The sequence below is a fragment of the Triticum urartu genome, chromosome 4 (genome assembly GCF_003073215.2).
Source record: "Triticum urartu cultivar G1812 chromosome 4, Tu2.1, whole genome shotgun sequence".
In the NCBI taxonomy this organism is placed as follows: Eukaryota; Viridiplantae; Streptophyta; class Magnoliopsida; order Poales; family Poaceae; genus Triticum; species Triticum urartu.
Window position 1 is genome coordinate 572,093,468 of NC_053025.1, and position 72,089 is coordinate 572,165,556.

General features: G+C 46.5%; 1 protein-coding gene across 1 annotated transcript; it reads left to right on the plus strand.

Moving 5' to 3' along the window:
* The first annotated feature begins 26,797 nt into the window (after nt 1-26,797).
* On the plus strand, nt 26,798-35,666 carry LOC125552776 (transcription factor ILI6). The gene is made up of 5 exons (XM_048716442.1): nt 26,798-26,996; nt 33,412-33,500; nt 33,590-33,781; nt 34,298-34,955; nt 35,276-35,666. Exons 4-5 carry the CDS (start codon nt 34,830-34,832, stop codon nt 35,426-35,428), a joined length of 279 nt encoding a protein of 92 aa, XP_048572399.1. The 5' UTR covers nt 26,798-26,996; nt 33,412-33,500; nt 33,590-33,781; nt 34,298-34,829; the 3' UTR covers nt 35,429-35,666.
* The last annotated feature ends 36,423 nt before the right edge of the window (nt 35,667-72,089 follow it).

The following is a 72,089-nucleotide window of genomic DNA, read 5'->3' on the forward strand; positions in this document are numbered from 1 at the left end:
GCCCATAAATCGAGCGTTGGAGCTTGCACACCTTGTCAGCATTCTTAGGATCGACAAAACCTTCCGGCTGCATCATATACAATTCTTCCTTAAGGAAACCATTAAGGAATGCCGTTTTGACGTCCATTTGCCATATCTCATAATCGTAGAATGCGGCACTTGCTAACATGATTCGGACGGACTTTAGCTTCGCTACCGGTGAGAAAGTCTCATCGTAGTCAACCCCTTGAACTTGTCGATAACCCTTAGCGACCAGTCGAGCTTTATAGATGGTCACATTACCATCTGCGTTAGTCTTCCTCTTAAAGATCCATTTATTTTCTATGGCTCGCCGTTCAACGGGCAAGTCAGTCAAAGTCCATACTTCGTTTTCATACATGGATCCTATCTTGGATTTCATGGCTTCTAGCCATTTGTCGGAATCCGGGCCCGCCATCGCTTCTTCATAGTTTGAAGGTTCACCGTTGTCTAACAACATGATTTCCAAGACAGGGTTGCCGTACCACTCTGGTGCGGAACGTGTCCTTGTGGACCTTCGAATTTCAGTAGGAGCTTGATCAGAAGTATCTTGATCATCATCACTAACTTCCTCTCTAGTCGGTGCTGGCACCTTAGGAACATTTTCTTGAGGTGCGCCATTTTCCGGTTCAAGAGGTAATACTTCATCAAGTTCTACTTTCCTTCCACTTACTTCTTTCGAGAGAAACTCTTTCTCCAGAAAGAGTCCGTTCTTGGCAACAAAGATCTTGCCTTCGGATCTTAGGTAGAAGGTATACCCAATAGTTTCTTTAGGGTATCCTATGAAGACGCAGTTTTTCGACTTGGGTTCGAGCTTCTCAGGTTGAAGTTTCTTGACATAAGCATCGCATCCCCAAAATTTTAGAAATGACAGCTTAGGTTTCTTCCCAAACCATAATTCATACGGTGTCGTCTCAACGGATTTCGACGGAGCCCTATTTAAAGTGAATGCGGCAGTCTCTAAAGCATAGCCCCAAAAAGATAGCGGTAAATCGGTAAGAGACATCATAGATCGCACCATATCTAATACAGTGCGATTACGACGTTCGGACACACCATTACGCTGAGGTGTTCCAGGCGGCGTGAGTTGTGAAACTATTCCACATTTTCTTAAGTGTGTGCCAAATTCGTGACTCAAGTATTCACCTCCACGATCTGATCGTAGAAACTTGATTTTCCTGTCACGTTGATTCTCAACCTCACTCTGAAATTCCTTGAACTTTTCAAAGGTTTCAGACTTGTGTTTCATTAAGTAGACATACCCATATCTACTCAAGTCATCAGTGAGGGTGAGAACATAACGATAGCCACCGCGAGCCTCAACACTCATTGGACCGCACACATCAGTATGTATGATTTCCAACAAGTTGGTTGCTCGTTCCATTGTTCCTGAGAACGGAGTCTTGGTCATTTTACCCATGAGGCATGGTTCGCATGTGTCAAATGATTCATAATCAAGAGACTCTAAAAGTCCATCTGCATGGAGCTTCTTCATGCGTTTGACACCTATGTGACCAAGGCGGCAGTGCCACAAGTATGTGGGACTATCATTATCAACCTTACATCTTTTGGTACTCACACTATGAATATGTGTAGCAATACGCTCGAGATTCATTAAGAATAAACCATTTACCATAGGAGCATGACCATAAAACATATCTCTCATATAAATGGAACAACCATTATTCTCGGATTTAAATGAGTAGCCATCTCGAATTAAACGAGATCCTGATACAATGTTCATGCTCAAAGCTGGCACTAAATAACAATTATTAAGGTTTAAAACTAATCCCGAAGGTAGATATAGAGGTAGCGTGCCGACGGCGATCACATTGACTTTGCAACCATTCCCGACGCGCATCGTCACCTCGTCCTTTGCTAGTTTCCGCTTATTCCGCAGCCCCTGCTTTGAGTTACAAATGTGAGCAACTGCACCGGTATCAAATACCCAGGAGCTACTACGGACACTAGTAAGGTACACATCAATTACATGTATATCACATATACCTTTTGTTTTGCCGGCCTTCTTGTCTGCTAAGTATTTAGGGCAATTCCGCTTCCAGTGATCGCTTCCCTTGCAATAAAAGCACTCAGTCTCGGGCTTGGGTCCATTCTTTGGCTTTTCCCGGCAGCTTGCTTGCCGGGCGCGGCAACTTCCTTGCCGTCCTTCTTGGAGTTCTTTTTACCCTTGCCCTTCTTGAACTTAGTGGTTTTATTGACCATCAACACTTGATGTTCCTTCTTGACTTCTACCTCCGCTGATTTCAGCATTGAGAATAACTCAGGAATGGTCTTTTGCATCCCCTGCATGTTGAAGTTCATCACAAAGCTCTTGTAGCTTGGTGGAAGCGACTGGAGGATTCTGTCAATGACCGCATCATCCGGAGATTAACTCCCAGCTGAGACAAGCGGTTATGTAACCCAGACATAGTGAGTATGTGCTCACTGATAGAACTATTTTCCTCCATCTTACAGCTGAAGAACTTATCGGAGACTTCATATCTCTCGATCCGGGCATGAGCTTGAAAAACCATTTTCAGCTCTTCGAACATCTCATATGCTCCATGTCTCTCAAAACGCTTTTGGAGCCCCGGCTCTAAGCTGTAAAGCATGCCGCACTGAACGAGGGAGTAGTCGTCAACACGTGTCTGCCAAGCGTTCATAACGTCTTGGTTCTGTGGGATGGGTGGATCACCTAGTGGTGCTTGTAGGACATAATCTTTCTTGGCAGCTATGAGGATGATCCTCAGGTTCCGGACCCAGTCCGTATAGTTGCTGCCATCGTCTTTCAGCTTGGTTTTCTCTAGGAACGCGTTGAAGTTGAGGACTACGTGGGCCATTTGATCTACAAGACATATTGTAAAACATTTTAGACTATAGTTCATGATAATTAAGTTCATCTAATCAAATTATTAATGAACTCCCACTTAGATTAGACATCCCTCTAGTCATCTAAGTATTACATGATTCGAGTTAACTAGGCCGTGTCCGATCATCACGTGAGACGGACTAGTCAACATCGGTGAACATCTTCATGTTGATCGTATCTTCTATACGACTCATGCTCGACCTTTCGGTCTTCTGTGTTCCGAGGCCATGTCTGTACATGCTAGGCTCGTCAAGTCAACCTAAGTGTTTGCATGTGTAAATCTGTCTTACACCCGTTGTATGTGAACGTCTGAATAAAACACCCGATCATCACGTGATGTTTTGAAACAGCGAACTGTCGCAACGGTGCACAGTTAGGGGGAACACTTCTTGAAATTATTATGAGGGATCATCTTATTTACTACCGTCGTTCTAAGTAAACAAGATGCAAAACATGATAAACATCACATGCAATCAAATAATAAACGTGACATGATATGGCCAATATCACATAGCTCCTTTGATCTCCATCTTGTCACCGGCTTGACACCATGATCTCCATCATCATGATCTCCATCATCGTGTCTCCATGAAGTTGCTCGCCAACTATTACTTCTACTACTATGGCTAACGCGTTTAGCAATAAAGTAAAGTAATTTACATGGCGTTTCTCAATGACACGCAGGTCATATAAAAGAATAAAGACAACTCCTATGGCTCCTGCCGGTTGTCATACTCATCGACATGCAAGTCGTGATTCCTATTACAATAGCATGAACATCTCATACATCACATATAGATCATTCATCATTCATCACAACTTTTGGCCATATCATATCACAAACCACTTGCTGCAAAAACAAGTTAGACGTCCTCTAATTGTTGTTGCAAGTTTTACGTGGCTGAATTAGGGTTCTAGCAAGAACGTCTTCTTACCTACGTTAAAGCCACAACGTGATTTGTCAACTTCTATTTACCCTTCATAAGGACCCTGTTCATCGAATCCGCTCCAACTAAAGTGGGAGAGACAGACACCCGCCAGCCACCTTATGCAACTAGTGCATGTTAGTCGGTGGAACCGGTCTCACGTAAGCGTACGTGTAAGGTTGGTCCGGGCCGCTTCATCCCACAATGCCGCTGAAGCAAGAAAAGACTAGTAGCGGCAAGAAAGTTGACAAATCTACGCCCACAACAAATTGTGTTCTACTCGCGCAAGAAGAACTACGCATAGACCTAGCTCTGATACCACTGTTGGGGAACGTTGCAGAAAACAAAAAATTTCCTACTCGTTTCACCAAGATCCATCTAGGAGTTCATCTAGCAACGAGTCATCGGATGCATCTACATACCTTTGTAGATCGCGTGCGGAAGCGTTCAAAGAACGGTGATGATGTAGTCGAACACGACATGATCCAAATCACCGATGACCAAGCGCCGAACGGACGGCACCTCCGCGTTCAACACACGTACGAGACGGGAGACGTCTCCTCCTTCTTGATCCAGCAAGGGGAAGGAGAGGTTGATGAAGATCCAGCAGCACGACGGCGTGGTGGTGGATGCAGGGCGTCATAGTAGCAGGGCTTCGCCTATACTACGAGAGAGAGACGTAACGGGGAGAGAGGGAGGCGCCAGGGGCTGGGTCTGAAGTCCCTCCTCTCCCTCACTATATATAGGGGTGCTAAGGGGGGGCGCCGGCCCTAGTAGATGGAATCTACTAGGGGGGGCGGCGGCCTAGGGTGGGGGGCTTGCCCCCCAAGCAAGGGGGCGCCCCCTCTAGGGTTTCCCCTCAACCCTAGCCGCATGGGCCCTAGGGGAGTGGCGCCCCAGCCCACTTTGGGCTGGGTTCCCTCCCATGTCAGCCCATGGGGCCCCCCGGGACCCTTCCGGTGGTCCCGGTACAATACCGGTGACCCCGAAACTTGTCCCGATGGCCGAAACAGCACTTCCTATATATAATTCTTTACCTCCGGACCATTCCGGAACTCCTCGTAACGTCCGGGATCTTATCCGGGACTCCGAACAACATTCGGGTTACTGCATATACATATCTTCACAACCCTAGCGTCACCGAACCTTAAGTGTGTAGACCCTACGGGTTCGGGAGACAAGCAGACATGACCGAGACTACTCTCCGGTCAATAACCAACAGCGGGATCTGGATACCCATGTTGGCTCCCACATGCTCCACAATGATCTCATCGGATGAACCACGATGTCGAGGATTCAATCAACCCCGTATGCAATTCCCTTTGTCAATCGATACGTTACTTGCCCGAGATTCGATCGTCGGTATCCCAATACCTCGTTCAATATCGTTACCGGCAAGTCACTTTACTCGTACCGTAATGCATGATCCCGTGACCAGACACTTGGTCACTTTGAGCTCATTATGATGATGCATTACCGAGTGGGCCCAGTGATACCTCTCCGTCATACGGAGTGACAAATCCCAGTCTTGATCCATGTCAACCCAACAGACACTTTCGGAGATACCCGTAGTCTACCTTTATAGTCACCCAGTTACGTTGTGACGTTTGGTATACCCAAAGCACTCCTACGGTATCCGGGAGTTACACGATCTCATGGTCTAAGGAAAAGATACTTGACATTGGAAAAACTCTAGCAAACGAACTATACGATCTTGTGCTATGTTTAGGATTGGGTCTTGTCCATCACATCATTCTCCTAATGATGTGATCTCGTTATCAATGACATCCAATGCCCATAGTCAGGAAACCATGACTATCTGTTGATCAACGAGCTAGTCAACTAGAGGCTTACTAGGGACATGTTGGCGTCTATCATTCACACATGTATTACGATTTCCGGATAACACAATTATAGCATGAATAAAGAAAATTATCATGAATAAGGAAATATAATAATAATGCTTTTATTATTGCCTCTAGGGCATATTTCCAACACTTTGCACACAGGTGGCTGGCGGGTGTAAGTTTCTCCAACTTTAGTTGAACCGTGTGTGACTACGCCCGGTCCTTGTTGAAGGTTAAAACAGCACTACTTGACGAACTATCGTTGTGGTTTTGATGCGTAGCTAAGAACGGTTCTTGCTCAGCCCGTAGCAGCCACATAAAACTTGCAACAACAAAGTAGAGGACGTCTAACTTGTTTTTGCAGGGCATGTTGTGATGTGATATGGTCAAGGCATGATGCTATATTTTATTGTATGAGATGATCATGTTTTGTAACAGAGTTATCGGCAACTGGCAGGAGCCATATGGTTGTCGCTTTATTATATGAAATGCAATCGCCATATAATTGCTTTACTTTATCACTAAGCGGTAGCGATAGTCGTAGAAGCAATAGTTAGCGAGACGACAACGATGCTACGATGGAGATCAATGTGTCGCACCGGTGATGATGGTGATTGAGGGAGTCCTGGATTAGGGGGTGTCCGGATGGCCGGACTATACCTTCAGCCGGACTCCTGGACTATGAAGATACAAGATTGAAGACTTTGTCCCGTGTCCGGGAGGGACTTTCCTTGGCGTGGAAGGCAAGCTTGGTGATACGGATATGTAGATCTCCTACCATTGTAACCGACTTTGTGTAACCCTAACCCTCTCCGGTGTCTATATAAACCGGAGGGTTTTAGTCCGTAGGACAACATACAGAACAACAATCATACCATAGGCTAGCTTCTAGGGTTTAGCCTCTCTGATCTCGTGGTAGATCTACTCTTGTACTACCCATATCATCAATATTAATCAAGCAGGACATAGGGTTTTACCTCCATCAAGAGGGCCCGAACCTGGGTAAAACTTCATGTCCCTTGCCTCCTGTTACCATCCGGCCTAGACGCACAGTTCGGGACCCCCTACCCGAGATCCGCCGGTTTTGACACCGACATTGGTGCTTTCATTGAGAGTTCCTCTCTGTCGTCGCCGTTAGGCTTGATGGCTCCTACGATCATCAATAGCGATGCAGTCTAGGGTGAGACCTTCCTCCCCGGACAGATCTTCGTCTTCAGCGGCTTCGCACTGCGGGCTAATTCACTTGGCCATCTGGAGCAGATCGAAAGCTATGCCCCTGGCCGTCAGGTCAGATTTGGAAGTTTAAACTACACGGCTGACATCCGCGGGGACTTGATCTTCGACGGATTCGAGCCACTGCCGAGCGCGCCGCACTATCACGACGAGCATGATCTAACTCTGTCGCCGAACAGTGCCCTAGAGGTCGCACCCGCATCGGCTTCAACCCTTAATTCGGAGCCAACTGCGCCGATCGAGGATGGGTGGTTGGACGCCGCCTCGGGGGCTGCGATCCCAACGGCGATCGAGCCGAACACCAGCCCCGCACTCCGCGAGACTCGTGACTCCAAGGAGCCGGACTCCTCTCCGGACTCCGAACCCTCCGCGCCCCTGTCAATCGAATCTGATTGGGCGCCGATCAAGGAGTTTGCTGCCGCGGACATCTTTCAGCACTCGCCTTTCGGCGATATTCTGAAGACACTAAAGTCTCTCTCTTTATCAGGAGAGCCCTGGCCGGACTATGGTCAGCAAGGTTGGGATACGGACGATGAAGAAATTCAAAGCCCACCCACCACCCACTTTGTAGCCACTGTCGTCGATTTAATCGGCATGCTCGACTTCGACTCCGAAGACATCGACGGTATGGACGCCGATGCAGGAGACGATGAAGAACCAGCGCCTATTGGGCCCTGGAAATCCACCTCGTCATATGACATATACATGGTGGACACCCCAAAAGAAGGAGATGGCGATGGAACAGCGGAGGATGACCCCTCCAAGAAAGAGCCTAAGCGCCGGCGTCAGCAGCGTCGCTCAAAATCCCGCCAAAGCAAATACGGTGATTCCAGCACGGGAGATAATAATACTACGGAGAGTGCCGAAGAAAACTCCCTCCGGCAAGATTCAGCATAGGAGGATGGAGAAGCCAGCCCTCATGAGAGAGCGGCAGACAGAGAGGTCGAGGACGATAATTATAGGCCTCCCTCCGAAGACGAGGCAAGCCTCGACGACAACGAATTCGTCGTGCCAGAGGATCCCGTTGAGCAAGAGCGTTTTCAACGCAGGCTTATGGCCACAGCAAGAAGCCTCAAGAAAAAACAGCAACAGCTTAGAGCTGATCAAGATTTGCTAGTCGACAGATGGACTGAAGTCCTTGCGGCCGAAGAGCATAAACTCGAACGCCCCTCCAAGAGCTACCAAAAGCGCAGGTTGCTACCCCGATTAGAGGAGGAAGCACTTAAACCTACATCACCAGCACTTGATACGGCCGACCGGCAACCTCGTGGCCGCGACAGAGAGGCCTCTCGGCCCTCCACTCAAGCCGCACCCCGTACCAAGGCACGGGAAAATGCGCCAGACCTGCGAGATATGTTGGAGGACAAGGCAAGGCAAACAAGATCGATCTACGGATCGCGTGGGCGCCCCACGACTCGAGACGATAACCGTCACGCCGGACACAAATCCGGTAGGGCCGAACACAGTAGACAAAGCTCATTGGAGCTACGTCGTGATATGGCCCAGTACAGAGGCGCCGCACACCCACTATGCTTCACAGACGAAGTAATGGATCATCAAATCCCCGAGGGTTTCAAACCTGTAAACATCGAATCATATGATGGCACAACAGATCATGCGGTATGGATCGAGCATTATCTCCTTCATATCCACATGGCCCGCGGCGATGATCTCCACGCCATCAAATACGTCCCACTCAAGCTTAAAGGACCAGCTCGGCATTGGCTTAACAGCTTGCCAGCAGGATCAATCAGTTGTTGGGAGGACCTGGAAGCCGCATTCCTCGACAATTTCCAGGGCACTTATGTGCGACCACCAGACGCCGATGACCTAAGCCACGTAATTCAGCAGCCAGAGGAATCGGCCAGGCAATTCTGGACACGGTTCCAAACAAAGAAAAATCAAATAGTCGACTGTCCGGACGCAGAGGCCCTAGCAGCCTTCAAGCACAATATCCGTGATGACTGGCTTGCCCGGCACCTTGGACAGGAAAAGCCGAAATCTATGGCAGCACTCACGACACTCATGACCCGCTTTTGCGCGGGAGAAGACAGCTGGCTTGCTCGTAGCAACAATATGACCAAGAACCCTGGTAATTCGGATACCAGGGACAGTAGTGGCAGGTCGCGTCACAACAAGCAGAAGCGCCGCATTAACAGCGACAATGTTGAGGATACGGCAGTTAATGCCGGATTCAGAGGCTATAAATCCGGTCAGCGGAAAAAGCCATTCAAAAGATATCCTAGGGGGGCGTCCAGTTTGGACCGAATACTCGACCGCTTGTGCCAGATACATGGCACCCCCGAAAAGCCGGCCAATCACACCAACAGGGATTGTTGGGTGTTCAAGCAGGCAGGCAAGTTAAATGCCGAAAATAAAGACAAGGGGCTGCATAGAGATGACGACGAAGAGCCCCGGCTGCCGAACAACAATGGATAGAAGGGTTTTCCCCCACAAGTGCGGACGGTGAACATGATATATGCAACCCACATCCCCAAGAGGGAGCGGAAGCGCGCGTTAAGGGACGTATACGCGGTAGAGCCAGTCGCCCCAAAGTTCAACCCATGGTCCTCCTTCCCGATCACCTTTGATCGAAGGGACCATCCCACTAGCACCCATCATGGCGGATTCACCGCATTGGTTCTAGACCCAATTATTGACGGATTTCATCTCACTAGAGTCCTTATGGACGGCGGCAGCAGCCTGAACCTGCTTTACCAGGATACAGTGCGGAAAATGGGCATAGATCCCTCGAGGATTAAGCCCACCAAAACGACCTTTAAAGGCGTAATACCAGGTGTAGAGGCCAACTGTACAGGCTCAGTCACACTTGAAGTGGTCTTCGGATCTCCGGATAATTTCCAAAGCGAGGAGTTAATCTTCGACATAGTCCCATTCCGCAGTGGCTATCACGCACTGCTCGGGCGAACCGCATTCGCCAAGTTCAATGCGGTACCGCACTACGCATACCTGAAGCTGAAGATGCCAGGCCCTCGAGGAGTAATTACGGTCAATGGAAACACCGAATGCTCCCTTCGAACGGAGGAGCACACGGTGGCCCTTGCAGCGGAAGTACAAAGCAGCCTTTCCAGGCAGTTCTCCAGTCCGGCCATTAAACGTCCGGACACCGTCAAGCGCGCCCGGAGTAACCTACAACAAGACCGCCTGGCACGTTCCGAGCAGGCGTAGCCATGCGGCCCCAACCCCAGCCCTCGCAAAAATGCGACACCAGTGCTTCGCGTACATAATTACGCTCTAGAAATACCATGGGTACAGGGGGAGGGGCACCATCACGGCACGCCCGAAACACGGCTTAAACCGCACCAGGGGCTGCCGATTTTTTAATTTTCTCTTACTTTCAGGACTCCATTCTTCGGAAGGCCTGTTCGGCAGTTCAATTGCCGCACAAACGATGCAAGAACCAGGGAAGCAGACAAGCCATGCCGCATTACGGAACTCCCAGGTGGTCTCTATCACGAGCAGTATACCTGTTTCGCATACCATTCTGCAGCCTGCCCCCGGAACGGACATGTTAAATAGTCCAACCTTTTGCTTATCGCATTATTTGTATCGTTCTGCTTTGATCGCAGCCCTTTTTTAATAAACAATGCATAGCTTTTGTCTATTTTTGCGTTACTCTTTTTTTTACAAATATATGTTCCTTAACGACATGTTGCACCCGTACACTTTGGTACGGCCAAAATACGCCAGGGGCTTTAGTACCCCTCAATATGGTGTGAGAAGTCCGAACACTTTAACAAGTGCGACACTCCGAACTTATAGCATTATATGCATCGGCTCCGAATCATGTCTTGGGTCAATAGTTGGGTTTGCCCGGCTCCTATGTTTTGGTGCCTTACGTTCCGCTATGTCGGCTAAGGTAGCACTAGGAGAACTACTGCGATTGTGCCCCAGTTGAGCTGGGTCGAGCACCTCAGTAGAGAAAGCTAAAACTGACTGTCATGATGAAGCGAGAGTTGGTCGCTGTTCGAGAGGTTTTTCGAGTCCCTAAAGACTTATGCCGCTTAGAGCGAGGAGTCGGCTCTATCCGGCCAAGGCGTGGATAGCGCCCCGAACTCGGTCTTCCGAATACCAGGGGCTTCGCCGAAATTTAAAATTATAGAATTCTATGGCTAAGTGAGAGTGTTCACGCATTATAGCCCGATTGCCTTGTTCGTTGTGCTGAGCGCCTCCCTCGAAGGACCCAAACATGGGAAAAAGAGCGCTCACGTTTATCCCCGAACACCCAGCACTAGCGGCACGGGGGCAGAAGCCGACGACTCGCCATCTCTCCGAATTGATAAACAGCCGCACAGAAGGTAATATTTTAAATTCCAACAGCATTGCTTAGCGCATATGAACAAGTTTTCAGCGCACAGGACAAAACGAGCGAGTTTTACTCAAAAATTACATCCCTGGAACATTCATCCGCCATAAGGTAGGCACCCTTCAGAACATCCTTATAATAATTCTCGGGCTTGCGATGCTCTTTCCCCGGCGGTGGCCCGTCCTTCACAAGCTTCTCAGCATCCAGCTTGCCCCAGTGCACCTTAGCACGGGCAAGGGCCCTACGGGCACCTTCAATGCAGACGGAGCGCTTGATGACTTCGAGCCTTGGACAGGCCCCCACCAGCCGCCGCACCAGCCCGAAATAGCTCCCAGGCAGAGCCTCTCCAGGCCACAGCCGAACTATGAGGCCCTTCAATTCGGCCGCCTTGTGGAGCTCGACCAGTTGCTTCAGCTGGTCGCTCAGGGGCACGGGGTGTCCGGCCTCAGCATACTGAGACCAAAACACCTTCTCTGTCGAGCTGCCCTCCTCGGCTCGATAGAATGCGGCGGCATCGGACACACTACGGGGAAGATCTGCGAATGCTCCTGGAGAGCTCCGGATTCGGGTAAGTAACAAGTAACTCATGTTTATGTGTTTGCTTTGCATAAAGAATGCCTTACCCGCCACTATCTTTTTCACCGCATCCAACTCCTGGAGGGTCTTCTGGGATTCGGCCTTGGCAGACTTGGCATTTTCAATAGCCACCGCGAGCTCGGACGCTCGCGTCTTTGAGTCAAGCTCCAAACTCTCATGTTTTTTCATGAGAGCCTGGAGCTCTTGCCGCACCTTGCCAACCTGGGCCTCATACTTCTCCCGCTCGGTGCGCTCCATGGCCGCCCTCTTCTCGGCCTCGAGCAGCGCTTGCTTAAGGGTCGCCACCTCAGACGCGGCCCCTACAATAGCCATGATAATCCTATCATTTTTTGCAATTGCACTTTTTTATATATATTTAAACAAGGTATTTCTTACCTTCCTTGTCCTCGAGCTGCTTCTTGGCACGCCCGAGCTCTTGCTTGGACTGCTCGAGGTTCTGCTTTAGCGTGTCCACTTCCGCAGTCAGTGCGGCGGACGCCAGCAGAGAAGCCTGCATACGCATATTGACTCCTTTTTGTTACACTCCTGCGAATTTTATTTGATCCTCTATTCGGCTTTTCTTCCCGAACGCCAAACAGAGCATCAGGGGCTACTGTCTATGCGGTAATATTATTTACACATTCTTTACTTACCTCAAAGCCTGTTAAAAGGCTAGCACAAGCTTCAGTCAGTCCGCTCTTGGCGGACTGAACCTTCTGGACCACCGCACTCATAATGGTGCGGTGCTCCTCATCGATGGAGGCGCCTTTGAGCACCTCCAAAAGATTGTCCGGCGCCTCCGGTTGGACGGGGGTCACCGGCACGGTGGGGTTGCTCCTCTTGGAAGGAGGTCGCCCGTCGGACTCTGGAACCTTTGAAGGTTCCGGAGCGGTGTCCGGCCTAGAGCCGGACTTGGAGCCCTGGGGGTTTGATCCCCTTTACTCCTGGAGTCCGGGAGGTCGCCTTGCGGCGCCTCCAGGACCACCTCCTCCTGGCTTGGAACATGTTGGGACAACATTTCGGCGTCGTCCGTAGGGCGGGGGGAGGTAGCCATCAGAAGCGAATTCACATCCGACGAGTCCAGTGAACCGCTCGACGACGCGTCGAGCCGGTCTTTGGGTGGGCTGCATAATCATATTTGACATAAGGGAAAGCTGTGCAATAAAGGAATACTATGAATTACTCTGGTATCCGGATACTTACGATTTCGCCAGGGGCTTGGCCCTGAGCGGCCACTCCTCTCCGCCGTCGTCGGCGTTGGTGGAGTAGTCCGGAGGAAGGGTTTTCCCCTTCTTGGACCCTTTGGCCTCCCTAGTGAGGGCGGCCTTCATTTTCTTCTCTCCCCCCGCTGGAGGGGGAGAGGTCTCTTCTTCCTCCTCCTCGTCTTCACGGGAGGAATGCGCCTTGGAGCCGTCGGATGATGAACCCAACACCTCCTGGCGCCGGGCACTTTTTCGAGTCCCTGTGGCCTTCTTCGTGGCCTTCTTCTCTGGCACCACATAGGGTGCCGGAACCAGCAGCTTCGCCAAGCAGGCATTGGCTGGGTCTTTGGGCAAAGGAGCCGGAGAGTCGATCTGTTCAGACTTCGCCTGCCAATCCTGTCAAAGGTAAGGGAGCTTAGATCCCGCATAGAGTTAAACTATGAAAAACTAATACCCTGTAAAAGGTACAAACAACTTACCGTGCTAGCGTGACGCTGCGCGCTGAATCCGCGATCCTCGGTAGCGGATGCGGGAGCCTCGGCGCCCTTGAAAAGCACCTTCCAGGCATCTTCGTGCGTCGTGTCGAAGAGCCTGCTCAGAGTTCGGTGCTGCGCCGGGTTGAACTCCCACAGATTGAAGGCCTGTTGTTGACACAGGAGGATCCGGCGGATGAGCATAACCTGGACTACGTTGACAAGCTTGAGATGCTTGTTCACCAGGGTTTGGATGCATGTTTGCAGTCCAGTCACCTCTCCTTTGCTGCCCCACGACAGACTCGTCTCTTTCCAGGACGTGAGCCGCGTTGGGGGTCCGGACCGGAACTCGGGGGCTGCGACCCACTCAGGGTCGCGCGGCTCGGTGATGTAAAACCACCCCGATTGCCACCCCTTTAGGGTCTCCACAAAGGAGCCCTCGAGCCATAAGACGTTGGGCATCTTGCCCACCATGGCGCCTCCACACTCCGCCTGGTTGCCGCGCACCACCTTCGGCTTGACATTGAAAGTCTTAAGCCATAGGCCGAAATGGGGGCAGATGCGGAGGAAAGCCTCGCACACGACGATAAACGTCGAGATATTGAGGATGAAGTTCGGGGCCAGATCATGGAAATCCAGGCCGTAGTAGAACATGAGTCCCCGGATGAATGGGTGGATAGGAAAGCCCAGTCCGCGGAGGAAGTGGGGAAGGAACACTACCCTCTCATGGGGCCTTGGGGTGGGAAGGAGCTGCCCCTCTTCGGGAAGTCGGTACGCGATGTCGTTAGACAAGTATCCGGCCTTCCTCAGTTTTTTGATGTGTCCCTCCGTGACGGAGGAGACCATCCACTTGCCTCCCGCTCCGGACATGGCTGGAGAAGGTTGAGGTGGGGAGTGCGGACTTGGGCGCTGGAGCTCGAGTGCGCGAAAATGGATAGGCGAAGGAGGAAGAAGGCGTAGGTGAAAAGGTGGATCCTTATCCCCTTATATGGGTGGACGCAACTACGTGGCCCCACCAGCCTGGTAAAACTCGCTTATCTCCAAGCGCCGTAATCAATGGCGTAGTTGGGTTACCCACGCCCGTATTGATGAGAATCCCGGAATAAGGGGACACGATCTCTGCTTTAACAAGACGTGCCAAGGAAACCGCCTCGCATGACACGGTGAGGTGGGATAATAAAACGATTCGAATAAAGGCTTGGCCGTGGTGTTGTCATGCTACGGAATACGTCAGCAGATTAGATTGGTGTGAACATTATTCTCTATATGGCAATATGTGGAAATTTATTTTGCAGAGCCGGACACTATTCTTTGTGTTCAAAATCTTCTATGAAGTACTTGGAGGAGGAACCCGCCTTGCAATGCCTAAGAAAATCTGTGCGCCGGACTCGTCGCCATTGAAGCCTGGTTCAGGGGCTACTGAGGGAGTCCTAGATTAGGGGGTGTCCGGATAGCCGGACTATACCTTCGGCCGGACTCCTGGACTATGAAGATACAAGATTGAAGACTTCGTCCCGTGTCCGGGAGGGACTTTCCTTGGCGTGGAAGGCAAGCTTGGCGATACGGATATGTAGATCTCCTACCATTGTAACCGACTTTGTGTAACCCTAACCCTCTCCGGTGTCTATATAAACCGGAGGGTTTTAGTCCGTAGGACAACATACAGAACAACAATCATACCATAGGCTAGCTTCTAGGGTTTAGCCTCTCCGATCTCGTGGTAGATCTACTCTTGTACTACCCATATCATCAATATTAATCAAGCAGGACGTAGGGTTTTACCTCCATCAAGAGGGCCCGAACCTGGGTAAAACTTCGTGTCCCTTGCCTCCTGTTACCATCCGGCCTAGACGCACAGTTCGGGACCCCCTACCCGAGATCTGCCGGTTTTGACACCGACATTGATCATGACAATGCTTTGGAGATGGAGATCAAAGGCACAATATGATGATGGCCATATCATATCACTTATATTGATTGCATGTGATGTTTATCCTTTATGCATCTTATTCTGCTTTGATTGACGGTAGCACTATAAGATGATCTCTCACTAAAATTTCAAGGTACAAGTGTTCTCCCTGAGTATGCACCATTGCAAAAGATCGTCGTGCCGAGACACCACGTGATGATCGGGTGTGATAAGCTCAACGTTCTTATACAACGGGTGCAAGCCAGTTTTGCACACGCAAAATACTCAGGTTAAACTTGACGAGCCTAGCATATACAGATATGGCCTCGGAACACTGAGACCGAAAGGTCGAGCGTGAATCATATAGTAGATATGATCAACATAGTGATGTTCACCATTGAAAACTACTCCATTTCACATGATGATCGGTTATGGTTTAGTTGATTTGGATCACGTAATCACTTAGATAATTAGAGGGATATCTATCTAAGTGGGAGTTCTTAAGTAATATGATTAATTGAACTTAAATTTATCATGAACTTAGTACCTGGTAGTATTTTTGCTTGTCTATGTTGTTGTAGATAGATGGCCCGTGTTGTTGTTCCGTTAAATTTTAATGCGTTCCTTGAGAAAGCAAAGTTGAAAGATGATGGTAGCAATTACACGGATTGGGTCCGTAACTTGAGGATTATCCTCATTGCTGTACGAAAGAATTACGTCCTGGAAGCACCGCTGGGTGCCAGGCCTGCTGCAGATGCTGCTGATGACGTTAAGAACGTCTAGTAGAGCAAAGCTGATGACTACTCGATAGTTCAGTGTGCCATACTTTACGGCTTAGAACCGGGACTTCAACGACGTTTTGAACGTCATGGAGCATATGAGATGTTCCAGGAGTTGAAGTTAATATTTCAAGCAAATGCCCGGATTGAGAGATATGAAGTCTCCAATAAGTTGTACAGCTGCAAGATGGAGGAGAATAGTTATGTCAGTGAACATATACTCAGAATGTCTGGGTACCATAACCACTTGACTCAACTGGGAGTTAATCTTCCTGTTGATAGTGTCATTGACAGAGTTCTTCAATCACTGCCACCAAGCTACAAGAGCTTCGTGATGAACTATAATATGCAAGGGATGGATAAGACAATTCCCGAGCTCTTCGCAATGCTAAAGGCTGCAGAAGTAGAAATCAAGAAGGAGCATCAAGTGTTGATGGTCAACAAGACCACCAGTTTCAAGAAAAAGGGTAAAGGGAAGAAGAAGGGGAACTTCAAAAAGAATGGAAAACAAGTTGCTGCTCAGGAGAAGAAACCCAAGTCTGGACCTAAGCCTGAGACTGAGTGCTTCTACTGCAAACAGACTGGTCACTGGAAGCGGAACTGCCCCAAGTATTTGGCGGATAAGAAGGATGGCAAGGTGAACAAAGGTATATGTGATATACATGTTATTGATGTGTACCTTACTAGAGCTTGCAATAGCACCTGGATATTTGATACTGGTTCTGTTGCTAATATTTGCAACTCGAAACAGGGACTACCGATTGAGCGAAGATTGGTTAAGGACGAGGTGACGATGCGCGTGGGAAATCTTTCCAAAGTCGATGTGATCGTCGTCGGCATGCTACCTCTACATCTACCTTCGGGATTAATTTTATACCAGAATAATTGTTATTTGGTGCCAGCGTTAAGCATGAACATTATATCTGGATCTTGTTTGATGCGAGACGGTTATTCATTTAAATCTGAGAATAATGGTTGTTCTATTTATGTGAGTAATATCTTTTATGGTCATGCACCCTTGAAGAGTGGTCTATTTGTGTTAAATCTCGATAGTAGCAATACACATATTCATAATGTTGAAGCCAAAAGATGCAGAGTTGATAATGATAGTGCAACTTATTTGTGGCACTGCTATTTAGGTCATATTGGTGTAAAGCGCATGAAGAAACTCCATACAGATGGACTTCTGGAATCACTTGATTATGAATCGCTTGGTACTTGCGAACCATGCCTCATGGGCAAGATGACTAAAACGCTGTTCTCCGGAACAATGGAGCGAGCAACAGATTTATTGGAAATCATACATACTGATGTATGTGGTCCAATGAATATCGAGGCTCGCGGAGGGTATCGTTATTTTCTCACCTTCACAGATGATTTGAGCAGATATGGGTATGTCTACTTAATGAAACATAAGTCTAAAACATTTGAAAAGTTCAAAGAATTTCATGGTGAAGTGGAAAATCATCGTAACAAGAAAATAAAGTTTCTACGATCTGATCGTGGAGGAGAATATTTGAGTTACAAGTTTGGTCTACATTTGAAACAATGCGGAATAGTTTCGCAACTCACGCCACCCGAAACACCACAGCGTAATGGTGTGTCCGAACGTCGTAAACGCACTTTTTTAGATATGGTGCGATCTATGATGTCTCTTACTGATTTATCGCTATCGTTTTGGGGTTATGCTTTAGAGACGGCTGCATTCACGTTAAATAGGGCACCATTGAAATCCGTTGAGATGACGCCTTATGAACTATGGTTTGGCAAGAAACCAAAGTTGTCGTTTCTTAAAGTTTGGGGCTGCGATGGTTATGTGAAAAAGCTTCAACCTGATAAGCTCGAACCCAAATCGGAGAAATGTGTCTTCATAGGATACCCAAAAGAAACTATTGGGTACACCTTCTATCACAGATCCGAAGGCAGGACATTTGTTGCTAAGAATGGATCCTTTCTAGAGAAGGAGTTTCTCTCGAAAGAAGTGAGTGGGAGGAAAGTAGAACTTGATGAGGTAACTATACCTGCTCCCTTATTGGAAAGTAGTTCATCACAGAAACCCGTTCCTGTGACACCTACACCAATTAGCGATGAAGCTAATGATGATGATCATGAAACTTCATATCAAGTTACTACCGAACCTTGTAGGTCAACCAGAGTAAGATCTACACCAGAGTGGTATGGCAATCCTGTTCTGGAAGTCATGTTACTTGACCATGATGAACCTACGAACTATGAAGAAGTGATTGTGAGCCCAGATTCCGCAAAATGGCTTGAGGCCATGAAATCTGAGATGGGATCCATGTATGAGAACAAAGTGTGGACTTTGGTTGACTTGCCCAATGATCGGCAAGCCATCGAGAATAAATGTCTTCAAGAAGAAGACTGACGCTGACGGTAATGTTACTGTCTACAAAGCTTGACTTGTTGCAAAAGATTTTCGACAAGTTCAAGGGGTTGACTACGATGAGACTTTCTCACCCGTAGCGATGCTTAAGTCTGTCCGGATCATGTTAGCAATTGCCGCATTTTATGATTATGAAATTTGGCAAATGGATGTCAAAACTGCATTCATGAATGGTTTTCTGGAAGAAGAGTTGTATATGATGCAACCTGAAGGTTTTGTCGATCCAAAGGGTGCGAACAAGTGTGCAAGCTCCATCGATCCATTTATGGACTGGCGCAAGCCTCTCGGAGTTGGAATAAACATTTTGATAGTGTGATCAAAGCATATGGTTTTATACAGACTTTGGGAGAAGCCTGTATTTGCAAGAAAGTGAGTGGGAGCTCTGTAGCATTTCTAATATTATATGTGGATGACATATTATTGATTGGAAATGATATAGAATTTCTGGATAGCATCAAAGGATACTTTAATAAGAGTTTTCAATGAAAGACCTCGGAGAAGTTGCTTATATATTGGGCATCAAGATCTATAGAGATAGATCAAGATGCTTAATTGGACTTTCACAAAGCACATACCTTGATAAAGTTTTGAAGAAGTTCAAAATGGATCAAGCAAAGAAAGGGTTCTTGCCTATGTTACAAGGTGTGAAGTTGAGTAAGACTCAATGCCCGACCACTGTAGAAGATAGAGAGAAAATGAGAAGTGTTCCCTATGCTTCAGCCATAGGCTCTATAATGTATGCAATGCTGTGTACCAGACCTGATGTGTGCCTTGCTATTAGTTTAGCAAGGAGGTACCAAAGTGATCTAGGAGTGGATCACTGGACAATGGTCAAGAACATCCTGCAATACCTGAAAAGGACTAAGGATATGTTTCTCGTTTATGGAGGTGGCAAAGAGCTCATCGTAAATGGTTACGTTGATGCAAGATTTGACACTGATCCGGACGATTCTAAATCGCAAACCGGATACGTATTTATATTGAACGGTGGGGCTATTAGTTGGAGCAGTTGTAAACAAAGCGTCATGGCGGGATCTATGAGTGAAGCGGAGTACATAGCTACTTCGGAAGCAGCAAATGAAGGAGTCTGGATGAAGGAGTTCATATCTGATATAGGTGTCATACCTAGTGCATCGGGTCCAATGAAAATCTTTTGTGACAATACTGGTGCAATTGCCTTGGCAAAGGAATCCAGATTTCACAAAAGAACCAAGCACATCAAGAGACGCTTCAATTCCATCTGGGATTAAGTCCATGTGGGAGACATAGAGATTTGCAAGATACATACGGATCTGAATGTTGCAGACCCGTTGACTAAGCCTCTTCCACGAGAAAAACATGATCAGCACCAAGACTCCATGGTGTTAGAATCATTACTATGTAATCTAGATTATTGACTCTAGTGCAAGTGGGAGACTGAAGGAAATATGCCCTAGAGGCAATAATAAAGTTATTATTTGTTTCCTCATATCATGATGAATGTTTATTATTCATGCTAGAATTGTATTAACCGGAAACATAATACATGTCTGAATACATAGACAAACATAGTGTCACTAGTATGCCTCTACTTGACTAGCTCAGTGATCAAAGATGGTTGAGTTTCCTAGCCATAGCCATGAGTTGTCATTTGATCAACGGGATCACATCATTAGGAGAATGATGTGATTGACATGACCCATTCCGTTAGCTTAGCACTTGATCGTTTAGTTTATTGCTATTGCTTTCTTCATAACTTATACATGTTCCTATGACTATGAGATTATGCAATTCCCGATTACCGGAAGAACACTTTGTGTGCTACCAAATGTCACAACGTAACTGGGTGATTATAAAGGTGCCATACAGGTGTCTCCGATGGTGTTCGTTGAGTTGGCATAGATCGAGAATAGGATTGTCACTCCGATTGTCGGAGAGGTATCTCTGGGCCCTCTCGGTAATGCACATCACTATAAGCCTTGCAAGCAATGTGACTAATGAGTTAGTTACGGGATGATGCATTATGGAACTAGTAAAGAGACTTGCCGGTAACGAGATTGAACTAGGTATTGAGATACCGACGATCGAATCTCGGGCAAGTAACATACCGATGACAAAGGGAACACCGTATGTTGTTATGCGGTTTAACTGATAAAGATCTTCGTAGAATATGTAGGAACCAATATGAGCATCCAGGTTTCGCTATTGGTTATTGACCGGAGACGTGTCTCAGTCATGTCTACATAGTTCTCAAACCCATAGGGTCCGCACGCTTAAAGTTCTGTGACGATCGGTATTATGAGTTTTTGTGTTTTGATGTACTAAAGGTAGTTCGGAGTCCCAGATATGATCACGGACATGACGAGGAGTCTCGAAATGGTCGATACGTAAAGATCGATATATTGGACAACTATGTTCGGACACCGGAAGTGTTTCGGGAGGTTTTGGACATATACCGGAGTACCGGGGGGTTACCGGAACCCCCCGGGGAGTATATTGGGCCTAATGGGCCTTAGTGGGAAAAGAGGAGGGGCGGCCAGGGCAGCCGCGCGCCCCCTCCCCCTCTAGTCCGAATTGGACAAGGAGGGGGGCGGCGCCCCCTTTCCTTCTCTTCTTCTCTCCCTTCCTCTCCTACTCCTACTCCTACTTGGAAGGGAGGAGTCCTACTCCCGGCGGGAGTAGGACTCCTCATGGGGCGCGCCATAGGAGGTCGGCCCCCTCCCCTCCTCCACTCCTTTATATACGGGGAGGGGGGACCCCCTGGAGGCACAACAATTGATCATTGATCTTTTAGCCGTGTGCGGTGCCCCCCTCCACCATAATCCACCTCGGTCATATCGTGGCGGTGCTTAGGCGAAGCACTGCGTGGGTAGCTTCATCAACACCGTCACCACGCCGTCGTGCTGACCAAGCTCTTCCCGGAAGCTCTATAGGATCGTGAGTTCGCGGGATGTCACCAAGCTGAACGTGTGTTGAACGCAGAGGTGACGTACGTTCGGTACTGAGGATCGGTCGACCGTGAAGACGTACGACTACATCAACCGCGTTGTCATAACGCTTCTGCTTACGGTCTATGAGGGTACGTAGACGACACTCTCCCCTCTCGTTGTTGTGCATCACCATGATCTTGCATGTGCGTAGGATTTTTTTTTGAAATTACTACGTTCCCCAACAACATGTACCTTGTCAATGTCTACAAACACAAAAGGGGAGGGTGCCCTCTTACCCACGAGTCGATGATTCAATTTGATTCGATAGGAAAAAAACATGATACAATCTCATATATCAGTCCCTAAATATAGTTTTGGTGGTGTAAGAATATTTTATTTCAAAATTTGTGTGGATATAAAATGTGGGAAATCGACCTTCCTTTTGTCATGGAATGTAGAGTAGGAAGTGTTTTGTTTATGAACCAGACACAGAATCCTAAAGCTTATGTCTTTGAATATGAGTTTTATATGCTAACATTAGGCTCTAATTCAGCACACAAAAATTGGAGGGGGGAGGGAGAGGGGGGGGGGGACAGATCATCCTAGTTCTCCTTTGTTCTCAACATGGCGGCCCTTTCATAGAGGCATGTGAAGTTTCATTAATGCACCATGTACGCTATCTATTGCTTATCTATCTGTCTTGCCTTGATAGTACCGATTTGTTGTATTTTCCATGTGTATATTGTTGTGTATGTTATACCAAGTCAATGTATATCCATGAACCTTGTTTTACTGAATATGTATATCCATTTTCTTATACAGGGCCATTATGAAAAATACATTTTGCATATATACAAGGCTACCAACGGTAATCAAAGCAAAAAATTAATGATATTTTCTTGTACTAGTACTGACGGTTTATTTAATACCTGCATGCATGTAGTCATAATGACAATCAGCTACTTTCTTCTCATCCCTTTCTTGCATGCATTCGGCGTACTAATGATCCCAGTTAACAAAAAAAATTGGCTTGTAGAGCCGTCATTAAATTTTACCTTGGCACCTGTAACCTAAGAGTAGGTTATATTTATAGAAATTCAATATGTTTTTTGTCCTGATATATTTATGAATATTCCTATATTTTTATTTTATAAATAGACGGGCGCTGCAACGCGCACCGTCAATGATAAGTAGTATATATGTATGAGCCGACGCTTGATCCTGATAAGTAGCATATGACAGTTTAGCATATAAACATACCATGCTTAATTCCTTGAACACCAGTTGTAGTTGTACGCTATATGATGAAAGCCTAAAATTAGAAATTGATGTAATTATAAAAAAGGGGGGAAAGACTACTTGGAAATGGAAGTCACCAGAGGTCCTTCTAACAAGGAAAAAGCTAAAAAACACATGAGAAGGCGTATAAGCTATCGCACATACAACTTTATTTGCACCACTAGTGGAGCAACCTTGTTACTACTTACAATCTTTTTTAATCTTGACGAGACGTAGCTTTTGGAGATCAATGTGATGTGCGTTGCAGTCTGCCTGCTCGGCGTCCATAATTAGCAGGCGCGCCACACCTAGCTAGTTAGAGTATGTTGTTTACATGGGGTCCCGGTGAATCAAAACACTATAGCGTGCAGTCGATTTACCGGATGAGCGACAAATGTTGCAACCTCAACGATGTACTGTACTACACAACCAATTGGAATTCTTTTTGAGGGCAGATCCCTTGGTCACTGGGGTTATGATCTCCGTTAGTAGTGCCCACTGGGTTGATTACCCCTGTCAATGCGTGGGATTAAGGGATCTGCCCTAAAAAGAAGTGCCCTCTCCCATCTAGTAGCATGACACCAGCAAGTGCAACAAACGCTTTAATCTTTTTTTATCCCCGTTTCCCCCCTTTCCGTTCCTCCTTTGAGGCTCCCGGCCTAAAAATTCCCTCCCCAACTATACCACTGCATACTTTAGCAAATTGGGGCGGGTGATGACAACTTAACCCACCAATGGCCGGGGAATAAATTCTTAAAGCCCAAACTTTCTCGATGGTGGAATCGGGGGAAAAGAAAGAAGGAACGAAAGAAAGAGAGCCGGAGGGGAAAAGGAATTAATAAAAGAGGCACAAATGCACGCAGCATATATCCGCCGGTCGCTTACCACGGAAGAATCAACGGAGGAATATGATTTCATTTCCTCACCGGCCGTGTCAATGCGTAGAAAATTGCGGCACCGTGGAATCAACCCACAGTGTCAAGAGATAGAGCCGTGTCACGACCAAACTCCGTTCGTCTTCTATTTGACCCTGCTACAGAACAAACGAACGATTCCGACGGCGTTCGAAAAACAAACAAACGATTCCAACGTGGGCGCCTGATTTTGACACGGGATAAATACACTACTCGTATTTGTATATGCAGCCGGCCCCGGCCGGTACCACAATAGCTATAGGTAGGAGAATGGTACGCGCGTAGGTAGGAGATGGTACGCGCGTAGGTTGGGCTGGGCTGGGTTCAAAGCCAAAGAAAAAGACTGTAGCGCTATAGGGCTGTGCGTGCGCGCGTACACGCTGCGAGTGGCGACAAGGCCTCGCTAGGTAGAGGCAAAAGAAGTGGGAACAGAGACGCTGCAGGGTGAGAGAGGCGAGCGGCCCCATGGACGGCGGCACGTGCACGTACGATGGGTAGATCGGCCTCGGTGGTGTGGCGTGAGCTGTGCGCCTGTGACCACCCACCCTCTCTCTCTCTCTCTAATAAAGCGACTTATTTGGCTTGAGGAGCTCACATGTATGTACGCCTAACTAACCGCCCGGCTATGTGTGCGATGCGATGCGACGGGATATTTTCTTTCTACGCAAGCATGTTCAAGGCCCACCTGATCTCGCTATCCTTCCACCACACCTAGCGGCAGCGAGCGGGTCCAATGATTTCATTGCGCTGCATGCTCATGCTCATGCATGCACGCAGTGGCGGCTTCTTCTTGCGTTTGCGTTTGCGTTTGCTGGCAGGGCAGAGGCTCGGATTAAATGTCATTTCAAGGGAAGGGGAGGGCTTGCTTTTCATTGAGCGATCCGTGCAAGACTGGTGAACACCACCACGCCAAGGGAGTAGGAGTGGTACTACTAGTACGATTCGCTCGATCCATAGACTGGCTTTTCGACCTTCCTTGCCCTTGCCTTCTGTTTGAAGCCACCCTTGACCTAAAATTATTCAATGCATCTCAGGCCGGTACTACGTACTACTCCTGTGTGGAGTACTATAGTACTGTGTGGAGTGTGGAGTGTGGAGTAGATATATAAAATCTGTTTTACTTTCCCTTTGGTGAACCGATCAGCCACGAACAGGCCCCAACCATTCATTTTTCAAAGACGGCCGTTTGTCGATCGAGATCGTCGTCGGCCTTCACCGACGCAACGCTCCAGCGGGCCGCCGGTGTGCACGGCGGGGTCGATCGTGACAGATAGAAGAAGAAAATGCCGTAAAAAAATTTAGAAGAAGAAAAAACGACACTGACACTTTTTTGTACTACGTATCAAAAGTGGCTGGCGAGGAAATGATAATGGGCCAGGCCAGTCCGGAGGCGCCGCTTCCCACCAGCCTAGCTAGAAAACTCTGGTCGTGTACGTTGGCGTCGCGCCGGCCGCCGCCGCCGCCGCCGCGTGACCTTTTTTCCTCCCACCGCGGCCCACCCCTGTCCAATCCGTCGCCGTATACGCGCACGCACGTACGTAGAGGCGCGGTGACTGATGTGCCGGCGCGGTTGGTCCAGGTGTCGATATCCATCCAACCGTCGCGTGGGTGTCCATTCCGTTGATGTGGTCCGCCCCCGTCCGTCGACGTCGCGTCACCGCCCGCCCGCCGCCGCGCCCACACGGCCAGCACACGCGATCGGAGCGGTCGATACGGCGGCCGACGACGCCGACGCGTTTGGTTGGGTTCGGTTAGGTTTGTCTTCCCATGCCGATGGCTCGAGCCGGTCAATCCAATCGTCCTGTCGTCACCTCACCGCCGATGGGGACATCGTACCGAACCCACCCCACCCCGCCCCACCCAGATCGATCCATCCGCTCGCCAACGCAGAATAATTCATGCAGTACGATACGAGTGGTAGTAGTACGTGGCCTCTGCCTCTCTTCAGGAAAACTACCTGTACTGCTACCACCACCACCACCAGCGCGGTACCACCCACCACACCGCCCTTGCTGTTCTCCCCCGGGCCGGGCCCCGGCGAAGATCGACACGGACGGGCAGAGCGGGTAGGGTTGCGCGGTACGCCCTGCGATGCTGATCTGCTGATGCGGGCAGGGGCGTGGCTGGCTCTGAAACCCTCGGCTCTCAGGTGCATGCGTGCGTGCGTCCTCTCCTCTGGCTCGCAGATCGGAGGAAATGCAACGGCTGGGCAGACGGATTCAATGGGGTTGGTCGCTCCTCCCTGAATCTTGATGGGCTAGCATGCCCATGGCCCATGGCCGGGGTGTGGTCCTGGAAACAAACGCAGCGGAGATGTGTGAGCGCGAGCCCGTGGACCGGCAATAAAGGCGCGTGTACCGCCACTACCACTCTGCTGTCTGTTTGCTTCGGCCCGCCTGCAGCTGCGCTCCTCGCCTGGCAGCAGCTGATGATGATACAGAGAGAGTACTGGCACGGCCACACCGACGCCGTTTTGGACGGTAGCTCGACCCGTCTGAGTCATTGTGCGTGTTCTGACGTGGAGTACGCACGCAGCGCACACGAGGCGTGACGAGGTCGCTGGATGGCGTTGGCGCCTGGTCATGTGGCCGGGCTGGCGCCCAACTGGGCTGGACAGGGAGAGGGACTGCCGGCGCTGGGTTCACGACGAAAACGATCGGGATTCATCTGCTGGCGCTTTTCGCTGCCTGCGCGCACGGCCGTGGCTGCACGCCCGCCGCCGTCTCCGTCCGTCCGTTGGAGGGATGGGGACGCACGCACGCACGTACGTACCCCGTGTGGTGCGACGGCGGTTGGTTGGGTGGGTGGGTGGTTGGGGCGTGGCTCTTGCCTGGTCGCGTTCGCGTCCCACGCGGCTGCGGTCTCCGGCGCCAGCCGCGTGCCGCGATGGGCTGCGTTGAATCCGTCAGCCCCCCTCAAAAAAAAAAGAGAATCCGTCAGCCCAAGCTCCCTCACGCACACACGCGACCGGGCCGCGCCTACGAGCTATAATGCTATGGGCTGCCCATTTCGCCGATTCAAGGCCCATCTTTAATTTGCCTTTAAACTGAACCTTAACGGCCGTCACAAAGCACCTTACCGGCCCATCGAGCTAAGGAATTCAGCCCAGTTTAGCCCAGTTGAAGCCGGCACGCTCCCCACCCCTGGCTTCGTCTCGGCGGAGGGGCGTCGGTGCCGCCGCGCCCAGATCGCCTCCGCAGTTCCGCTCCCTCTCTTCGCTTGTCTCTCTGCCCCTCTGCCGCGAGTGGCGTTCTGTCTCGATCCTATCCAATGGCGCGACCTCCCGCCGCCATCTCCCCTAAAATGTCGCCATCTCCCGCTAGGGTTTCGCTGTAAGTTCCCCCCTTCGCGCAATCTGGTGTTCTTATAAATCGGTGCCCTGCTTTTATTACGGTGGTAAGATATATTTTGCCGCCTAGGATTTAGCTTACTTTTGTGCTTCGCTCGCTAGAGCTACGCCTGTGCTCGCTATCATCAAATAGTCAATGCTGATAATTATGCTGCGGTTACCATTTCCTCGAAATGCTGTTGCTGCGCTTGGATAGTTCCATGCCTAGGTGCTTAGGTGGTTGCATTAATGGCCTATGTTGGTAGAGACACCCTAATTATCAGGATGTTGATCATGGCATGTGCTATTAATAATACAGAAAGGAATGGAGCCCCCAGACCGCTTCATATATTCAAACTGATAAAAGTTCAGTACGAACAGTGAGATGTCCATCCTCGGAAATCAGAAAGGTCTTCCTTGCTAATCGAACGGATCAAGTGCCCTTTTACAAACTCTGGGTGTGTCCACACAAACAAAGGATTCAGGAAACAAAATAAAATAAAATAAAATTGCAGGGCCAGTTTGATCTTAATTGGTGTTTGCGAATGATTGCTTGATCCAACTTCAAAAAGGCTTTCATGTTGTATTAGTGCATTTGTATATCAAATACCTTTTTGTTCGCTAGGGAATCATGTGTTGATGCACTTTTAGTGAGATACGGGCCAGAATGATATATAGTACGAAGCGGAGACTAATCGATATATTCAGACTACCTACCTTTATTGAGGGATGATGTGGAGTGACAGAGTAGGAAACAAAAACTAAATGAGACCGTATAGTTTCTTTATTACTAACCTTACCGTGTGAATTCTGGTTCTGTAAGTGCTATGTGTTTTAACCATGGAAAGATTTAACTATGTTGCTCTAGAGTCTAGATGTTGGGCTGGTACATTTAGCTGAATATTACTTAAGAAGCTATTAGATTGGTAGGTTTAGCTACTGATTTGGAACCTCCCTGACCTGCAGTAGGAAGCTACCACGTGGGTAGATTCAGCTACTGAAACCTCCACTGACCTGCACTATAGATTGCATTTAACAGTGCTGTTGAACCTGCGGTTTAGATGACGGGTTCAGGGAACTTCTTTCTTGTAAACAAATGTAAAGGTTCATTTACTAGTTATCCAATCATTGAGAATCAAGCTTCTCTGATTTTGAATCTGAATATGTGGTAGGTTTCGTGTAAAGGGGAGCTTGTTTGCATGCAGACATACATTATGCTGCAATTATGTCTCAACAAATTTTACCCACTCACAAAACAACATTTGGGACTACCAATGCCATGGCTACAGTATCCCTCTAAACAACACTTCTGTACTTGTTAAATTACTCGAATGTAACTATCCCCCATTTTCTGGAACCAACAATTTTCACATCTATGATCCATAACTAAAAATGCATTAGTAAACTGCAGGGCCATGCTAGGAAATCGGAAAGGTCTTCCTTGGTATGGATGGACCAAGTGCCCCTTCCAAACTCTGGGCGTGTCCACACGAACAAAGCAGTCAAGAAATTTGATATGTCAATTGCAGGGCCAGTTTGATCTTAATCGATGTTTGCAAATCATTGCTTGGTCCAACTCCAAAAAGGCTTCCATCTTCTATGAGTTCATTTGTATATGATCCGCCTTTTTGTTCGTTAGGGAATCATGTTTTGATGCACCTTTAATGAGATACAGGGCATTATGATATATAGTAGGAAGCGAAGACTAAATGATATATTCATACTACCTACCTTTGTTTGAGAGATGCGACAGAGTGACAGAGTAGGAAGCAAAAACTTGATGATATATTCAGACGGCCTAGTTTCTTTGTTACTAACATTACTGTGTGAATTCTAGTTCTGCAAGTGCTATGTGTTTTAACCATGGAAAGATTTAACTATGTTGCTCTAGAGTCTAGATTCTGGGCTCGTGCTTTTATCTCTATGTTAACTAAGAAGCTATTACATTGGTAAATTTAGCTACTGATCTGGAACCTCCCATGACCTTCAGTAAGTAGCTACTACATAAGTCGATTCAGCTACTGAAACCTCCAGTGACCTGCAGTATAGGTTACATTTAACGATGCTGTTGAACCAGCAGTATAGATCATTTCTTGTAAACAAACGTAAAGGTTCATTTACTAGTTATCCAATCATTGAGAATCAAGCTTCTCTGGTTTTGAATCTGAATATGTGGTAGGTTTTGTGTAAAAGGGAGCTTGTTTGTGTGCAGACAGACATTACGCTACACATAGGCTGCAATTATCTCAACGAATTTTCATTCTCTTCTACTCTATTCAGCCTGTACTACCACTCACAAAACAATATTTGGGACTACCAATGCCATGGTTACAGTATCCGTCTAAACAACTTTTGTACTTGATAAATCACCCAAATGTAACTATCACCCGTTCTCTGGAACCAACAATTTTCACATCTCTGATCCATAACTAAATATGTGTTAGTAAACTGAAATGCATGGCTTGGTGAAAACGATTCTTGAATATAGATTCACCTGTTGAACTAGAATTCTCAATCTTGGACCTCTTGATAAACATGAAACCAAATAGATTTTCTAGTCTAGCTATATTTTGCTGTTTTTTTTTAGAAATTTTGTTGCATCAACCCAGTAGCTATAAGCCTATAATCATGTTTACTAGATTGAGTAATAAATTATTGAAGGATACACACATATTTACTGATTAAGTATTTTAGCATGTAAAATATGTATACTGATCGCATCAGAACCGGAAATTGTAACCAAATACTTCAAAGATGTTTGCATATTGATCGCAGATGCAATTTTCTTACTGCTTCTAGAGAAGAACTTTTACCAAGTATTAAGTATGAACCCTTCTGTGTGTGTGAGTTATGATGTAATCTATTTACCTAGCAAAAATAAACTTAAACGGATGAGAGTCGTGGCTCCAATTATTTATGGCCCCCCTTGCCTAATACGTAAACCTTGGCAAAACAACAAAATAATATTAACATATGTGGTGTCAGCACAGGTGCATACTTCATTGTTTATCGTTTTCCTCTAAAAATTGTAATGTGGTTGGAAAGAGTGCGATTTCTGGACCTCCCCCCCCCCCCCCCCCCCGGTACATGCATTTTTGCACGCTTGTTTTTATCAAGAACAACATGCACTTTTGCACGCTTAATTTTATCTGGTCCATCCTAGTTTGGATATTTGAGTTTATGCTCATGTCGTTGGAGAAACTAACATTTGGGAAATTCAGATGGTATTTTCAACAATGAATGGAAGAACCGTACGGAATATTCAGTGCTAGGGTCAGTCGAAAAAAATATTCAGTGCTAGGAGTTTATGTGGTCAATCAACTTGTATCTACGAGACTATTACTATCATGGAAACCATCCTGAGCTAGAACTGGCTACCCAATCGCCTGGAGACAAAATTCTACGATCAGAAAATTAGTACCTCCATTAGGCGATCGTGATTCTCTTTATTGTTTTAACTAAAATTGCTGCTCCCCAGATGAAGCACTACCTTATTTCCATAGTGTTCAACTCGCAGTAGTTTATTTGGCTAAAACAGATACACATGGACCAAAGTTTAGGCATGAATATATGGTGGCTATGATATGCATGGAAGATGGAACTAAGGGAGTTGAACCTTTCGGCGTCGACGTGTGCACTTGCACACTTCCTTTCGCGAACACTATTCCCGAAAATGCCTCCCCAGACCGGCATAATCACTTTGGGTAACCTACACACTGTATTTCGTGTTCTGCAGCCATTACTAGCACATGATTTTTCAGCTTCGTAGTGTCAGTGCGTTCTTAGGTGCCTTTTGGCGGATTTCAACTATTTTCATTTTTGTCCAGTTCTGAATGACTTTCACCTGAAACTCAATACCAGGGTATAAATTTAGCCGATGGTGCCTGAACTAGTAGATGTGCACTGATTGTAGCTTTAGCTTAGAATATTTATTTTAATTTCCTGTTTACCAACCGCCCACCCTAGTATAATCTAGCTTTCAATGATGAGCATGTTGAGGTTCTGCAGCAAGATCTGGATTCTTTTCCTTGTTAACTGAAAACTAGTTATATTGTATCCTTTCGGTTGTTGGGCACTGAGAGTGCTGTCAGAACCTTAGTTTTAATATTTATTAGCAAGTAGGTCTTAGATTTCCTAGAAATAGCCAGTCATCTTGCAGGAGTGTTGAACTGAATACAGCTGACCTTCAGTATCTCCAGATCATATGATTCCCTCTCTTGTGTCAGAGTGGTACCTGTCATTTCATTAAGAACCATGTTAGTCATATAGTGAGTGGAAGCTTCTTGCCTTACAAAATCAACCTTGGTAATTTATTGTTTGTTTTGCCTGTCTACACCTCTAGGCACATTCGTCAGTATGATTTATCTTCATTCAGGATGTCACTACATTGTCACTCTGTTCTGGAATTCACTTGTTCTTTTGTCTAGTAAAGAGTTATTTGCTTGTTGTGGCAACAAGGTGATAATGTAAACTAACTGTGATACATGTAAAGTCTTGCTGACCAGTACGACTCCATCATGTTGTGCGGAGGTCGGTGGTCAAAAGATTATCCAGCTGATGCTCAAATCATTCCAATGTTGAGGAAAGACCAATTTTGGTGGCCAATATTTGCATCTTGCATATTCTTATCGTAACTGAGCAGGACCTGCCTTTTGAGGATCTTTTCAGTATCAGACCATGAGGCTTCATCATTGTCCGTGCTGATCTTCTTTACAAAATTTACCTGGACCTCATGATTCACATATCTCTTTTCAAAGTTTACGCACGAACAAGGTGACAGATCTAAAGTATGTAAGGCATGTGAGGGTCTGTTAATGTAGCGCAATACGATAAGATAATGCATGTGATTCCTAGCATCTGTTTAGCAGGCAGGCCTACTTGGCCTATTGTATAGTACATAAGCAGTACTCTTTGTTTTCTTAATTGGTCAAGTGCAGACTTAAACAAGAGATTGATCTCACTGGAGTGTGTGACCTTGGGTGGAGGGCTGGGGCCAAGGGGTTTCTTCATAAACAATACCATGTCCACGTGATAACCTGTAGGCGTTTTCTACTAATTGGATCCAGCTACATGTGCCCCGTGAGACATGCTGCCATCAAGATACGCCCGGATCATCACCAACTAGCTGGTTCTGATTGGAGATTTGATATTTTATATTGTTTTCTCATCGTACTTATGTGTAAAATGGTCATTTGGGAGTAGCTTACCCTGCAATTGGTATTCTAGGCAAGCTGTATGATGGTAGTTACGCTCAGAGCAGCAGCACCTAATGATCCAGCATTATTGTACTACTGCCAGTGGATCTTGTGAATTGAATATTCCTGAGACAAAGAGAACTTTTAGTGCATGTATATGCTGTGACTGGCTGGCTAATCAGATTGTTATCAGGCTAATAGGATCTTTATTAACCAGCTCGTGCATGTCCGATGTCATTAGTTCGTCATTACCAAATTATCTTACAATACAAGATGCGTTTCTGCTATTATTAAGTTTCACACTAGTATGCTAGATCTCTTGAGCTCTTAAATGGCGTGCATTATCATCGCTGATGGGCAAATTGTGGCATATTGCATTGGAGGGAGTACCTGCTTATAATCTAAGGATTGAAATGATCAATCATATTGAGCTGCCTGGAAACTTTATATGTTCCGCTATGATGTTTTACTATGTTGATAGTTAAACTAGCCACTAGTTTGCGAAAGCTGAGACTTTGCAACTGGGATTTACTTTGTGAGTAGAAATTTGGGCCAAAATGCAATTACCCACATGCTTACATTTTGAGGTTTTGCTGTCATGTTCACATCTTAATACTGTCTCTTAAGCTTCTAGAGGGTACGAAGGGCTAATATGTGTCCTACTAGCTCAGGTGTCAGGTCACTGAAGAATAAAGCTGGCAGTTGCACTATACTTGCTGTACTGCCTGGCTCGTTGCATTGACTGGTCAAATTCCCAATGATTCTTCTGAGTTGTCCAGCAACTCTTTCCTGGAAGGGCAGATTCATTCTACTATGATCTGTATGTAGGGGTGCATTTTGCAAACATATTTGGTGCCATATATAGTCCAATGCATCTACTCTTGTTCCTTACAGAGCTAAATGTTGTGGCTGATACATGGGAGTGTTTTTCCCATAATACAGTCATCAAGTAAAACTATGTTGCAAACTGTGTAAGCCTACATGTATTGATACATTCCCGAGAGTTTGTTGGGAGCTGAAAGGGCATACATGATTCAGATATGCTAATTGGTCATGCTTAATATATTGGAAATCTCAAATTTGCAGAAGGCATTATTGTTTTGTTTTAGATCCTCAGCATTAGTACATGCATACTCTATTGCATATACCAAAACATTGGTTTTTTTCCGGTACTTTCAGTGTTTCTAACTAACTTGTCGATCATTTTCGCTGTCATACTTTTAGGAAGCTTGGCTACATCATTTTATACAAGGTCAACTTGAGCAACAGAACAAGAATGAGAATGACTGAAGTAGGGGAACCAAAGTGTTTCAGTGAGTAATCATTTCACGAAATTGCAAGTATGAATTTATCTGCAACCAGCTCATTCCTTTGTTTCACTCCATTTCTGTACTTGAAACAGTGCACCGATCTGATACATGAACCCACAGTATTGGCCTTGATTCCGCCTGATAATGTGTGGGTGTAATAACACTTGTCAATGTGCCCCATACATGTATTGATTATCAGGCGCCGCAAGACATGGGCCGTGGGTGCCAAATGATCGAAGAGACCAGTCAGCATCATGACACTGCTGAATCTGATACACTGTGAGGTATTCAGTGCCGGAAATATCTATTAACTGATCGGTTTGGTTCATGCACTCATGTTTCAGCAGTTGTGCATGGTATTAGCTATATTTTTATAAGTTACGATGCAAGAGCAGATTTTCATAAGGAGCAAAGCTGAGATTGCTAAAATTTCTGATCTGACAGGATAGATATGTAGATAGGAATTAGGAAACTGTACAAAAATGTCACCATAATTACATTGTCTAGGAGGCACTTGCGCATCTATGGAGTAGTGAGTAGTGACTGGAATTCACCCGGTATCACTGTTCCTCGGGGACCTAGTGTTTGCGGAGACAAGAGATTTGTGCTTCATGCATGGGTGTACACTGAACCCTAGACATGTCCAAATAGAGCCGCAAACAAAGCCATCTACCAGTAACTGTAGAGCCACTGTTCTTATTTCATACAAATATTGAGTACATAATGTGGGGGCAAGAACAATAAACCCACACATATTTTGGCAGTTCAAGTAACATGGCATGTGTTTCTCCTTCTGACAGTACTGGCCTCCAAGTCGTCTCTCCCACCAGCACTTCATCCCCTGTTGTTCAAAGCTTCCTCCCACTTGCAGCGGCGATGCACGAGTAGCATGAGACTCGCACAAGCTCCTCAGTATGGTCTCTCTCCCTCTCTCTGTCTCTCTCTTGGCAGTTCCGCTTTCAGTTTAATACTTCCTGCATGTGACTGCCATTTGGACCATAGTTTGGTTTTGTCCCTATAGGTCAGGGTCTTGTACTGGGCTGAGCGCTGTGTAGATCAGAAGAAGCTCACTTCCTCTTGCCTGCCCTTTGGGTTTCTCGGTTTGCAGCTGCCACTATTTAACACCCTAGTAGCCACTCATTTCTTTCTCCCATGCACAACTTGTCTTCCCTCTCTTCCAACACCACTTCTTCTTAGTTCCTCTCCGTCCCTGTCTGCCACCACTTCTGTCTCTCAAACTTGTCTCACTCCAACCATAAACCCTCACTGTCTTGGGCTCTCTCTGCCAAGCATCCAATTCCTAAGTACATCCGATCACTCACATTTGCAGTGATGTCGAGCCGTAGGTCAAGGTCAAGGCAGTCCGGCTCGTCGAGGATCACTGACGAGCAAATCAGCGACCTTGTCTCCAAGTTGCAGGACCTCCTTCCCGAGGCGCGTCTCCGGGGCAATGATAGAGTACGTAATCATTCATCATTGGCATTCTCTCTTTACATGCAGCAAATGGTAGCTCTAGAAATTATGGTTAGACTCTTCTTCTTCACACACAAAGAAATTGGCCACTGCTTTGTTGTAGTTACGACCTATTGCTTACGGTTCAATTCCTTGGGTATATTATAAAGCCTAGTAGATGATGAACTAATCAGCTATGTCTTCGACAATCCTACAATTGCATGCTCTTCCGACGCTTCAACTTTCTGCATTAGCTATCATTAACATTATAATGATCTTGACCTGACAGCAGACCCGTTAATTTCCCTTTGGTTCCCCAAATCCAGGTGCCATCTTCAAGGGTGCTGCAGGAGACGTGCACCTACATCAGGAGCTTGCACCGGGAGGTGGACGACCTGAGCGAGAGGCTGTCGGAGCTGCTGGCGACCTCGGACATGAGCAGCGCGCAAGCGGCCATCATCCGCAGCTTGCTGATGTAGAGCCAGCTCCCATGCAGTGCGCAGGCGCCTCGTCGCTGTCTTGCTGAGCGCACAAGCCTGAATTTGAGCGTTTGTAGCCTAGGGAGCGATCTTTAATTAGTACCGGAGTTGCAGGTTACCTACTTAATCCGCGTGTGTGCGCTGTCGTCGTGTCATCATCGTCTTAATCAGGCCCATCTTTTTTGTGTGTGTACTTAAATCAAGTCGTTAAATCAAACCCCGCCCGTGGTTGGTGCAAGTTGTGCTCTCGCGTGTCGTTTCTGTGTGATGTGCTGCTTCCAGTGGCGTCGCAGCGCCAACTCGAAGTGTTGCTATGCTTGGAAAAAAAAAGACACTCGGAAGCGTTGCTTGCTGCCTCTTTTGGCACAAGAGGATTCATGGGAGCTGTCCTCTTCTGGGCAGCAGCGTGGTGGTCGCTGATGAGGGCAGATTCCTCTCGCTCTCCCTTGCTTTCCAGATCTCGCAGCTGCAATTATCAGGACTTCGCAACCGACAGTTCCGCGCTAACGAATCCAAGCACAGGTCGTTAGCCCGGCCTGATGACTGATATGGCAACGTCTGCTTCCTGAAGGCGATGATGCATCTAGGAGACATGAGCAGTGACAGTTGACGCTCGGTCAAAAAACTACGGTAGATTTAAAGTGACACTGGCCGTGTGAATGAACCTGTCGATTGACCGCAGACGGACGCGTTTTGAATGACACGATAAACCACAGTAGTGGGTGGGACGGGAGGGGGGATCCATTCCTATAATAATATGTCGATATCATTTTCAATGGGAGCCTACAGGATTCTGCTGTCGTCCGCGCTTCCGGCGTCGTCCCATGCCTAGCACAGCACCGGTTCCACTACTTGCTCGTTCCCGCGAGTCAATCCTGGCTAAGCTAGGTACTAGTAGGAGCTAGGAGCGGTATCCTATGAAACTCCCAGTTCCGCCGGCCACTTCTCGGCAACTACCGACTGTGCTCGGCGAAGCAACCACCGCCTCCACCTGGAGTAGCATCGACCAGAGGAGAAGGAATAGAAAAGGGAACATGGTCAGGCGAGGTGCGCAGGACACGAGCGCCTAGCGCGAGCTTCGATTCCGCACGGTGCTGGAGCTCGTGGTGGCACGCGTGTCGCACCGGTATCAAGAGGAACTTGTTGAGCAGCTGTATCTTTTTCTTCTTTTGATTCGAGTGAAAGCGCAGCTGCAGATACAAGAGCCTCCCACGTCACGCTGGTTGTCGAAGTTTTTATTTTAGTTCCTGCAGATCCATCGATAGATATAGAGTATTAAGGGCATCTCCGAACATCGACCCGCAAACCTACCGTATCCGTTCGGACCGTGCTGTCCAGACCGCAAAAGCCATCCAATACGATCCAGACGTGTTCTTTTCCGCAAACCGAAGACAAACAGAGGGATGGGGCTTTGCAGGAGTTCGGACACGCGAAACATCGCTCTCTGCCCCCTCCTCCCCGACTCATCCAAAAGGAAGGCGGAGCCCGCGCTTTTGAAGCATCCCACATTGTTTCCGTGTCAAAATTCCCCATTCTCTTCTTTCATCCCCCACCGCTCTCTGCCGAATTCCCGCTCTTTTCTCCCACCCTCTCCTTTCTTCCGTCGTCGCCGACATTGGAGAACCTGTTGGAGATGGAGCCGACGGAGGTGCCGGAGGATCCGAGCATAACGCTTGTCCGGAAGATCAGCTCGGCGACACGACAAACTCGCCGCGTCAAAGCAAAGGCCACAAAGGAGGAAAAACTCAAGAAGCGGTTGGCCGCCGGTGGGCCTGGTGGTGGCGTTGGGCGTGGAGGTCATGGCGGACGAGGCGGTCTTGGCTTCCATGGCGGGCGCCGCCAGAAGGGCACGCCCACAGTACAGACAGCGCCGCGGCCGGAGCCTTACAAGCCTCCGTACTACTACGCCGCCAAGTAGCTCGGAGCCCCCACCGATACGGTGCTTACATCGTCGACGTTAACGTCACGCCGCTCTTCTCCAAGTATTCCTCATCGCAGCTCGTCCGGGCACAGACGGCGGGCCGAGAGTAGATGGGTGCCCGCACGCTGTTAGCTGCAATGCCTAGAGCATGGGAGTCAGGGTACGACGCTGACAAGGAGATTCTCGACATCATCCATGATGGAGGCGAGGGAAGAGGAGGGGCCTATGAGGACGGACATGTGGAAGACTCAGATCCCACCCAGTCCGACAACTACCAGCAGCAGCAGTCCTACATACAGACACTACTAGGGAAAAGCCTAGCAGTAGTGCGGGTCTAAGGGCTATCACCGCGCTACTGATACGACGCTACAACTAACGCTTAGCAGTAGCGCGTTTCTTCCCACACTACTGCTATAGCTACTTAGCAGTAGCGCTAAGTGGCTTAGCAGCAGCGTTTTCCTGTTTAACGCTAAAGAGTGTTACTACTACATTTTCACATATCTTTTTTTGCTATGTATTTGCGATGTTTTTGAACAGATTTTATACAGTATTCTACTCATATCATAAACTGGCAATATGCTCATCATATCATACACATAATAGTCTCATCATATCATCCAACACAAATCATGTCGTCACATCATAATCACGATATAGCTATACAAGTTACATGACATGTCTCATCATACATAATGTAGTACTTCTTGAGGCACCGGTTCATATCCCTCTCTCGCACTAGCGTGAACCTAAACTAACTACTTTCCGCTTCGGCTCTGCTATCGAACCCTCTCTGGCTATCGCTCGGAAACTGGTACACCTGGGCCTGACACTTCGGCCACTCGTCGTATACTCGTGGCGTAGCACTTCTTCGCCATCGATGATCTATGTACCTGCATCGTCACATGAGTCGATAATATGCAACATATATAGTTGAGCAACAGAAAGAGACAGACTTGGCAAAAATAGAAGCAACATATCATAAGCATAAATAACAAAGTTCATCGTACCCAAAATGCCCTAACTAGAGTGATCTTTGCTAGTTGAGGAGGACGGTTTAATTACATCACAAGTAAAGTTTCGTCGTGCATAACTCAAAGTTTCGTCATAGAGAAAATATGGACTAAATGGGCACTTTGTCATATATCCTCAATCACTCCAAGATGCCGTGCCATCCATCCAAGTTAGGGAGATAGTCCCCGAGCGCAATGAAAGGCTTCAGGTCGAGACGCTGAGCTGATACGCGTGTTTGGACGTCTTCCCACGACATTTCCCCTTCTTCATAGAACAACCCTGTTTTTTCCGAGGACCTCCTTCGTGATGATTTGGGCAAGTTCATGCTGGATGTGATAGAACTCAGCTCGAAGTCAATGATCCGGGATATCTCCTAGGTTATTTACCCACTGTAGAATATGGGCATCGCCGGATCTAGGTGACATGCGAAGGTTCTGCTGATCCCGTCTGTACTCCAGCATGTGGTGGAGGACATAGAATCCATCACTGAGAGTACCACTCGATTGCTGGATGCAGCAGAAGTCGGTCTTATGGCCGAAGGCAGGCGCGCGGTTCCTTGCTTTCTTGAGCGTGATCTCTCCACCCCGTAGGCCGTAGGTAAAGATAGCACTGTCGAGAACAGACTTGATGTGGGTGTAATCCTTTTTCTTCATGTTCTTCGACGAGTCCAAGTAAAGAGCGTGGGAGAATCGGGGGTAAAGGATGATGAGGACGGCACGCCCGTCGCTGCGCAAAATAAGTACACCTCAAATTAGCCTCCACGCGTGCAAATGAAATGATTGAAATCGAAGGAAGGATATCCACGCTGATGACTTGCATGGGATGATAAGGCATGAGAATCGTCTCCTTGTCCTTATTGTCGACCATGAAATCGGCGATGTAGTTACTCGTGTATTCACGGTGCTTTGGGCAGACTGCCAAGAAGCCTTCGTGCATGAAGTACGGGTCAGCGACACAGATATAAGGTATCTGCTCAGTCCTGATGATGTAGTTCATGTACAAGGCAAAAAGGCGGACAAACGTAAAATCCAGCTTTTTCAAGTGAAACATGTCGAAGATGTAATCGAATCGAAGGAAGAACTTCTCCGCGGGGAATGTGTCGACATACAACCTTTGCTGCGGCATCTTAACCACGCAGAGCGGGTATCCTGGATTTTTCGAGGCGATCAGCCTTTTCTCTCTCCGCAGCACATTGTCATGAAGTCTCCTTTAATCGTCGTATATGGCCTCTACCGCTGCCTTAGGTAGGATCGGATCACTGGGGATATGCCATTTTGCCGCACCGGGGATAGGTATACGGTCTTGAACCCGAGGCTGCGGAGGCGGTTGAATCATAGAAGCAGGTTTGTTGCCTTTTGTTGGGGAACGTAGTAATTTCAAAAAAATTCCTACGCACACGCAAGATCATGGTGATGCATAGCAACGAGAGGGGAGAGTGTGTCCACGTATCCTCGTAGACGAAAAGCGGAAGCATTAGCACAACGCGGTTGATGTAGCCGTACGTCTTCATGATCCGACCGATCAAGTACCGAATGCACGGCACCTTCGAGTTCAGCACACGTTCAACTCGATGACGTCCCTCGAACTCCGATCCAGCCGAGCTTTGAGGGAGAGTTCCGTCAGCACGACGGCGTGGTGACGATGTTGATGTTCTACTATTGCAGGGCTTCGCCTAAGCACTGCTACAATATTATCGAGGTGGACTATGGTGGAGAGGGGCACCGCACACGGCTAAAAGATCCAAGAGATCAACTGTTGTGTCTATGGGGTGCCCCTCTCCTCTGTGAGATGGCCGACCAAGGGGAGGAGGCGCGCTCCTCCTTTTCCTATTTGGAGAGGGAGGGGGAAGGAAGAGGAAGGGGGAGGAAGGAAAGGGGGGCCGGCCACCTTCCCAATTCGGACTGGGCTTGGGGGGGGGGGGCCCCCCTTGCTCCTTTCCCCCCCTTTCCACTAAAGCCCATTAAGGCCCATATACCTCCCGGGGGGTTCCGATAACCTCCCGGTGCTCCGGTATTATTCCGATCTCACCCGGAACCATTCTGGTATCCAAATATAGTCGTCCAATATATCGATCTTTACGTCTCGAACATTTTGAGACTCCTCGTCATGTCCATGATCACATCCGGGACTCCGAACTACCTTCGGTACACCAAAAACTATAAACTCATAATATAACCGTCATCAAACTTTAAGCGTGCGGACCCTACGGGTTCGAGAACTATGTAGACATGACCGAGACACGTCTCCGGTCAATAACCAATAGCGGAACCTGGATGCTCATATTGGCTCCTACATATTCTACGAAGATCTTTATCGGTCAAACCGCATAACAACATATGTGTGTTCCCTTTGTCATCGGTATGTTACTTGATTCGATCGTCGGTATCTCAATACCTAGTTCAATCTCGTTACCGGCAAGTCTCTTTACTTGTTCCGTAACACATCATCCCGCAACTAACTCATTAGTTGCAGTGCTTGCAAGGCTTAAGTAATGTGTATTACCGAGTGGGCCCAGACATACCTCTCTGACAATCGGAGTGACAAATCCTAATCTCGAAATACGCCAACCCAACAAGTACCTTCGGAGACACCTGTAGAGCACCTTTATAATCACCCAGTTACGTTGTGACGTTTGGTAGCACACAAAGTGTTCCTCCGGTAAACGGGAGTTGCATAATCTCATAGTCATAGGAACATGTATAAGTCATGAAGAAAGCAATAGCAACAAACTAATCAATCAAGTGCTAAGCTAACGGAATGGGTCAAGTCAATCACATCATTCTCCTAATGATGTGATCCCGTTAATCAAATGACAACTCTTTGTCTATGGTTAGGAAACATAACCATCTTTGATCAACGAGCTAGTCAAGTAGAGGCATACTAGTGACACTCTGTTTGTCTATGTATTCACACATGTATCATGTTTCCGGTTAATACAATTCTAGCATGAATAATAAACATTTATCATGATATAAGGAAATAAATAATAATTTTATTATTGCCTCTAGGGCATATTTCCTTCAGTCTCCCACTTGCACTAGAGTCAATAATTTTGTTCACATCGCCATGTGATTTAACACCAATAGTTCACATCACCATGTGATTAACACCCATAGTTCACATCGTCATGTGACCAACACCCAAAGGGTTTACTAGAGTCAATAATCTAGTTCACATCGCTATGTGATTAATACCCAAAGAGTACTAAGGTGTGATCATGTTTTGCTTGTGAGAGAATTTTAGTCAACGGGTCTGCCACATTCAGATCCGTATGTATTTTGCAAATTTCTATCTCCACAATGCTTTGCACGGAGCTACTCTAGCTAATTGCTCCCACTTTCAATATGTATCCAGACTGAGACTTAGAGTCATCTGGATTGCATCGATGTAACCCTTTACGACGAACCTTTTGTCACCTCCATAATCGAGAAACATATCCTTATTCCACTAAGGATAATTTTGACCAATGTCAAGTGATCTACTCCTAGATCACTATTGTACTCCCTTGCCAAACTCAGGGCAGGGTATACAATAGGTCTGGTACACATCATCTCATACTTTATAGAACCTATGGCTGAGGCATAGGGAATGACTTTCATTCTCTCTCTATCTTCTGTCATGGTCGGGTTTTGAGTCTTACTCAACTTCACACCTTGCAATACAGGCAAGAACTCCTTTGACTGTTCCATTTTGAACTACTTCAAAATCTTGTCAAGGTATGTACTCATTGAAAAAACTTATCAAGTGTCTTCATCTATCTCTATAGATCTTGATGCTCAATATGTAAGCAGCTTCACCGAGGTCTTTCTTTGAAAAAACTCCTTTCAAAAACTCCTTTATGCTTTCCAGAAAATTCTACATTATTTCCGATCAACAATATGTCATTTACATATATTTATCAGAAATGCTGTGGTGCTCCCACTCACTTTCTTGTAAATACAGGCTTCACCACAAGTCTGTATAAAACTATATGCTTTGATCAACTCATCAAAGTGTATATTCCAACTCTGAGATGCTTGCACCAGTCCATAGATGGATCGCTAGAGCTTGCACATTTTGTTAGCACCTTTAGGATCGATAAAACCTTTTGGTTGCATCATATACAACTCTTTAAGAAATCCATCAAGGAATGTAGTTTTGACATCCATTTGTCAGATTTCATAAAATGTGGCAATTTGCTAACATGATTCGGACAGACTTAAGCATCGCTACGAGTGAGAAAATCTCATCGTAGTCAACACCTTGAGCTTTGTCAAAACCTTTTTTCGACAAGTCTAGCTTTGTAGATAGTAACACTACTATCAGCGTCCGTCTTCCTCTTGAAGATCCATTTATTTTCTATGGCTTGCCGATCATCGGGCAAGTCAACCAAAGTCCACACTTTGTTCTCATACATGGATCCCATCTCAGATTTCATGGCCTCAAGCCATTTCGCGGAATCTGGGCTCATCATCGCTTCCTCATAGTTCGTAGGTTTGTCATGGTCAATTAACATGACCTCCAGAACAGGATTACCATACCACTCTGGTGCAGATCTCACTCTGGTTGACCTACGAGGTTTGGTAGTAACTTGATCTGAAGTTATATGATCATCATCATTAGCTTCCTCACTAATTGGTGTAGGAGTCACAGAAACAGATTTCTGTGATGAACTACTTTCCAATAAGGGAGCAGGTATAGTTACCTCATCAAGTTCTACTTTCCTCCCACTCACTTCTTTCGAGAGAAACTCCTTCTCTAGAAAGGATCCATTCTCAGCAACAAATATCTTGCCTTCGGATCTGTGATAGAAGATGTACCTGATACGTCTCCAACGTATCTATAATTTTTGATTGCTCCATGCTATATTATCTACTGTTTTGGACATTATTGGGTTTATTTTCCACTTTTATATTATTTTTGGGACTAACCTATTAACCAGAGGCCCAACCCAGAATTGCTGTTTTTTTTGCCTGTTTTAGGGTTTCGAAGAAAAGGAATATCAAACGGAGTCCAAACGGAATGAAACCTTCGGGAACGTGATTTTCTCAACGAACAAGACCCAGGAGACTTGGACCCTACGTCAAGACACAAAAGAGGAGACCACAAGGTAGGGGGGCGCGCCTACCCCCCCCCCCCCCCCCCCCCCCAGGCATGCCCTCCACCCTCGTGGGCCCCCTGTTGCTCCATCGACGTACTTCTTCCTCCTATATATACCCACGTACCCCCAAACGATCAGATACGGAGCCAAAACCCTAATTCCACCGCCGTAACTTTCTGTATCCACGAGATCCCATCTTGGGGCCTGTTTCGGAGCTCCGCCGGAGGGGGAATCGATCACGAAGGGCTTCTACATCAACACCATAGCCCCTCCGATGAAGTGTGAGTAGTTTACCTCAAACCTACGGGTCCATAGTTATTAGCTAGATGGCTTCTACTCTCTTTTTGGATCTCAATACAATGTTCTCCCCCTCTCTTGTGGAGAACTATTCGATGTAATCTTCTTTTTGCGGCGTGTTTGTTGAGACCGATGAATTGTGGGTTTATGATCAAGTCTATCTATGAACAATATTTGAATCTTCTCTAAATTATTTTATGTATGATTGGTTATCTTTGCAAGTCTCTTCGAATTATCAGTTTTGTTTGGCCTACTAGATTGATCTTTCTTGCAATGGGAGAAGTGCTTAGCTTTGGGTTCAATCTTGCGGTGTTCTTTCCCAGTGACAGTAGGGGCAGCAAGGCACGTATTGTATTGTTGCCATCGAGGATAACAAGATAGGGTTTTCATCACATTGCATGAGTTTATACCTCTACATCATGTCATCTTGCTTAAGGCGTTACTCTGTTTTTAACTTAATACTCTAGATGCATGCTGGATAGCGGTCGATGAGTGGAGTAATAGTAGTAGATGCAGGCAGGAGTCGGTCTACTTGTCTCGGACGTGATGCCTATATACATGATCATACCTAGATATTCTCATAACTATGCTCAATTCTGTTAATTGCTTAACAGTAATTTGTTCACCCACCGTAAAATACTTATGCTCTCGAGAGAAGCCACTAGTGAAACCTATGGCCCCCGGGTCTATATTTATCATATTAATCTCCTACTACTTAGTTCTTTACTTTGCCTTTATTTTACTTTGCATCTTTATCACAAAAATACCAAAAATATTATCTTATCATATCTATCAGATCTCACTCTCGTAAGTGGCCGTGTAGGGGCTGACAACCCCTATTCCCGTTGGTTGCGAGGATTTATTTGTTTTGTGCAGGTATGAGGGACTCGCGCGTAGCCTCCTACTGGACTGATACCTTGGTTCTCAAAAACTGAGGGAAATACTTACGCTACTTTGTTGCATATCACCCCTTCCTCTTCGGGGAAAACCAATGCAGTGCTCAAGAGGTAGCAGTACCCAACAGTTACTTTTGGGTATCCTATGAAGACGCACTTCTCCGACTTGGTTTGAGCTTATCAGGTTGAAATTTTTTCACATAAGCATCGCAGCCCCAAACTTTAAGAAACGACAGCTTAGGTTTCTAGCCAAACCACAGTTCATATGGTGTCATCTCAACGGATTTAGATGGTGCCCTATTTAACGTGAACACAGCTGTCTCTAATGCATAACCCCAAAACGATAGTGGTAAATCGGTAAGAGACATCATAGATTGTACTATATCCAATAAAGTATGGTTATGACGTTCGGACACACCATTATGATGTGGTGTTCCAGGTGGCATGAGTTTGTGAAACTATTCCACATTGTTTAAATTGAAGACCAAACTCGTAACTCAAATATTCGCCTCTGCGATCAGATCGTAGAAACTTTATTTTCTTGTTACGATGATTTTCCACTTCACTCTGAAATTCTTTGAACTTTTCAAATGTTTCAGACTTATGTTTCTTCAAGTAGATATACCCATATCTGGTCAAATCATCTGTGAAGGTCAAAAAATAATGATACCCGCCGTGAGCCTCAACACTCATACCTCATACATCAGTATGTTTTATATCCAATAAGTCAGTTGCTCGCTCCATTGTTCCGGAGAATGGAGTCTTAGTCATCTTGCCCATGAGGCATGGTTCGCAAGCATCAAAATGATTCATAATAAAGTGATTCCAAAAGCCCATCAGCATGGAGTTTCTTCATGTGCTTTACACCAATATGACCTAAACGGCAGTGCCACAAATAAGTTGCACTATCATTATTAACTTTGCATCTTTTGGCTTCAATATTATGAATATGTGTATCACTATGATCGAGATCCAACGAACCATTTTCATTGGGTGTATGACCATAGAAGGTTTTATTCATGTAAACAGAACAACAATTATTCTCTAACTTAAATGAATAACTGTATTGCAATAAACATGATCAAATCATATTCATGCTCAACGCAAACACCAAATAACATTTATTTAGGTTTAACATTAATCCCGAAAGTATAGGGAGTGTGCGATGATGATCGTATCAATCTTGGAACCACTTCCAATACACATCGTCACTTCACCCTTAACTAGTCTCTGTTCATTCCGCAACGCCCGTTTCGAGTTACTACTCTTAGCAACTGAACCAGTATCAAATACCAAGGGGTTGCTATAAACACTGGTAAAGTACACATCAATAACATGTATATCAAATATAACATTGTTCACTTTGCCATCCTTCTTATCCGCCAAATACTTGGGGCAGTTCCGCTTCCAGTGACCAGTCCCTTTGCAGTAGAAGCACTTAGTCTCGGGCTTAGGTCCCGACTTGGGCTTCTTCACTTGAGCAGCAACTTGCTTGTCGTTCTTCTTGAAGTTCCCTTTCTTTCCCTTTGCCCTTTTATTGAAACTAGTGGTCTTGTTAATCATCAACACTTGATGCTCTTTCTTGATTTCTACCTTCATCGATTTCATCATCATGAAAAGCTCGGGAATCGTTTTCGTCATCCCTTGCATACTATAGTTCATCACGAAGTTCTACTAACTTGGTGATGGTGACTAGAGAATTCTGTCAATCACTATTTTATCTAGAAGATTAACTCCCACTTGATTCAAGTGATTGTAGTACCCAGATAATCTGAGCACAAGCTCACTGCTTGAGCTATTCTCCTCCATCTTTTAACTATAGAACTTGTTGGAGACTTCATATCTCTCAACTCGGGTATTTGCTTGAAATATTAACTTTAACTCCTGGAACATCTCATATGATCCATGACGTTCAAAATGTCGTTGAAGTCCCGATTCTAAGCTGTTAAGCATGGTGCACTAAACTATCAAGTAGTCATCATATTTAGCTAGCTAAACGTTCATAACGTCTGCATCTGCTCCTGCAATAGGTCTGTCACCTAGCGGTGCATCAAGGACATAATTCTTCTGTGCAGCAATGAGGATAATCCTCAGATCACGGATCCAATCCGCATCATTTCTACTAACATCTTTCAACTTAGTTTTCTCTAGGAACATATCAAAAATAAAATAGGGGAGCTAAACGCGAGCTATTGATCTACAACATAGATATGCTAATACTACCAGGACTAAGTTCATGATAAATTAATGTTCAATTAATCAAATTACTTAAGAACTCCCACTTAGATAGACATCTCTCTAATCATCTAAGTGATCACGTGATCCAAATCAACTAAACCATAACCGATCATCACGTGAAATGGAGTAGTTTTCAATGGTGAACATCATTATGTTGATCATATCTACTATATGATTCACGCTCGATCCTTCGGTCTTAGTATTCCGAGGCCATATCTGCATATGCTAGGCTCGTCAAGTTTATCCTGAGTATTCTGTGTGTGCAAAACTGGCTTGCACCCATTGTAGATGGACGTAGAGCTTATCACACCCGATCATCACGTGGTGTATGGGCACGACGAACTTTGGCAACGGTGCATACTCAGGGAGAACACTTTTATCTTGAAATTTAGTGAGAGATCATCTTATAATGCTACCATCAATCAAAGCAAAATAAGATGCATACAAGATAAACATCACATGCAATCATATAAGTGATATGATATGGCCATCATCATCTTGTGCTTGTGATCTCCATCTCTGAAGCACCGTTATGATCACCATCGTCACCGGCATGACACCTTGTTCTCCATCGTAGCATCGTTGTCGCCTCGCCAACTATTGCTTCTACGACTATCGCTAACGCTTAGTGATAAAGTAAAGCAATTACAGGGCAATTGCATTTCATACAATAAAAGCGACAACCATATGGCTCCTGCCAGTTGCCTATAACTCGGTTACAAAACATGATCATCTCATACAATAAAATATAGCATCATGTCTTGACCATATCACATCACAACATGCCCTGCAAAAACAAGTTAGACGTCCTCTACTTTGTTGTTGCAAGTTTTACGTGGCTACTACGGGCTGAGCAAGAACCGTTCTTACATACGCATCAAAACCACAACGATAGTTCGTCAAGTTAGTGTTGTTTTAACCTTCTCCAGGACCGGGCGTAGCCACACTCAGTTCAACTAAAGTTGAAGAAACTGACACCCGCCAGCCACCTATGTGCAAAGCACGTCGGTAGAACCAGTCTCGCGTAAGCGTACGCGTAATGTCGGTCCAGGCCACTTCATCCAACAATACCGCCGAACCAAAGTATGACATGCTGGTAAGCAGTATGACTTGTATCGCCCACAACTCACTCGTGTTCTACTCGTGCATATAACGTCAACGCATAAAACCAGGCTCGGATGCCACTGTTGGGGAACGTAGTAATTTCAAAAAAATTCCTACGCACACGCAAGATCATGGTGATGCATAGCAACGAGAGGGGAGAGTGTGTCCATGTACCCTCGTAGACCGAAAGTGGAAACGTTAGCACAACGCGGTTGCTGTAGTCGTACGTCTTCACGATCCGACCGATCAAGTACCGAACGCACGGCATCTCCGAGTTCAGCACACGTTCAACTCGATGACGTCCCTCGAACTCCGATCCAGCCGAGCTTTGAGGGAGAGTTCCGTCAGCACGACGGCGTGGTGATGATGTTGATGTTCTACTGTTGCAGGGCTTCGCCTAAGCACCGCTACAATATTATCGAGGTGGACTATGGTGGAGAGGGGCACCGCACACGGCTAAAAGATCCAAGAGATCAATTGTTGTGTCTATGGGGTGCCCCTCTCCTCTGTATATAAAGGAGGGGAGGAGAGGGCCGGCCAAGGGGAGGAGGCGCGCCCAAGGGGGAGTCCTACTCCCACCGGGAGTAGGACTCCTCCTTTTCCTATTTGGAGAGGGAGAGGGAAGGAAGAGGAAGGGGGAGGAAAGAAAGGGGGGCTGGCCCCCTTCCCAATTCGTATTGGGCTTGGGGGGGTGACGGTGTCCTGGACTAGGGGGTACTCACCACGTCGTCTCCCGATCTATTAGATTGGGCCGAGGACCCCCGTGGCCGTATACTCATGGGCCAGTTCGGACGGCTACCGCATACAAGGAAGAATCCACAAGACTTGGCGATCAAGACAAGGACTTCTCCCCACCGGTGTATTCGGCTAGGACTCTTGTTATCCTAGGCCTCCGGTGCATTATATAAACCGAGGCCAGGCTAGTCGATAGAGATACAATATATACAACAATCATACCATAGGCTAGCTTCTAGGGTTTAGCCTCCTTGATCTCGTGGTAGATCTACTCTTGTACTACCCATATCATCAATATTATTCGAGCAGGACGTAGGGTTTTACCTCCATCAAGAGGGCCCGAACCTGGGTAAAACATTGTGTCCCTTGTCTCCTGTTACCATTCGCCTAGACGCACAGTTCGGGACCCTCTACCCGAGATCCGCCGGTTTTGACACCGACATTGGTGCTTTTATTGAGAGTTCCGCTGTGTGATCGACAAAAGGATCGATGGCTCGCCTGCAGATGAATTGCGACTTCAGCATCTTCGTCACCAGCTCGACTGGTCACCTTGGTTCGACCAAGAATTGCGCCCCGTGTTCGGATCACCATGTCCGGACGAGGGCCTTCATCAAACATCAACTCCGATCTCTATCAAGATCACGGAGGAATCATCTATGGAGCTCGGGGGCTCAACGTCAACATTGCCCTCAAGCGACCGTGCTGTTTTTCTGGACAGCGAACTCGTATCTGCCACCACCACCTCCTCGAGTATCGCTCTGACGATCGCTTTGGTGGAATTGTGCAGAATTGAGTCTACAACAACCATGGAAAATTTCGTCGAGTTCCGATAGAGGAATCTCTGGCAATCCACGATATACCGGAGCCCTGTCAAATCTAGACGGGAATTTGGATGAGTTTAGGGCGTGGTGTCCAGCTTCTAGCTCGGATGTCCTTTGGAAGATCCAACCGTTGATCGGCTGCGGAATTCCTATATCTACCACCTCTCAAAATTTCGGCTTGATCCGACCGTCCAAACTCCGGGAACCTTCCGATTAGTGCATCATTTTTCGGATCTGTTTTCTGCGCGAAAACGAATCCGACCCAAGTTCATCTTTTTTATAAACTGGATTTCGGACATCCCTTTTGAAGGAAGTTTTGTAAGGGGTATTGTGTTTTGTTTCCGAACACATCCCACTAACTGTAAGATCTTTTGAACATGATCTTCAACATCATGCTGGTGTCAAACCAATCCGGCAATATTACTCCACGGCTGCCGACCTGCGCTAGACACGGCGTCACTTTGTTGAGCCGAGCTCAACTTCTTCGGATCATCATCTCGGCAAGCCGAACAAGAGCCCGGCATCACGAAGGATAAATCATCACCAACATCGCCGCCCCATGGATTACACGGAGCAGGCATACCGGCATCGCCGCACGGTCGCTTCATCAAGCCGGCATCGACCACGTCACGACCTGCATCGACATGGCCGCACTATTGCTTCTTCAAGCTGGTGTCCATCACGCCGACCTACTTCGACTCATCGGCTGACATCGAGGCTTCGACATCTCGGCTGGACCGGGGGCTTTGCCATCTCTTCATCAACCTACTCCGGACACTTCGGCGTCACTAGCCGACCAGCTCCGTCACGTTAGCTGGGCCGAGGGCTTTGCCTCGGCGAGTCAACCTTTACCAACATTGCCATGCCGTCGTTTTATCGCCCATCAGGCAATGGGTGTGCGGAGCGGGTCCCAATTTTAGGAATCACCTTCCTTCGGATTGCTACAACAAATAAACCAGGTGCTATTAATCCCAGTATTTTTTACTTGTTTGGGTTCATTTTTCCCAAGGGATTATTACTCTGGTTTGTCCGTCATATGTACACAGGTCTATCAAATGGTGGCTGCATTAACGATAGTTGCATGGTGGTTCGGTCAGTTTCCGTACATAGTCCGGCGAACGCCGCACTCGGAGCTCGGACCGACCTGCGAATCCAGGCTTTGCCACGCCTTTACCGCATCACGCCGACGCTCTGCATCGACTTGACTTCGGCGCCAGGCCATATTTCTTTTATTACCCACTTTGCATAAATTATTTATTATGCAACGATTTTTTTAATTATCATTATTACTATGATCTCCGGTTTGCACTATTTTTTGTGCACAGGAAAATGATCCGGGGACTTCGGCGTCACTCTGCCGGTCTGCATTGATCGTGCTATGTCACCACTTCGGCGTGTCAAGCTCTCCGCTCCGCCACCTCGGGACCGGCTTGAGGGATGGAACCTTGCCCCGCATCAAGCTCGGACCGCGTCATCAATACCGAACACATTAACCAGCTAAGTCGCTTTCATGCTCAAAGCTTTAATTTCTAACTTGCGTTCGGTTCGACCAAGCATTATACTTTTTTGGAAAAAAGTTGCTTCTAAAAAATTTCCTTGTCCAAACTTTGTTTGTGACGCATAAATTCAAATACCCCGTTTACTTGGGGGCTTCCTTTATGAAGCTTTTCCTGTTGCATATGATTATACTTGTACGGCTTCGTTCCTTGTTCGTGTATTACGCCACAATATGCACCACATTGACTTAAGCGATTTGCAAGCTGGGTTGCCTCGCTCCTGTGTTTACCCCTATGTTCCCGATTGTTCGGCTAGGGAGTAAAGGGAGCACCTCTGCGATTGTCACGATCGGGTCACCCGAGCCGGACCTCAGACTGGGTGAAGCCGAAAGCTAGCGCTCTTATAGTTATTCAATGATGGTCGGCACACAATGGAACTCATGAGTACAAAAATCTATTGCACAAGTCTCATAATAACAATGAGCACCGAAGAAAGGTACCGGTGGGGGTACTATTTTCTTCGAAGATGCTTCTTACTCTTCGTAGTAATATAGCATAAGTTCCCTGAGCGCGCTTTGTCTGTTACAGCCTTATGGCCTGATTGCCTGGTTATTGGAAACACTATCGATATTCTCGACCGATGGAGTACATAACACTTTTCGGTCCTTAACCGAAGAGGGAGAAGCCGACGGTCGGTTAAGACGCGTTTAAAGTTCGGTTGAACATAGATATGATATAACTACTTCGGTACATGCACTCATTCTTCTACCCAAGTCACTTGGGGGCTCTTAAGTTTATTTGAGCCGTTTTATAATAAGTGTTCTTCTTCTCAGTCGTTGCAATGTTCTAATATTATTATTTATCACTCCTTTTTTCGACGCGAGTGTGCGGTCACTAGCCGGGGAGCCTAATTTCTCTCTCAAAGCCGCTAGAGTTTAGTTTGCTAAACTGGCCTAATGAGAAGTACTCCGCCCTCGGGATAGGAGGTTGAAGCCGTAGGCTGACCCGCTCGAAGTCTTGAGATAGGATATATGCTTCGGTTTCGAATTGTGTCTTCGGTCAATAGTTGGGTTGCCCGGCTCCTGCACTTGCTTCCTATGTTCCGTTTTGTTCGGCTAGGCGTGCAAAGGGAGAACCACTGCGATTGTGCTTCCAGCTCACATGGTTAAGCACCTTAGTGGAGAAAGCCGAAAACTGACTGTCACAATAAGCGTAAACTGGTCAGCGATCCTATGACTATGACAGGCCATTCATAACATTGGCCAAAGTGTTTACGGCTTGACCTCGACTGTCGCCGAACACTACCGGGGGCTATTAACTGGCCTCCCAAACTAAATCCTCGATATTTTGCTCTTACATTCGAGCTGAGGTTTCATGATCATGCTTAGCATGACAACCCAAAGAAAGGAACCGATAGCGGGACTATTTTCTTTGGAATACATTTCTTCTGTTAAACAGTAATATAACATATCTCTCTGCGTACCTTTGTTTATAAAACCGTGTGGCCAGATTGCCTTGTTTGTCGTAAATCTTTGCCCTCATAAAGGCTTTATAAAGTAGGACAAACACTCCTCGGCTACTGGCCAAGGATGTGGAAGCCGATGGTCGGTCAACAAAGTTTTGTACAATGCGGATCCGAGCATTAATGATGTAAAGTACTTGGATACATAGAGTCATTACACATAATTTGTGATTTTACTATGGATATTGATCCTTAATTCGGCCACCCGTGCCCGCATTAAGGCTCGGGGGCTACTGGGCTTTGGGCTTATTATTTACAAATATTAAAGGGGCACATCGATCCCCTGATCTGGTGTTGCCACCCGACCAGTGTCTCGGGGGCTACTGCATTGCTTGTCCAATGCAGAAAATTTTATGTGCAATATAGTTTCCGAGGAGATTTTGATCCTCAGGTTGGTCGGCCGCACCCAACCTGAGTCTTGAGGACTGAGCACGCCGCTTTTGTGTCCCGAAGTATTCTGCCGAGCTAGGACTTGATCCTCAGGCCGATTTTGCAAATCAACCTGAGTCTCAGCGGCTACTGGGATCAGCGGTCTTATGTCATCCTTCATGTGCATCTCGGGTTTTAGACCGATACACACCTTGAGGGCTACTGGCTATATATCTCGGCAGAGAATAAATTGCACCAATAAAAAATATTGACAAAAAATCGGCCCATAGTCGGGGTGGTGCACCACCTCGGAAGCAGTCCGGCATAAAGCTCGGGCGCTAGTGGCTGGCTCCATAGAGGGCATTTCCAGCATTAAGCTCGGCTAAACTCCTTCAACTTTTTTGAACCAAGGTGATATGACACCTCGGATATAGTCCGGCATTGGAGCCTGGACACAGTCCGGCATTGGAGCTTGGATATATTTCGGCGTTGGAGCTCGGATATACAGTCCGGCGTTGGAGCTTGGATATATTTCGGCGTTGGAGCTCGGATATACAGTCCGGCGTTGGAGCTCGGATACATAGTCCGGCGTTGGAGCTCGGATACATTCCGGCGCTAGAGCTGGGAAGCGGTCCGGCGTTGGTGCTCGGCTGCAAAAGATACCTCGAATGCAGTCCGGCGTTGGAGCTCGGACGCAAGAGGACCCTGCCTCCCAGGAACAACTTCAAACCCGAGGTGTGGCATAAAAATAAACAAGGCATTGATAAAGGCCGGAAACTTAAAGGGGCTCCTTGGATACCCGACGTGTAAACTCGTCGAATACATTTCGGCGATCCTCAAGATCGAAGATAAAGAAGATTTGTTGAACCAGTTTTCAAGACCGGCAACCGAAGATGAAGAACAGTTCGGAAGAATCGAGGAGCGTCCCTAACTTGAAGACCGGTTCAGGGGGCTACTGACGGTGTCCTGGACTAGGGGGTACTCACCACGTCGTCTCCCGATCTATTAGATTGGGCCGAGGACCCCCGTGGCCGTATACTCATGGGCCAGTTCGGACGGCTACCGCATACAAGGAAGATTCCACAAGACTTGGCGATCAAGACAAGGACTTCTCCCCACCGGTGTATTCGGCTAGGACTCTTATTATCCTAGGCCTCCGGTGCATTATATAAACCGAGGCCAGGCTAGTCGATAGAGATACAATATATATAACAATCATACCATAGGCTAGCTTCTAGGGTTTAGCCTCCTTGATCTCGTGGTAGATCTACTCTTGTACTACCCATATCATCAATATTAATCGAGCAGGACGTAGGGTTTTACCTCCATCAAGAGGGCCCGAACCTGGGTAAAACATTGTGTCCCTTGTCTCCTGTTACCATCCGCCTAGACGCACAGTTCGGGACCCCCTACCCGAGATCCGCCGGTTTTGACACCGTCAGGGGGGTGCCCCCTCCCTTGCTCCTTTCCCCTCCTTTCCACTAAAGCCCATTAGGGCCCATATACCTCCCGGGGGGTTCCGATAACCTCCCGGTGCTCCGGTATTATTCCGATCTCACCCAGAACCATTCCGGTATCCAACTATAGTCGTCCAATATATCGATCTTTACATCTCAAACATTTCAAGACTCCTCGTCATGTCCATGATCACATCCGGGACTCCGAACTACCTTCGGTACACCAAAAACTATAAACCCATAATATAACTGTCATCGAACTTTAAGCATGCGGACCCTACGGTTTTGAGAACTATGTAGACATGACCGAGACACGTCTCCGGTCAATAACCAATAGAGGAACCTGGATGCTCATATTGGCTCCTACATATTCTACGAAGATCTTTATCGGTCAAACCGCATAACAACATATGTTTGTTCCCTTTGTCATCGGTATGTTACTTGCCCGAGATTCGATCGTCGGTATCTCAATACCTAGTTCAATCTCGTTACCGGCAAGTCTCTTTACTCATTCCGTAATACATCATCTCGCAACTAACTCATTAATTGCAATGCTTGCAAGGCTTAAGTGATGTGTATTACCGAGTGGGCCCAGAGATACCTCTCTGACAATCGGAGTGACAAGTCCTAATCTCGATATACGCCAACCCAACAAGTACCTTCGGAGGCACCTGTAGAGCACCTTTATAATCACCCAGTTACGTTGTGACGTTTGGTAGCACACAAAGTGTTCCTCCGGTAAACGGGAGTTGCATAATCTCATAGTCATAGGAACATGTATAAGTCATGAAGAAAGCAATAGCAACAAACTAATTGATCAAGTGCTAAGCTAACGGAATGGGTCAAGTCAATCACATCATTCTCCTAATGATGTGATCCCGTTAATCAAATGACAACTCTGTGTCTATGGTTAGGAAACATAACCATCTTTGATCAACGAGCTAGTCAAGTAGAGGCATACTAGTGACACTCTATTTGTCTATGTATTCACACATGTACCATGTTTCCAGTTAATACAATTCTAGCATGAATAATAAACATTTATCATGATATAAGGAAATAAATAATAATTTTATTATTGCCTCTAGGGCATATTTCCTTCACCTTTCCTCGGTCTCTTCCTATGCTTCTTTGCTACTGGAAGTGAGCCTATAATACGTTCATCCTCCGGCAATTCAGGCACAAACTCATCATGCTCAAACCCTGAGTACTCATACTGTTGAGCCATCAATCCTCCGTCGTCATAGGCTATAGCGCTTTCTACCAAAACGTTTTACTGCTATAGGAAATAGTTATTTATTTTCCTTTTGCTTTTGCTTTTATCTAAGGAACGTAGCTATAGCGCGTGCATATAAAACATGCTACTGCTAGAGTAACTATAGCGCTTTGTGAGAAGAAGCGCTACTGCTATGCCTTTCTCCTTTATTTTTCTTTTTCTTTTGTTTTTCTTTACATTTTCTTTTTTTCATTTCTCCTTTTTCTAATTCTATCATTTTCATTTACTTTTCTATTTCTTTTTCATTTCTTTTTATTTTTTTAGCAGTAGCGCTCTATACAAAAAATGCGCTACTACATGTCACTTAGCGGTAGCGTGCTTTTCGCAGGATCGCTACTACTATTCCTAGCCTACCGACAACAGCGTGGGAATTATAGTAGTAGCACTTTTACCTGCAGACGCGCTACTGCTACGACCATAGTTGTAGCGCACTTTGTTGACATGCGCTATGGGTAAGTAGCAGTATCGCCCTGTTCTAACCGGCGCTACTACTATACCTCTGTGTATAAGGTTTTCCCTAGTAGTGAGAGGCCACACAACAGTCCTACACCAGACCGGCGATGGCACACAACAACAACAACATTGGGCCACCGAAGAGCAGCAGCCATATGGGGAGGGGAGGATGAGGATAGCGAGGATGATGATCTGGATGATACAATCGGTGATCCAAAGAAGAAGGTTCTTAGGGCATATTTCTCTCTCAATGGTTTTCGTGATTGATGACAATGCTTTTGCGGACTAATCGTGCACATTGAGCATTTCAGATATTCCTTCATATGGCACGAGATGATTTCTTCCCCTCGGTGTTTAAAAGAGAAGACGGTGTTTTTTTTCCTTTGTTTCATTTTCGGTGGACTTGAGCCGTAGGATATACCGTACTATCAAGAGGGGGTCCTTATCGGAAAGGTTTGGGTGTAATCAACAGTACACATCTTGTTTGCACCCCCTAGTTCTTTCCCGCTTCTCTCGAGTATTCTCCGTTGTGTTGGAAGTGGCTCGGGATGGAGCCAGCAGTAGTACCGCGGAGAGCAAGTGGTAGTACCGACGATAACGGCAGGCGGTAGTACCACTCTAGTACCGCTTGTACTATCGCCTCAATTCAGGACTCGAGTTTCTCGTGCCGGGTTTAGCAGTAGTCCAGTGGTGGTCCCACTGGCATACTACAGCTGACCCCAACTAGACCCATTCGAGCAGCAGTAGTAGCAACGGTAGTAGGAGCGGTAGTACCACACCTACCACCTCTGCTTGTACCGCTCGTGGTTTTTGTCCCTCTGTCCCTCCCCTGTGCTCTCGTAAGTTGCTGAGCGCTATCCCAGCGGTAGTACCGCTGAGGCAAGCGGCAGTGCCGCTGCAGCAAGCAGTAGTACCGCTACCTTGAGCGGTAGTACCGCGCGTTGCGGGCTAAGCACGGGAATACCGGTTGGATCTTGTCCCCCACTATATAATGGGGTCTTCTTCTCCAAGAAGACCTACATCTTCCTCCCCCAAACTCCATTGTTGCTTCAAAACTCATTTTCGCTCGATCTCTCTCCCTAGCCAATCAAACTTGTTTATTTTCTAGGGATTGGTTGAGAAGGCCCCGATCTACACTTCCACCAAGATAAATTTGATTCCCCCCACTAATCCCTTGAGGATATTGTTACTCTTGAGTGTTTGAGCACCCTAGACAGTTGATGTCACCTCGGAGCCACATTCCATTGTGGTGAAGCTTTGTGGTGGTGTTGGGAGCCTCCAATCTAGTTGTGGAGATTGCCCCAACCTTGTTTGTAAAGGTTCGGTCGCCGCCTTCAAGGGCACCACTAGTGGAATCATGGCATCTCGCATTGTGTGATGGCGTGAGGAGAATACGGTGGCCCTAGTGGCTCCTTGGGGAACATTGTGCCTCCACACCGCTCCATCGGAGATGTACTTCCACTCAAAGGGAAGGAACTGCGGTAACACATCCTCGTCTCCACCGGCTCCACTTGTGGTTATTTCTTACCTTTACTTTGTGCAAGCTTTACTTGTGTTGTATATATTTCTTGCTGCTGTTGTTGTTATTGTTAGCATCATATAGTTTGCTCACCTAGTTGCACATCTAGACAACCTACTTGGTGCTAAACCTACACTGGTACAGCGACGTCCTAAACAAATGGTTTAAAACCCCTTTCCACGACGACATTTGGAACCGTCGCCAAGTGAGTGTGGGCGATAGGGGGGTCCTTCCCACATGACCCAGAAATCGTCGGGGATAGGCCCTCGCGGGACCCAGGCTAGGGCCGTGTGCGATCGGGCAAGGCATGGAAACCCAATCATTTTCGTAGGTATGTGCATCCCACACGGTGAATCCCAAAAATCATTTCCGTAGGTATGTACATCCCACACGGTGAACCCCAGAAATCATTTCCGTAGGTATGTACATCCCACACGGTGAATCCCAGAAATCATTTCCGTAGATATGTACATCCCACACGGTGAATCCCAGAAAATCATTTCCGTAGGTAAGTACATCCCACACTGTTCTTTGTGTGGAAACATGTGCGCAAGGTGGCCTAACGCAAATAGTTCGCTGCCGGAAGCCGTGTGTGATTGTTAGTTGATCCAGCACGCCTACTTTCTAGAAACCGTGCGGGTTGTTTGAGTTCATCGCCCATGGTGTTGTGTGAGTAACCGTTTGCAATAGAAAACCCCAATAAGCAGGGTAATTAGCCTATTATTGATAATCCATGTACTAATCAAACTGATATTTCTTATAAAACATGCTAGATATTTCATATCCGTATAAAAGCAACCAAGATTTCATAATCGAATTACATCAGATAGCTTCGGCACTCAGTTACGCCATTACACAACAGCACCAAGTTTCACATGCAGCATCAAAAACCTTTGGAAAGTAGCATCATACACGGTAAATAGACAGATGAATCTCATCTGGGAAACTGCAGAAGCGGAAGGCAAATATTGAGCCTTCAGTGATGTTGAATGTCCTTGCAACTTTAGGCCAGTGGCTATGGATAATTGCCCGCCCAACGTTCGTCCTCTTTAGCAAGACTTCAATATTGTACCGTGGGTGTTGAATGAATACCTTCCTCGCCTCTTGACCATGCAGGTGGTTTGAGAGGTAATCGTCAGTGAACTGCTTTGAAAAGTACTAAAAACAAAGCTATGCATAAATCGCCGTTGTAAATTTTGAAATGGCGCAAGGGGTAAAAACAAGGTAAAAGAGTTGGTACCATCCTATAGTTGACTGATGTCTTATTCATTGTGCAAACAAAGATCTTGCTATTATTCGTCGCAGGTTTCTTCATCCTAACAATCTTTCTGAGTTTCTTGACTTGATTGATATTCATGGACATCTCATTTCCCCATATGCAAAATGGGTCGAATAGTGGGTCTAAGCCTCTGACAGTAGGACCTACATGTGCAAGACCAAATTGTAAGAAACCAAAATATTAGAATGATTCTTGCAACTGCACAATAATGTGCTATTAGCCAAAGGACCCTGCTTGAACAAACCTCGATGGTAAACTGCAGTGTCTCCCATTGTTTCCCTGCAACACACATAAGGAAGATCTTGATCAGGTTAACTGAGAGTTGCCATACTATCAGTAGAATATGTATTGAGTACAGCCAAATTCGATTGGTGTCACATGCATAACAATACAAAATTGTACCCACAGAAAATGAAAATCAAATTGCAGAACTGAACCAAACAGTTAAATGGACAGCAGACCAAATGAACCAAAATAGTTAACTGAGCATGACATTGCAGAATAGAAACATGTACTAGAAGATAAGATAGTTAACAAAACAAAGAATGCTTGAGAACTATACTACGAAATGTAGCAATTGTTGGACCAAAGTGTTAATTGAACATTACATTTCAGAGGACCAAACTGTTAACTGAATATCAGATTGCATATTAACATTACAGAGGACAAATCACTAGAAGGCACTGGTGGTGGCCTCGAGAAAACATCACGAACTGTATTTTAAAGTAGACAACCACGCGGCAGTGTCGACGGTGGCCTCGAAGACGAGGTGCTCCTCCAAGATCTGGCGGTCAACACGCATGTCAGCCATAGCGACCTCGTTCGCGTGTGCGGCCGCATGCTACTCAGCTCCACGTTATACTGCGTGTAAAATGGCTATGGGTGGCGCTTAATTGGAGGAGGGGGCAGTGATTTCGGTGGAAGGTGTCGCTCCGTCAGTCGGGGCATGTGGGATGGGAAATGAGGAGGATGGTGTGGGTGGTGTGTGGATTACCTAACCATATCGACGAGGCCGCGCAGCAAGAAGGGTCGGCGGTGAGGAGGCCGCGCAGCAAGAAGAAGGGTCGTCGGCGAGGAGGCGGCGCTGCAAGAAGAAGGGTCGCCGGCGAGGAGGCGGCGCTGCAAGAAGAAGGGTAGCCGATGAGGAGGCGGCGCTGCAAGAAGAAGGGTCGCCGGCGAGGAGGCTAAGCTGCCAGAAAGCAGTAGTGAAGGTTTCAACTTCGAAAGCAAGGAGGAACAGTGAAAATGTGGCTTTTGGTAGGAGGAAGGGGGCGGGGAGATAGATATTTCCGTGGTGGGAAAAAATTTCGCTCGGTGCCGCGAGAAACTGGCGCGCAAGTGTGGTTCAAGAAGGGGTGGTGGACTGTAGACAACGAAGCTTCCTACGTAAGCCAGACAAGACGGTGCGCCAAGATATTTTATATCGCATCCCACACGATTCTTTCTAGCAAACTGTTTGTGGTATACCTGATTTTTTTTCATTATGTTTTGAAAGACAAAATGGTGTTACAGAGGGAAAGGATGGTGTTTGAATTGCTAGAACATTTACATACAGTGAACATGCAACTAGTACATGAGTGTTGTGTTTAAATTTGGAATTATTCTGGGTTCATTTGGCATTTTTATGCATTAATTGAGTTTCTGGGCATTTAATGTGCATAATTCAAATTTGAACTACAAGCACATGCTCCAATGCATCAAAGTTTGCTGAAAAATCACATGTGTGTCTTCAGGTGAATTTATAGGTCCCATGCAAGAAATGGGAATAAAATTCAAACATCTGGGTGTCGTGGCTCGGCCGGAATGATTGAGAAACTTGGTTTTTAATTCCTGTAAATCCAAAACACGATTGAAAATCATGAAACTTGGCATGGTGTCAGGACATGGCACCAACATGTTGCAGTAATTTTTTTGGCCGAATTGGGACAAGCTTTGGTGTAAGCTTCTTGCAAACCGGAGCTTCCCTCAAGAAGGCTCCTGGTTCTGAGAGGGAATGTGTCACCTCCATGTGCGAAACGACATACGTACACTGCCTTCTCCCGCCTTAATTTTTTTACACAGGCAGATTAGACCAAATAGAAGTACCGTGCTAAATTTTGGAATTATTTCAGGTTCGTTTGGCCTTTTTATACATTAATTGAGTTTCTGGACATTTAATGTGCATAATTCAAATTTGAACTACAAGCACAGACTCTAGTGCACCAAAGTTGTTTGAAAAATCACATGTGTGTCCTTGGGTGAATTTCTAGGTCCCATGCAAGAGATGGGACTGAAATTCAAACATCTGGGCATCGTGGCTTGGCCAAAAAGTTTGAGAAACTTGGTTTGTTAATTCCTGTAATTCCAAAACACGCCTAAAAATCATGAAACTTGGCATGGTCTCATGACATGGCACTAACATGCTGCGGTAATTGTTTTGGCCGAATTGGGACAAGCTTTGGTGTAGGCTTCTTGCAAACCAGAGCTTCCCTCAAGAAGGCTCGTGGTTCCGAGAGGGAATGTGTCACCTCCGTGTGCGAAACGACATACGTACACTGTCTTCTCCCGCCTTAATTTTTTTACACAGCCAGATTAGACCAAATAGAAGTACCATGCTAAATTTTGGAATTACTCCGGGTTCATTTGGCCTTTTGTATGTTAATTGAGTTTCTGGGCATTTAATATGCATAATTCAAATTTGAACTACAAGCACATGCTCCATTGCACCAAAGTTGTTTGAAAAATCACATGTGTGTCCTTGGGTGAATTTCTAGGTCCCATGCAACAGATTGGAGTAAAATTTAAACATCTGGGCATCGTGGCTCGGCCGGAAAGATTGAGAAACTTGGTTTCTTATTCCTGTAATTCCAAAACACGCATGAAAATCATGAAACTTGGCATGGTGTCATGACATGGCACCAACATGCTGCGGTAATTTTTTTGGCCGAATTAGGACAAGCTTTGGTGTAAGTTTCTGTCAGGACCCCGATTCCAAGTCACTTCGATCTAGCCGGTAACACCTCATATCGCTTTGCGGCCTCTCGCATGGTATTCCCACGGGTGTCGCCTTACCATGGCCCGGGACTGTTTGCGCCTTTTGGCTCATGTATATGATAGTGTCGCTAGCATCCATATGACAGAGAACCCAGGCTGACATGACTAGTTGTGAACCCAAAGTGGCACTAACTTATGGGGACATGCATACATGAATCAACATCGAGCATGTCGGTCAACAGCATGCGAATTCGAGCTGTAGCAGGCTAGGCAGGACTCCGGATGTCACCACGTGACATTTCCCCGAAGGGACAGACATAGGAACGAGGTGAATCACATGCCGGCCGGTCAAGTGTTCCAGAGCAGTAGTGCTGGGCTAGCAGGACTCCGGTGAACCGGGCTATAGCGGATTACTATGGCTCATGGAAGCACAAGACTACATTTCCCCATAAGAGAGGCCACCAAGGATAAACAACTAGGTTGTCGGATCCCACACATACCAAGCATTTCAATAACATACACACAATATGCTCGATATGTGCAAATACAACATGGCATCACAACAAAACTCTATGACTCAGAGTATTTATTCATTAGGCTCCGAGGAGCGAGATATTACAAACATGGGTCTCATGACCCAACAATCATAGCATACAAATCAAAGCACATGCAGAAGCTTAACATGTCTGAGTACAGACTTCTACAAATGAAAAAAGGCTGAGAAGTTAGTACAGATGGATGGTAGTAGCGCTACGCACGGCCGCCAACACATATCCTATAAACACGGGCCCAATGCATGGTAGTAGCTGGTTCTTGAATCACACATACAGATCTCGGTGCTTAAGGGCGGTTCCAATGAAACAATCCACCATGTACTCCTACATGGCCTCTCATCGATACCTTTACCAAATCGTGTTCAACACACTTAGCTCACACACAGTAGGACATGTTCACAACTTTCCAATTCATCCCCGATGAATCAGACCTGACACAACTCTAAGCAATAGCAGGCATGACAAACAAGCATGAATGAGTAGGCACATCAAAACAACTCCTACTCATGCTAGTGGGTTTCATCTATTTACTGTGGCAATGACAGGTCATGCAGAGGAAAGGGGTTTAACTACCGCAGCATGTAACAATTGAATCATTGTTGTCCTAATGTAGTAAAAGAGAGCAGTAGCGAGAGAGTGGGATTGTATCGGAATGAACAAGGGGGTTTTGCTTGCCTGACACTTCTGAAGATGATATAGCTCTTCATCGCTGTCATTGAATTCACCGTCGGAACATACGTCTACCGAGGGGGAACAATCACCGGCAAACACAGAAAGAACACATTCAATGCAATGCACAATATGATGCATGATCATGACATGTCAATATGATGTGTTTTGAGCTAATGCAACTAAAACCAGGGTGCTTTGAGCTTATTTGAATCAAAGATTCAAATACAAGCCTAAACTATGAACTCATATAAGTGCATTATCATGTTTCATCTAAACAGCAAGGTTAGGTTGCTCTAACATGCATGAAACTAGTACAGATGGATAGATTGGATTTTTTTGATCATTTTACATATATAAATCTTTTCATTTGGAGTTACAGTTAATTTTCTATGATTTTTAGAAGTTTTGGATATTTTTTGGAATTTCCTGATTATTTTTAAAACCAGAAAATCATTAATTGTGTCAGCACTGTGTCATGCCTGCGTCAGCAGTCAACTGGGTTGACCCAGGTCAAACCTGACGTGTGGGGGCCACACTTCAGCGACACAGGGCTAATCCCGGTCAAACCCAGCGCTGACTAGGGTTTGACCAGGCCTGGGGCCCGCTGTCAGTGAGAGGGGGGTTAATTAGGCGCTAATTGAGCTAGTGCCACGTCAGGGAACGGCGTTTTGCCGTCGGTGAGCAAATCCCGCGGCGGTGGCTCGCCGGCGTTGGTCGGGACGGTGCTACAGAGCACCGTTTCGCGCGTGGTTTGCGGCTACGGCGAGCTGGCGGTGCGGCGCGTCGGGTGGTGGTGGTGGGAGGTGCTGGGGTGGTCTGCAAAGACGGCAGCGACGTCGGCGGCGGCGACCGAAGCTCGGTAAGGTGCAGCGACGACCCTAGAGCGGGTGCTCAGGCGGGTTAGCATGCCCGAAGTGGCCTACGGGCCCTAGAGAGGCTAGCGGGCACCTTGGCGTGACCAAATGGTCACCGGAGGATGCCGGCGAGGAGCACGTGCGTGTTGGAAATATGCCCTAGAGGCAATAATAAAATGGTTATTATTATATTTCTTTGTTCATGATAATTGTCTATTGTTCATGCTATAATTGTGTTATCCGGAAATCGTAATACATGTGTGAATACATAGACCACAACACGTCCCTAGTGAGCCTCTAGTTGACTAGCTCGTTGATCAAAAGATAGTCATGGTTTCCTGACTATGGACATTGGATGTCATTGATAACGGGATCACATCATTAGGAGAATGATGTGATGGACAAGACCCAATCCTAAGCATAGCTCAAAGATCGTGTAGTTCGTTTGCTGTAGCTTTTCCAAATGTCAAGTATCATTTCCTTAGACCATGAGATTGTGCAACTCCCGGATACCGTAGGAGTGCCTTGGGTGTGCCAAACGTCACAACATAACTGGGTGACTATAAAGGTACATTACAGGTATCTCCGAAAGTATCTGTTGGGTTGGCACGAATCAAGACTGGGATTTGTCACTCCGTATGACGGAGAGGTATCTCTGGGCACACTCGGTAATGCATCATCATAATGAGCTCAATGTGACCAAGTGGTTGATCACGGGATCATGCATTACGGCACGAGTAAAGTGACTTGCCAGTAACGAGATTGAACGAGGTATTGGGATACCGACGATCGAGTCTCGGGCAAGTAACGTACCGATTGACAAAGGGAATTGTATACGGATTGATTGAATCCTCGACATCATGGTCCATCCGATGAGATCATCATGGAGCATGTGGGATCCAACATGGGTATCCAGATCCCGCTGTTGGTTATTGACCAGAGAGGCGTCTCGGTCATGTCTGCATGTCTCCCGAACCCATAGGGTCTACACACTTAAGGTTCGGTGACGCTAGGGTTGTAGAGATATTAGTATGCAGTAACCCGAAAGTTGTTCGGAGTCCCAGATGAGATCATGGACGTCACGAGGAGTTCTGGAATGGTCCAGAGGTAAAGATTTATATATGGGAAGTCAAGTTTGGGCCATCGGGAAGGTTTCGGGGGTTACCGGTATTGTACCGGGACCACCGGAAGGGTCCCGGGTGTCCACCGGGTGGGGCCACCTATCCTAGAGGTCCCCATGGGCTGAATTGGGTGGGGAACCAGCCCCTAGTGGGCTGGTGCGCCCCCCCTTGGGCCTGCCCTGCGCCTAGGGTTGGGAAACCCTAGGGGTGGGGCGCCCCCACTTGGCTTGGGGGGGAAGCCACCCTTGGCCGCCGCCCCCTTGGAGATCCATCTCCCTAGGGCCGGCGCCCCCCCAAGGCCCCTTTATAAAGAGGGGGGAGGGCAGGCGCACCCCTTGCTCTTGGCGCCTCCCTCTCCCTCCGTAACACCTCTCCTCCCCGCTTGCGCTTGGCGAAGCCCTGCCGGGATCCTGCTACATCCACCACCACGCCGTCGTGCTGCTGGATCTTCATCAACCTCTCCTTCCCCCTTGCTGGATCAAGAAGGAGGAGACGTCTTCCTAACCGTACATGTGTTGAACGCGGAGGTGTCATCCGTTCAGCACTAGGTCATCGGTGATTTGAATCACGTCGAGTATGACTCCATCAACCCCGTTCTCTTGAACGCTTCCGCGCGCGATCTACAAGGGTATGTAGATGCACTCCTCTCTCCCTCTTTGCTAGATGACTCCATAGATTGATCTTGGTGATGCGTAGAAAATTTTAAAATTCTGCTACGTTCCCCTACAGTGGCATCATGAGCTAGGTCTATGCATAGTTACTATGCACGAGTAGAACACGAAGCAGTTGTGGGCGTCGATATTGTCAATTTGCTTGCCGTTACTAGTCTTATCTTGATTCGGCGGCACCGTGGGATGAAGCGGCCCAGACCGACCTTACACGTACGCTTACGTGAGACTGGTTCCACCGACTGACATGCACTAGTTGCATAAGGTGGCTGGCGGGTGTCTGTCTCTCCCACTTTAGTCAGATCGGATTCGATGAACAGGGTCCTTGTGAAGGGTAAATAGAAGTTGGCAATTCACGTTGTGGTTTTGGCGTAGGTAAGAAACGTTCTTGCTAGAAACCTATAGCAGCCACGTAAAAACTTGCAACAACAATTAGAGGATGTCTAACTTGTTTTTGCAGCAAGTGTTTTGTGATGTGATATGGCCAAAGGATGTGATGAATGATATATGTGATGTATGAGATGATCATGTTCTTGTAATAGGAATCACGACTTGCATGTCGATGAGTATGACAACAGGCAGGAGCCATAGGAGTTGTCTTTATTTATTTATGACCTGCGTGTCAACATAAATGTCATGTAATTACTTTACTTTATTGCTAAAGCGTTAGCCATAGTAGTAGAAGTAATAGATGACGAGACAAATTCAAGAAGACACGATGATGGAGATCATGATGATGGAGATCATGGTGTCATGCCGGTGACAACGATGATCATGGAGCCCCGAAGATGGAGATCAAAAGGAGCAAATGATATTGGCCATATCATGTCACTATTTGATTGCATGTGATGTTTATCATGTTTTACATCTTATTTGCTTAGAACGACGGTAGCTTAAATAAGATGATCCCTCTTAATAATTTCAAGAAAGTGTTCCCCCTAACTGTGCACCGTTGTGAAGGTTCGTTGTTTCGAAGCACCACGTGATGATCGGGTGTGATAGATTCTAACGTTCGAATACAACGGGTGTAAGCCAGATTTACACACGCAATACACTTAGGTTGACTTGACGAGCCTAGCATGTACAGACATGGCCTCGGAACACGGAAGACCGAAAGGTCGAGCATGAGTCGTATAGAAGATACGATCAACATGAAGATGTTCACCGATGTTGGCTAGTCCGTCTCACGTGATGATCGGACACGGCCTAGTTAACTCGGATCATGTTTCACTTAGATGACTGGAGGGATGTCTATCTGAGTGGGAGTTCATTGACTAATTTGATTAGATGAAATTAATTATCATGAACTTAGTCTAAAATCTTTACAATATGTCTTGTAGATCAAATGGCCCACGTTGTCCTCAACTTCAACGCGTTCCTAGAGAAAACCAAGCTGAAAGACGATGGCAGCAACTATATGGACTGGGTCCGGAACCTGAGGATCATCCTCATAGCTGCCAAGAAAGATTATGTCCTAGAAGCACCACTAGGTGACGCACCTGTCCCAGAGAACCAAGACGTTATGAACGCTTGGCAGTCACGTGCTGATGATTACTCCCTCGTTCAGTGCGGCATGCTTTACAGCTTAGAACCGGGGCTCCAAAAGCGTTTTGAGAGACACGGAGCATATGAGATGTTCGAAGAGCTGAAAATGGTTTTTCAAGATCATGCCCGGGTCGAGAGATATGAAGTCTCCGACAAGTTCTTCAGCTGTAAGATGGAGGAAAATAGTTCTGTCAGTGAGCACATACTCAAAATGTCTGGGTTGCATAACCGCTTGACTCAGCTGGGAGTTAATCTCCCGGATGACGCGGTCATTGACAGAATCCTTCAGTCGCTTCCACCAAGCTACAAGAGCTTTGTGATGAACTTCAATATGCAGGGGATGGAAAAGACCATTCCTGAGGTATATTCAATGCTGAAATCAGCAGAGGTGGAAATCAAAAAGGAACATCAAGTGTTGATGGTGAATAAAACCACTAAGTTCAAGAAAGGCAAGGGTAAGAAGAACTTCAAGAAGGACGGCAAGGGAGTTGCCGCGCCCGGTAAGCAAGCTGCCGGGAAGAAGCCAAAGAATGGACCCAAGCCCGAAACTGAGTGTTTTTATTGCAAGGGAAGTGGTCACTGGAAGCGGAACTGCCCCAAATACTTAGCGGACAAGAAGGCCGGCAACACTAAAGGTATATGTGATATACAAGTAATTGATGTGTACCTTACCAGTACTCGTAGTAGCTCCTGGGTATTTGATACCGGTGCGGTTGCTCACATTTGTAACTCAAAGTAGGAGCTGCGGAATAAGCGGAGACTGGCGAAGGACGAGGTGACGATGCGTGTCGGGAATGGTTCCAAGGTCGATGTGATCGCCGTCGGCACGCTGCCTCTACATTTACCTACGAGATTAGTTTTAAACCTCAATAATTATTATTTAGTGCCAGCTTTGAGCATGAACATTGTATCAGGATCTCGTTTAATTCGAGATGGCTACTCATTTAAATCCGAGAATAATGGTTGTTCTATTTATATGAGAGATATGTTTTATGGTCATGCTCCGATGGTGAATGGTTTATTCTTAATGAATCTCGAGCATAATGCTACACATATTCATAGTGTGAATACAAAAAGATGTAAGGTTGATAATGATAGTCCCACATACTTGTGGCACTGCCGCCTTGGTCACATAGGTGTCAAATGCATGAAGAAGCTCCATGCAGATGGACTTTTAGAGTCTCTTGATTACGAATCATTTGACACGTGCGAACCATGCCTCATGGGTAAAATGACCAAGACTCCGTTCTCAGGAACAATGGAGCGAGCAACCAACTTATTGGAAATCATACATACTGATGTGTGCGGTCCAATGAGTGTTGAGGCTCGTGGTGGCTATCGTTATGTTCTCACCCTCACTGATGACTTGAGTAGATATGGGTATGTCTACTTAATGAAACACAAGTCTGAGACCTTTGAAAAGTTCAAGGAATTTCAGAGTGAGGTTGAGAATCAACGTGACAAGAAAATCAAGTTCTTGCGATCAGATCGTGGGGGAGTATACTTGAGTCACGAATTTGGCACACACTTAAGAAAATGTGGAATAGTTTCACAACTCACGCCGCCTGGAACACCTCAGCGTAATGGTGTGTCCGAACGTCGTAATCGCACTCTATTGGATATGCTGCGATCTATGATGTCTCTTACCGATTTACCGCTGTCATTTTGGGGCTATGCTTTAGAAACTGCCGCATTCACTTTAAATAGGGCTCCGTCGAAATCCGTTGAGACGACACCGTATGAATTATGGTTTGGGAAGAAACCTAAGCTGTCGTTTCTAAAAGTTTGGGGATACGATGCTTATGTCAAGAAACTTCAACCTGAAAAGCTCGAACCCAAGTCGGAAAAATGCGTCTTCATAGGATACCCTAAAGAAACTGTTGGGTATACCTTCTACCTCAGATCTGAAGGCAAGATCTTTGTTGCCAAGAATGGGTCCTTTCTAGAGAAAGAGTTTCTCTCGGAAGAAATAAGTGGGAGGAAAGTAGAACTTGATGAAGTATTACCTCTTGAACCGGTAAGTGGCGCAGCTCAAGAAAATGTTCCTGAGGTGCCTGCACCGACTAGAGAGGAAGTTAATGATGATGATCATGAAACTTCAGATCAAGTTGCTACTGAACTTCATAGGTCCACGAGGACATGCTCCGCACCAGAGTGGTACGACAACCCTGTCTTGGAAATCATGTTGTTAGACAACGGTGAACCTTCGAACTATGAAGAAGCGATGGTGGGCCCGGATTCCGACAAATGGCTGGAAGCCATGAAATCCGAGATAGGATCCATGTATGAAAATGAAGTATGGACTTTGACTGACTTGCCCGTTGATCGGCGAGCCATAGAAAATAAATGGATCTTTAAGAAGAAGACAGACGTGGATGGTAATGTGACCATCCATAAAGCTCGGCTTGTCGCTAAGGGTTATCGACAAGTTCAAGGGGTTGACTACGATGAGGCTTTCTCACCCGTAGCGAAGCTGAAGTCTGTCCGAATCATGTTAGCAGTTGCCGCATTCTATGATTATGAGATATGGCAAATGGACGTCAAAACGGCTTTCCTTAATGGTTTCCTTAAGGAAGAATTGTATATGATGCAGCCGGAAGGTTTTGTCGATCCTAAGAATGCTGACAAGGTGTGCAAGCTCCAACGCTCGATTTATGGGCTGGTGCAAGCATCTCGAAGTTGGAACATTCATTTTGATGATATGATCAAAGCATTTGGGTTTACGCAGACTTATGGAGAAGCCTGCATTTACAAGAAAGTGAGTGGGAGCTCTGTAGCATTTCTCATATTGTATGTGGATGACATACTGTTGATGGGAAATGATATAGAATTCTTGGAAAGCATAAAGGCCTACTTGAACAAGTGTTTTTCAATGAAGGACCTTGGAAAAGCTGCTTATATATTAGGCATCAAGTGAAGGAAATATGCCCTAGAGGCAATAATAAAGTTATTATTTATTTCCTTATTTCATGATAAATGTTTATTATTCATGCTAGAATTGTATTAACCGGAAACATAATACATGTGTGAATACATAGACAAACAAGAGTGTCACTAGTATGCCTCTACTTGACTAGCTCGTTAATCAAAGATGGTTATGTTTCCTAACCATAGACAAAGAGTTGTTATTTGATTAACGGGATCACATCATTAGGAGAATGATGTGATTGACTTGACCCATTCCGTTAGCTTAGCACTCGATCGTTTAGTATGTTGCTATTGCTTTCTTCATGACTTATACATGTTCCTATGACTATGAGATTATGCAACTCCCGTTTACCGGAGGAACACTTTGTGAGCTACCAAACGTCACAACGTAACTGGGTGATTATAAAGGAGCTCTACAGGTGTCTCCAAAGGTACATGTTGGGTTGGCGTATTTCGAGATTAGGATTTGTCACTTCGATTGTCGGAGAGGTATCTCTGGGCCCTCTCGGTAATGCACATCACATAAGCCTTGCAAGCATTGCAACTAATGAGTTAGTTGCGAGATGATGTATTACGAAACGAGTAAAGAGACTTGCCGGTAACGAGATTGAACTAGGTATTGAGATACCGATGATCGAATCTCAGGCAAGTAACATACCGATGACAAAGGGAACAACGTATGTTGTTATGCGGTCTGACCGATAAAGATCTTCGTAGAATATGTAGGAGCCAATATGAGCATCCAGGTTCCGCTATTGGTTATTGACCGAAGACATGTCTCGGTCATGTCTACATTCTTCTTGAACCCGTAGGGTCCGCACGCTTAAGGTTTCGATGACAGTTATATTATGAGTTTATGAGTTTTGATGTATCGAAGGAGTTCGGAGTCCCGGATGAGATCGGGGACATGACGAGGAGTCTCGAAATGGTCGAGATGTAAAGATCGATATATTGGACGACTATATTCGGACATCGGAAAGGTTCCGAGTGGTTCGGGTATTTTTCGGAGTACCGGGGAGTTACGGGAATACGGGAGAAGAAGTATATGGGCCTTATTGGGCTTTAGGGGAGAAGGAGAGGCAGGCCGCGTGCCCCCCCATTGACTAGTCCGAATTGGACTAGGGGAAGGGGCGGCGCCCCCTGCTTCCTTCTCTTCCCTCTTCCCCTTCCTTGTCTCCTACTCCTACTACATGGAAGGACTCCTAGTTGGACTAGGAAAAGGGGAATCCTACTCCCAGTGGGAGTAGGACTCCCCTAGGGTGCGCCATAGAGAGGGCCGGCCCTCCCCTCCTCCACTCCTTTATATACGGGGGCAGGGGGCACCCCATAGACACACAAGTTGATCCACGTGATCGTTTTCTTAGCCGTGTGTGGTGCCCCCTTCCACCATAATCCTCGATAATATTGTAGCGGTGCTTAGGCGAAGCCCTGCGACGGTAGAACATCAAGATCGTCACCACGCCGTCGTGCTGACGGAACTCTTCCCCGACACTTTGCTGGATCGGAGTCCGGGGATCGTCATCAAGCTGAACGTGTGCTAAAACTCGGAGGTGCCGTAGTTTCGGTGCTTGATCGGTCGGGCCGTGAAGACGTACGACTACATCAACCGCGTTGTCATAACGCTTCCGCTGTCGGTCTACAAGGGTACGTAGATCACACTCTCCCCTCTCGTTGCTATGCATCACCATGATCTTGCGTGTGCGTAGGAAATTTTTTGAAATTACTATGTTCCTCAACATCAAGATCTATAGAGATAGATCGAGACGCCTCATTGGTCTTTCACAGAGTACGTACCTTGACAAGATATTGAAGAAGTTCAAAATGGATCAGTCAAAGAAGGGGTTCTTGCCTGTACTGGAAGGTACGAGATTG

Excerpts from the sequence above, each read along its gene's own strand:
- LOC125552776 (XM_048716442.1), top strand. The coding sequence starts at position 34,830 with ATGTCGAGCCGTAGGTCAAGGTCAAGGCAGTCCGGCTCGTCGAGGATC. Across the intron at positions 34,956-35,275 it reads GTCTCCGGGGCAATGATAGA|GTGCCATCTTCAAGGGTGCT; the intron begins GTACGTAATCAT and ends CCCCAAATCCAG.